Raw genomic sequence first — 72,089 nt, forward strand, 5'->3', positions numbered from 1 at the left:
CAATTCTTTTTCTTCCATTCTCTATTAAGCCCCGTTAATTTAGTCACTTGCCCCTCTACATCCTCAAAAATCACTCTTGATAAAGCTACCAAGGACTTTTACTTGTTATAGCCAAACATCAATTTTTCATACTACCAGTAACATTTGGCAAATCCATTACTCTCTGCTCTTTGATGTGGTTTACGGCTTGCCTTAAAGAATATTTTGTTTGTTTTTTATTTATCCTTATGTATGGCTCCTTTTTCTCTTGCAAATTTATCTTCTACTCCCCATTTTTCCAAATTATTTTATTGTGATCATAATGGTTTATAACATTGTGTAATTTGGGGTGTAGATTATTATTTATTAATTTCCTATAGACTACATGGTGCTCACCATCAGCAGTCTAATTTTTATCCATCACCATACATATGTGCCCTTTTACCCCTTTTGTCCACCACCCAGCCCCTTTCCCCTCTAACTAGATGCTGCCAATTTTTAACATTGGAGCTTCACAGAGTTTAATGTCTTATCTCTTTTATTTGGAGATAAATTTCATTAACCTCATATAGTTTCTCTGGTTTCTTTAAACTTAAAGCCTTTGTCTGACTGATCTCTTTGCCCAGAGTGCCTTCTCCACAGATGTCTGTATAGTCAACTTCTTCCCTTCCTCCAATTCTCTGCTCAAGTCTCACCTGGTGTGGAAACCTCACTTTTTTTTAAAAGTGCAATCCTCTAAGAATTTGCAAACCACTTTCTCTTGCAGATTTTATATTTTGTGTTCTCCCATAGTACTTATCATTTTATCAGAATGTTTAAACTAGATTCTGTCTGTCTTGCCCTCATAGAATGTCAGCTCACCATGGTCAGGGATCTTGCATGTTTTGTTCACTGATATACCTCAATAATCTTGAATAATTCCTTGTAGTTAGTCAATACATATTTGATGAACAAATAAACAAATAAGGTCATCTAGGTCAATGCACAGTATGATTTCTAATATTCAAAATTTTGCTCATATTTAATTTTTATTTCATGTTATGTGAGAGTAACTGCAGATAACAAAGAACTAGAGAGTTAACTGAATTGGAGGAAATGTGAATTATAGGTAAATTAGAGAGAAAATTGAATTTGGGGATAATTGAGATAATTGGAACACAAACAAGAAGAATTATGTAATAAACACTAATGTTAAGAAAATGAACAGGGGCCGGCCCTGTGGCCAAGTGGTTAAGTTCACATGTTCCACTTTGGCGGCCCAGGGTTTCACCAGTTTGGATCCTGGGCTCGGACATGGCACTGTTCATCAGGCCATGATGAGGTGGCATCCCACATAGCACAACAAGAAGGATCTACAAGTAGAATATACAACTATGTACTGAGCACTTTGGGGAGAAGAAGAAGAAGTGCGGGGGGGAAGAAAATTCTTAGCTTAGGTGCCAATCTTTAAGAAAGAAAAAAAGAAAGAAATTAACAAAAGGATTTGTAGAATAAGATACTTTGACAGATAAATTAAAGAAATATTATTCCCAGAATTTCATTTGGCTTCTCTTAGCTTTAACTCATTTAGGAGGTGACAGAATAAAAATATATAATCTTTAAATCATTCTACAGAGCAGCCTTCATATTTTTGTCTTTAGGTTGTAGATAATAAGATTCCGAGTTGGGGGAACTACTGTGTAGAATAGGGAAACCAGCAGGTGGAGAAGAGAGGGAACATCTGTTGCTGACTAATCAAGTCCACCACCTAATTAAGGCCACCACAGCAGCAACAAGAAAAAAGTCAGGATGACCAGGTGGAGAATGCTTTGGACTGAACCTTAGTAGATGGGGTCTTCAGAACTGTAGAGACTTTGTGAAAATGTAAGAGAAAAATGGAGATAAAACAGACAAAGCTCAATGAAGACGTAAGGGCAACTGCTCAGACCTCAACTGAGCAAGAAAGTCTGAGTAACTAGATGCATTAGACTGGATACCTTGAGGGGCAAGGAAAGTGTTGAGGCTGTTTGCATGATTCCAGAAACTCCACCACCGAACCAAGAGTAGATGGCCATCTTGATGCAGTTGTCATTCTTCATGATGACCTCATATTGTAGAGAGCAGAAGACAGTCACACAGCAATCATAGAGTATCACCATGAGCAAGTCCACCTCTGTGCAGGCCAAAGAAACCACAAAGGTGAAATGAAGTATGAGAATGATGTCGACAAGAGGGCAGAATCCGAGTTTTCAGCACTCATTCCTCTACGGAAACACTGATTTTAACAATTTCCCACAGATGAGAATACCACTGTGAAAGTTCTGGAGTCCATAGGAGAGACATTGGCACCAAGTTGGAGCAAATAAATGTGAAAATGTGTGCATGAAGAGAGTAAAATGAAAATTTTTACTACCTGTATCACCCCTTTCCTCAAATGGCATAGCTCTGTGTCAGCAGAGATCCCCTCACTCTGTGATTTCTCCCACAGGAAAAAGTGAGACGTTAATTAGTGCCTAGCTTCCCCGGTCATGCAGGATACTGCCCAAAAGGCCCACTTCTTTTTCAGTCACAAAACACTGGGACGGTCAGCATGGCTGATTAGTCTGGGGCAGCTAGGAGCAGAAAAAGGAGCAAAAGTCACAGCAATTGGGTGCAGAACTTAAAAAATTGCAGTGATTTCTACTAAACACCCTGTGGACTCCACCAATAGGCCCGCCCATGTTCTTCATAGGATCCATTGCCTGTAGACCCCTCAGCCAGTGCATGGGTGCCCCCAACAATCCATATGTCCAGCAGACGTTGTAGCCAGTGTCCCACATGTCCATGCAGACAGCAGATTAAACCTCTGCAGATTATGCACAAGCACCTTTAGACAGCAGGCTGGACTCAGCCACATTGAAAGAAGATACATAATCTTGAATATTTCAGACCAATTACTTCAGGAAAACAAATAGAAAGCTCGCAGAACCCACCTTAGCTTTGTAGGTTTGGAAGAAAACATACAATTTATAATGTTCCCCCTAAGAGGGAAGAAGGACAGTGGAACAGGTGCAAAAATGGTTCTAAGAGGAAAGTTCAAAGCAATACAGGCCTACCTCAGGAAGCAAGAGAAATATTCAATAAATGATGTAACTTTACACATAAATTAACTAGAAAAAGAAGACCAAATGGAGCCCATAGTTAATAGAAAAAAAGGAAATAATAAAGGTGAGAGCAGAAATAAACAAAATAAAGAGTAAAAAGACAATAGAAAGATCAATAGAACTAAAAGTTGGTTCTTTGAAAAGATAAAATTGGCAAACCTTTAGCGAGACTTACCAAGAAAAAAAGAGAAGGCCCCCAAAAAAATCAGAAAAATAAGAGAAATTCAAGTGACACCACAGAAGATCATCAGAAACTGATATGAACAATTGTATGCCAACAAGATGAACAACCTAGAAGAAATGGATAAATTTCTAGAAATTAGCAATCTTCCAAGACTGAATCATGAAGAAAAATAAAATCTGAATAGATAAAGTGCTAATAAGGTGACTGACGCAGTGATGAAAAACCTCCCCCAAACAGAAGTCCAGGACCAGACAGCTTCACTGGTGAGGTCTGCCAAACATTCAAATATTTGCTAGTCATCTTTCTCAAATTCTTCCAAAAAACTGAAGAGGGGTAAAAGCTTCCAACTCATGTTACAAGGCCAACATTACCCCAACACCAAAACTAGACAAGTACACTAGAAAAAAGAACATCAGAGGCCAATATCCTGGATGAACAATGATGCAAAAATCCTCAAAAAATATTAGCAAACCAAACTTAACAATACATTAAACCATATGCCATGATAAATTCAGATTTCTTTCAGGAATGCAAGGATGGTCCAATATCCACAAATTAATGAATGGGATACACCACATTAACAAAATGAAGAATAAGAATCATGTGGTCATCTTAACAGATGTAGAAAAATCATTTGACAATATGCAACATCCATTTACAGTAAAAACTCTGAGCAAAGTGGGTACAGAGGCAACATGTCTCAACATAATAAAGGTCATATATGACAAGACTACAGCTAATATTATAGTCAACAGAGGAAAACTGAAAGTTTTTCTTCTAAGATCAGAAACAAGACAAAAATGGTGACTCTTACCACTTTTACTCAACATAAAACTAGAAGTCCTAGGCAGAGCAATTACAGAAGAAAAAGAAATAAAAAGCATCCAAATCGGAATAGGAAGAAGTAAAACTGTCAGTATTTGAAGTGGCATGATGTTATATATAGAAAACTCTATAGACTCCACCCAAACTCTATAAAATTAGTAAATAAATTCAATAAAGTTGAAGGATATAAAATCACTATACAGAGGCCAGCCCAGTGGCACAGTGGTTAAGTTCGCATGTTCCACATCAGGGACCCAGGGTTCGCCATATTGGAGCTTGGGTGCAAATATATGCAATCCTTGTCAAGCCATGCTGTGGCAGGCGTCCCACTTATAAAGTAGAGGAAGATGGGCACAGATATTAGCTCAGGGCCAGTCTTCCTCAGCAAAAAGAGGAGGATTGGCAGTAGACGTTAGCTTGGGGCTAATCTTCCTCAAATAAATAAATAAATAAATAAATAAATAAATATAAAATCAATATACAGAATTCGATTGCATTTCAATACACTGATAACAAACAATCAGAAAGACAAATTAAGAAAACAATCCCATTTACAGCTCAACAAAAAGAATAAAATACTTAATGATAAATTTTACCAAGGAGGCGAAAGACCTATACACTGAAAACTTAAAGGAAACGATGAAAATAATTGAAGAAGACACAAACAAATAGAAAGATATTCCATGCTCTCTGATTGAAATAATTAATATTGTTAAAATGTCCATACTACCTAAAGCAATCTACAAATTCAAAGCAATACCTACCAAAATTTCAATGACATTTTTCACAGAAATAGAATAAATAATTCTAAAATTTCTATGGGACCACAAAAGACCCCTAATAGCCAAAGAAATCTTGAGAAAGAACAAAGGGTTAATATCCAAATTATATAAAGAACTCATACAACCCAGCAACAAAAAAGCAGACAACTCAAAGAGTGAGCAGAGGAACTAAATAAACATTTTTCAGTGAAGATATACTGATGGCCAAGAGGCATATGAAAAGATGTTTAACATCACTAACTATTAGGGAGATGCAAATTAAAACCACAGTGATACATCACCTCACGTCTGTTAGAATGAGTATTATCAAAAAGACAAGATTCACAATAGCCAAGACATGGAAGCAACCTAAATGCTCATTGACTGATGACTGGATAAAGAAGATTATCTATCTATCTATCTAGATAGATAGATAGATATACACACAATGGAATACTACTCAGCCATAAATAATGACAAAATAGTCCCTTTCACAAGAACATGGATGGACCCTGAGGGTATTATGTTAAACAAAATAAGTCAGATAGAGAAAGACAAACACTGTATGACTTCACTTATACACAGAAGGTAAACAAACACATGGACAAAGAGAACAAATTAGTAGTTACCAGGGGGAAGAGGGGAGAGGCGTTAGCACAAAGGGTGAAGGGGCGCACCTATAAGATGATTGACAAATAATAATGTACAACTGAAATTTCACAATGTTTTAAGCTATCATAACTTCAATTTAAAAAAAAGGCAAGCGAGGGCCTGGCCCCGTGGCCGAGTGGTTAAGTTCACGTGTTCTGCTGCAGGTGGCCCAGTGTTTCATCAGTTCGAATCCTGGGTGCAGACATGGCACTGCTCATCAGGCCACACTGAGGCAGTGTCCCACATGCCACAAGTAGAAGGACCCACAACTAAGAATATACAACTATGTACTGGGGGGGCTTTGGGGAGAAAAAGGAAAAAAATAAAATCTTTATAAAAAAAAGGCAAGCAATAACAACTGTTGGAAAGGATGTGGAGAAAAGGGAACACTTATGCACTGTTGGTGGGAAGGTAAACTGGTACAGCCATTATGGAAAGAGTATGTAGACTTGTCAAAAAATTAAGACTGGGACTACCATATGATCTGGCTATTCCATTTATGTGTATTTATCCAACTAATGTGAAAACACTAACTCAAAAAGATATAAGCACCCCTATGTTCATTGCAGTATTATTTACAATAGCCAAGACATAGAAACAACCTAAGTGTCCATGGATGGATGAATGGATAAAGAAGATGTGGTCTATATATACAATGGAATGCTGCGGAGCTATAAAACAGGATGAAACCTTTCCCTTTGTGACTACATGAATGGATCTTGAGGGAGTTATGCTAAGTAAAATAAGTCAGACAATGACAAATAGCATATGATTTCACTCATGTAGAATTTTAAAAAAACAAACTCATAGCTAAAGAATATAGATTGGTGTTTCTATAGGGAAATGGGTTTGGGAGGTGGGTGAAATGGGCAAAGGGTATCAATTGTATTGTGATCAATGGTAGCTAGAATTTTGGTGGAGACCACTTTGTAGTATACATAGACATTGAATATTGTATGCCTTGAAATGTACATAATAGCCTATACCAATTTTATCCCAATTAGAAATAAATAAATCAATCACTTAGGAAATAAAACTTGGAGTCACAAAAAAAAAAGAAGAAGAAAAAGAAGGCAAACATGGCCTCTACCAACCAGAAAAGAATAGTGGTTTCTAACCTGAACCCACTGAAGATCAGAGACAAGAAGTTGATTAAGCATTTGACCTCTTCCATGCTGACAAAAGTGGGAGCATCGAGATGAAGGAGCCGAAGGTGGTAATGAGAGCACTGGGCTCTGTATTGAGGAAGGAGGAGATAAAGAATATGATGTCTAAGAGGACAAAGGAGGCACGGGGAAAATCAACTTCAATGACTTCTTGGCCATGATGATTCGGAAGACGGCCCAGAAAGACATCACAGAAGACATCCTGATAGCTTTCAGGCTCTTTAATGATGACGAAACCCAGAAGATCTTTTTCAAATATCTAAAGCACATGGAAAGCTAGGTAAGGGAAAACTCACTGATGAGGAGCGGCAGGAAATGAATGATGAAACCCATCAGATGCAGCCAGTGAAGAGAAGGAGGAAGAGTTTCTTTGGGTGTTCAAATAGACCAACCTATATTAAAGTTGATTTCTCCTGAAAGCATGTGTAGAGATGTTGGTGGATCTGCTGAGTTTCCTGCTTCTGTTTTGTGAAAGCTTGGGTTAGAGGACAATGGTATCCCTCCTCTTATATCCCAACTTGTCTAGGCACTTCCATTTCCAAATCTCTGGCTCAATTATACAATTTTAAAACTGCTTGTAATGTGAGGCTCAGTGGAACACAATGTTGATTATCCTTAGTTGATAATGTAAGGAGAAAATGAGTATTGTCATATACAGCAGAACTGTGATTAATCTTGGATTTGGTGACTGTAGCTAGAAGCCTGGAAGTATTTTTCCTCTTGGTCCCTCAGGAAACCAGGCTTGTCAGTTTCAGGCAGGACTCTTTCCACTTACCAGCATAGGAAACTTCAAATCGTCAAAATGTTAACTTGTCAGTGTTAGTGGTTATTATAACTAACTTCATCACATTTGTCTCATTTTGGTAAAAATGATCACAGAAGAGAAATATACAAGGTCATACACTAAGAGAAAAGAAGCACAGAAATTACATAAATGTAGAGAAAATCCTAAAAGACTGTGAAAACTGACAACACATATATTATATCAATAATAATTAATGTGATTTGTTTATCCATAAAAATAATTTAATGGGAACTTCAGTTTCTGGTCAAACTTGCAAATAGCTTGGATGTCTTCACTTTTTCCTCACAAAAAGGAAAAAGCTAAACAAATGAAAATCAAACACTCTTCTTAGATCCCTCAGGGAATTGAGATCCCAGGAAAAACTGCTGCCTTGAAAACTGGAGTGGCAGAGGCTACAGAGACTCCCCACTTCCTGGGAGCAGATGCCCACGATCAGCAGGCAGAAGCTGCAGCCACTACTGTTAGAAAATAAAACTAGAATTGAGGAATTTCTGGAAACTCTCATGGACTAACAAGAAAGAAAAGCTATGGTGTGGCCCACTCTTAGGGAAACCTCCACACATTTATGATTGTTAATTCCAGAAGTCCCACCATGAATCACTATGAGGACCAAAGACAAATTCCCATGTGATTCTGGAAGGGGGAGGAGAAATATAACAATTTGAAATATTCCCAGAGCGCACTGTCATCCTTAACAAAGGCCTGTCCTCTGTGGAAACTATTTACCACAGCCTAGCCTACTTAGGTTTTACCACAGCCTTAGAAATCTGGGAAATGGAAACACCCAACAGTAATCCCTTCTAGCCTTCTTGTTTCATCTAAATGGTGGGGAAAGTTAGCAATTACTTGTGAAGGTCACAGTCCAGGGACACAGGCTGGGTAAAAGATGAAGCCATAATTATAGGACTGTAAAAGACATTCCTTTCCTTCATATGATACAACCACATAAATGGGTCTTTAGTATAACAGCAGAGTACAGCAGGAAGAAGCACATGTCATAGACCCTATCAAGGAGAAAGTTTTAAGAAACCAAAGACAACAGAGGACACAAAACAAGAACACTAGAGGACAGTATATTCTCTGAAACCACATGTACAGCAAACAATAAACATAGCCTACCTCATACCAGATAAACATAAGCCTCACACTAAAGTCTTGTTTACCCCGGTTCACTTTTCCTGATACATCATGTCCATATGTTATGGATTGAGTTGTGCTGTGTAAAAAGTTGTATGTTGAACTTCTAACCCCACACTATCTCAAAATGTGACCTGATTTGAAAATAGGCTTGTTGCATGTGTAATTACTTAAATTGTGATGAGGTCATACTGAAGTTGAGTGGGGCCTTAATCCAATATTAATTTTGTCATTATAAAAAGGCGAAATGTGGATACACACAAAAACACAGGGAAAACATCATGGGAAGAAAAAGGCTCACATCTAGGCTATGCTTCTACAGGCCAAGGAATGCCAAAAATTTCCCATAAATCACCAGAAACTGGGAGAGACGTGTGGAATGTATTTCTCCCCCACAGCCCTCAGAAGGAACCAACCCTACCCACACCTTTATCTCAGATGTCTAGCCTCCAGAACTTTGAGACAATTTTTGTTGTTTAAGCTACTCATTACAGCAGCCATAGGAAACTAACAAGCCAACTTTCAACGAAAATTGTGAGGCATGCTAAAAGTCTAAAAACAGCCTGTAGGGAAAAGCAAGTATCATAACCAGACATAGATAAGCCAACATTTTGGAAATATCAGATTTGGACCTTAAAATGACTATAAAATTATGCTAAGGGCTCTAATGGAAAAAGAGTGGCCACATTCAAGAAAAGATGAGTAACAAGCCAAGATATGGAAAATCTAGTAAAGAATAATAACAAAAAAAAGCTAAAAATCAAAACACTGTAGCAGAAATAAAGAATGCTTATGATGTTCTTATTAGTAGACTGGAGGCAGCTCAGGAATGAATCTCTGAGCTTGAGGATATGTCAACAGAAACTTCCAAAACTTGAATGCAAAGAGAAAAAAGAAAGAAAAAGACAGAAGGGAGGACCCAAACACTACTGGATAATTACACAAATCATAAGATACATACAATGAGAATACCAGAAGTATAAAAGTAAAAGAAAGAAATGGAAGAAATATTTGAATTAATAATGTCTCAGAATTTTCCAACATTAATGCCTGACAGCAAACTATATATATATATAGGAAGCTCAGACGACATCCAGCAGTAAAAATACAAAAATAAAATGTACTTCAGGTACATTACCCTCAAATTTCTGAAACATCAAAGATAAAGAGTAAATCTGGAAAGCAAAGAGAGAAAAAATACCTTAAAAACAGAAGAGTGAGGAAAAAAATTACATTGGGTTTCTCTTCAGAAAACGTGCAAATAAACATAGGGTTAAATATTTAAAGCGTTGGAAAAAAAACACCCACTTAGAATTCTGTATCCAGCAAAATTATCTTCAAAAGTGAAGGGAAATAAAGATTTTCTTTTACTAACAAAAATTGAGGAAACTTATTAACTGTAGACTTGCCTTGTCAGAAATGTTAGAAAATGTTATTTAGAGAGAAGGACAATGCCATAGGTCAGAGATGTAGATTTACATAAAGGAAGGAAGAATATTAATAAAATAAATTAAGAAAAAATTTGTTTCTTCTTTTATTCTCAACTTATCTAATAAGCGCCAATTTGTTCAAACTAATAGAAAAAAATGTATTAAATGATTATAGCTTATGGACAAGTGAAATGGACAACAACACAATAAGAGATGGGAGGGCGGAGTTGAGAGTGTTGTATTATATAGTGCCTGCATCCCTGTGAAGCAATAAACTGCCGTCTGAATGGTGACAGACTAAATGTGAATATCTATTGCAAAGTGTAGGACAATCACTAATAAAAAGGAAAAATGTTTCTTAAAAAGTATACTTGATACAGTAAGAGAAGAGAGAAAGTGAAATAATACAAAACGATCAATTAAAACTAGAAAGGCAAGGGCCGGCCCAAAGGCATAGTGGTTAAGTTTGCTCATTCCTCTTCAGTGGCCTAGGGTGTACAGGATCGGACCCTGGGAGTGGACCTAGCACTGCTTATCAAGCCATGCTGTGGTGGTGTTCCACATACAAAATAGAGGAAGATGGGAACAGATGTTAGCTCAGGGCCAGTCATCCTCAGCAAAAAAAAAAACAAAGGCATAAAAAGAGTGGAACACAAGACAAGTCAAACAACAATGTCAAAGAATAGAAAACAGAAATATGATAGATATTAATCCAACTATAGGAATAATCACTTTAAATGCCAATGGTCTAAATGCACCAAATTAAAAGACTGATAAGGTCAGGGTAGATAAAGCACACTCACACACACACACACACACACACACATATATACACATTTTAATAATAAGCCCACTTTAAATATAAATACAAAGAGATTAAAACATTATATTACAAAATGTACCATGCTCACTCTCCAGTGGTGGCCAGCGGAACCTGTGAGCAGACGCTTCAGGAACCACAGCAGAACCAGCGACCCAGCCCCCAGTGGCAGCACCCTACACACTGGCTCTATGGGCAGTGGGGGCTGCATACAAGTGCCCAGGTCCCTGGCCCTTGGCAACCACAGTGACACCCTTGAACCCACAGACCCCAGCCACAAGGCAGCTGGCACTCCGACAAGCCGGGAGCAGCAGTGCAGGTGGTGCATGGAGCAGTAGCATCCTAACCAAAAGAGAGCTGGGTAGTAATCAATTTCCTACAGAACTGACTTCAGAGGAAGGAAAATCAGAGACAAATGGGGCATCACATAAAGATAAATGGGATAAATTCTCCAAGAAGAAATAGGATTTTAATGTGTAAACGCCTCACAATGCATTAAAGTATGTGAGGCAAAATCTGATAGACATGCAAGGAGAAATACATGAATCCACCATTATATTTGGAGATTTCAACATAACTCTGTAAGTTATTGATGGATTAAAGAAGCAAAAAAGCAGCAAGGACATAGTTGAACCAAACAGCGCCATCAATGAACTGGGTCTGATTGACCTTATAGAATACTTCATCCAACAACAACCGATATACAGTCACTGGAAGTTCTCTTGGAGCATTTCCCAAGATAGAATATATTCTATTACATAAATTGAATCCTTAAGAAATTTAAAATAATAGAAATCATACAAAATGTGAACTCTGATCACAATCAAATTAGCTAGAAATCAACCAAAAATAAAAAAAAGAAGGTAGAAAATCCCAATATTTTGACAATTAAACAATACACTCTTAAATAACTCACGGGTCAAAAAATTATCAAGAGAAATTTAAAAAAATTTGAACTAAAGAAACAACCTATAACATCAAAATTTGTGTGATTCAGCAAAGGCAGTAGTTAGAAAGAAATGTATAGCATTAAATGCATATAGTAAAAAAGGAGAAAGATCTAAAATCAATAAGTTTCAAACTTAGGAAACCAAAGAAAGAAAATTACATTAAATCCAAAGTAAGCAGAAGAAAAGAAATAAGAAAATAGGAAATAATTCAATATATAGAAAGTCAATGAAACAGAAAGTTGGAATTTGAAAAGATAAAACTGAAACCTCCAGCCAGGCAAAATAAGGAACAAAATTTAAAAAAGAAGAAGAAACATTCCTAATAGCAGAAATGAAAGAGGAGCCATCACTAATGACTCCATGGACATTAAAGGATAATAAAAAAAGAACTGTAAAAACCTCAATTGCACAGACATCTGATTGCTTGGATAAAATGGAACAATTAATTGAAAGACATAACCTATCAAAACTCATACCAAGGAAAAGTGATAATATAAATACGACTGTATCTACTAAAGAAACAGAATCAATAATTAGTGGTCTTCCAAAACAGAAAGCACCATATCCAGATAGTCTCACTGGCAAGTTATACCAAATATTTAAGAGAAAATATTAGTTCTCTACAATCTACTCCAGAAAGTAGAAGCAAAAGGAACACATCCTGGTTTCTTCTATAAAGCCAGTATTACCCTCATAAAATAAGCAGACAAACACAATACAGGATTGAAAGCTACATATCAGTATTTCTCCTGACCATGGATTCAAAATCCTCAACAATATATTAATAAATGTATTCAAAAGTGTACACAAAAATTACATACCTAAACCAAGTAGGATATCCCAGATATGCACTCCAGTTCAACATGCAAAAGTAACTTATCTGTCACATCAACATCCTAAAAAAGAAAAATGATATAATCAATCAATAGGTGCAAAAAATCATTTAAAAAAATCCAACACCCATCCATGATTAAAAGAAAAAAACTGTTAGAAAACTAGAAATAGTAGTAACTTTTTCCTTTTGATAAATAACATCTATAAAACACCTACAACTAACATCATACTTAATGTTGAGAAACTAGATGTTTTCTCCCAAAGATCATGTATAAGGCAGGAAAGTTCCCACTTCCCCTTCTTATCCAACATCAAATTAGAAGTCCTAGGTGATGCAATAAGACAAAACAAGAAAATGCAAACTGTTCAAATTGGGAAGGAAGAATGAAAACTGTCTTTACAGTTGGCATTTTGCCTATATAGAAAAATTTTAAAAATGGACCATAATCAGCTTAGAAGCAGACATAGCAAGGTTGCAGGGTACAAGCTTAATATAAAAGTCAATAATTTTCTACATATCAGCAATGAAAAATTTCTATTTTAAATTGAAAGTATAATACAATTTATATTAATATATAAAAGTTAAATGCTTCTCTATAAATCTAACTATATATAAACTAAAAAAATATAAAAGTCTAATAAAATAAATCAAAGGTGACCTAAACAGAGAGATATTGTATGTTTGTGAAAATAAAGACTCAATATTTTTAAAATATTCTCACCTTTTATCTATAGATTCAATGCAATATCAATCAATCAGTATCCAAGTAAGCTGCCTCATGAAAATTGACAAATTAAATCTAAGGTTTACATGGAAAGACAAAAGACCCCGAATATCTAACACAATATTGAAGAAAAGCAAAGTCAGTATAATCAAACTATCTGTCTTTAAGACTTACTATAGGGTTATATAATCAAAACAGTGTGGTATATGTCAAAAAATAGACAGATATATGAAATAGAATGGACAACACAGAAATACATCTACTCAAATATAGTCAAGTAATTTTTGACAAAGGAGCAAAGACAGTTCAATTAATGATGAATAGTCCTTTCAAGAAATGGTGCTGGAACAACAGGACATCCATAGGGGAAATTAAAGGAATATAGACTTTGATACCTTTCACAAAAAATTAACTCAAATTGATGCATTTATGTAAATACTAAACATAAAATTATAATACTTCCAGAAATTACATAAGAGAAAATCTAGGTGGCCTTTGGTTTGACAGTGAATTTTCAAAATATAATACCAAAAGCAGAATCCATGAAAGAAAAAATAATAAGTTGGACTTCATTAAAATTAAGAAAATGTCTACTCTGTAAAAAGCACTACTAAGAGTGAAAAAATAAGCTACAGACTGGCAGAATGTACTTGCTAACGTGCTTCTGATAACGGGCTTGAACTCAAGTACCATGCAGTCTTAAAACTCAACCATAAGAAAACAATCCAGTTAAAAAGTGTGGAAAAGATCTGACAAGAAACCTCAGCAAAGAACATTTACAGATGACAGGTATGCAATGAAAAGATGCTCACGGTAATTTGTCCTTAAGGGAACTGCTAACTTAAGTAACAATGAGATAATCATACAGACTTACTGCAACGCTAAGATCCAAAGGCCTGAGATATGGATGTGGAGCAACAGGACCTTCATTCATTGCTGGTGGGAATGCAGAATCATACACCTACCTTCAAACATAATCAGCGATTTCCACAAATCTAAACATAATCATCCCATACCCCATACAATCCGGCAACTGTACTCCTAGGTAATTATTCAAGAGTTGAAACATCCACACAAAAACCCACACAAATGTTTATAGCATCGTATGCACAGTTGTCAAAACTTGGAGCCACCAAGGTATCATTCAGTAAGTGGATAGGTAAGCACTTGGCTGTACATTCTTACAACAGAATATTATTAAATATTAATAATGATTGTGATTTTAAAAAGTGAGAGAGATCGAGCTGTGAAAATATATGGAGGGAACTCAAACGCATATTGCTAAGTTAAAGAAGCCAATCTAAAAAGACCATATAATGTATAATTCCTACTGTGGAATACAACGAAATAAAAAAGAGCTCTGCGAACAAGATGAACTCTGTGCGCATAACAGGGACCTACAAACAAAACAGAGGCAAGCGGCCAGATGCAGTCACATACACCCTTCATGGAAAGACCGCGGAATTCACTATTAAGCTTTTGACTCTGTTAAAGTTCTTGATTTTACAAAAGTCCCTAGCAGCCTGGACCTAGCCAATGAAACTGTGACTTTCGCCCACCAATCAGGACTAAGCTGGCTTGCATTTCTCATTTGCATAAGCAGACCTGGGTGAGAACCTGGGCAGGAACTGGGAACCTCGGTGGAACTTTTTCTTTTTCTTTTTTTTTTGGCCCTGAGCTAACACCTGTTGCCAATCTTTATTTTTTTCCTTCTTCTCCCCAAAGCCCCAGGACATAGTTGTCTATTCTAGTTGTAGGTCCCTCTAGTTCCTCTATGTGGGACGCTGCCTCAGGATGGCACTATGAGTCGTGCTATGCCCACACAGGATCCAAACTGGCTGCCAAACCCTGGGCTGCCAGAGCGGAGCCCTGAACTTAACCACTCAGCACTGGCCCCCCTGGAGACTTTTTCTATAAAGGCAGCCCCCAGTCTTTGTTCTCGAAGAGCAGACTTTCAGTTTGCTGCTGACGGCTACAGCGTCCCAAGTTTTCAAACTTTGCGAGCAATAAAGCCTTCCTCACTGGATTCTGGTATTCCAGAGACTAAAGCCTTTCTCACTGAATTCTGGTGTTCCAGAGACTAAAGCCTTCCTCGCTGAATTCCGGTGTTCCTGAGAATAAAGCCTTCCTCACTGAATTCCGGTGTTCCGGAGACTAAAGCCTTCCTCACTGGATTCCGGTGTTCCTGAGACTAAAGCCTTCCTCACTGGATTCCGGTGTTCCTGAGACTAAAGCCTTCCTCACTGGATTCCGGTGTTCCTGAGACTAAAGCCTTCCTCACTGGATTCCGGTGTTCCGGAGACTAAAGCCTTCCTCACTGAATTCCGGTGTTCCGGAGACTAAAGCCTTCCTCGCTGAATTCTGGTACAGAGATCTTTGTTGACACTTACAGATGACATTTTGTAAAAGGAAAAGCTATTGATACAGTAAAATAATCAGTGCTTACCAAGGGCTCATGGTGAAGTGGAAAGGAACGCATAGGTGGAAGAAAGGGAATTTTAGGGCCTTGGAATTATTTTGTATGATACTGTAAGGTGGATACATGACATTATGCATTTCTCAAATTCACAGAAGTGTACAACACAAAAAGTAAACCCTAACATAAACTATGGTATTAAATTTACCACACCAATTTAAGATGTTACCATTAGGGGAAACTGTTGGTGAGGGAGAAGGGGTATGTAAGAACTCTTTGCACTTTCTGTTCAATTATTTTGTAAACCTGAAAATACTGTAAATGAGAGAATATTTTTTTAAAATTAGGTGATAAGTGAAAACTCTGGTATCTTCTGTTTAGAAGAGATATACCTAGATCAGAATGATTCAGAAAGTTGAAAATAAAAGGATGGGAAAAGACTGTCATCAGAGTATGATATAGCACCTGATAGCTACACACTATGTAGTCTGGGTTCTTCACCTCACCTATGTCTCTATATATGCGTGTTTACATCTGATGGTTTATCTATCCATCTGTCTATCTATTTATGTCATGCTCTACACCTTCACATGGTACAAAGTCTCGCATAAGCCATTTATTGACAAAAGTTCTGATTGCTGGTGAGACCAACACAGGCATCCTGGAGTACATCATGCCTGGTTTATTTACTCTCTTTGTACCAAAGGACTCAACACAATCTAGTGCACAGAACAGGGATATCAGCAATATGATCCAGGTCAGAGTCAGCTGCAATCTTCTGAACCACATGTTGTCTGCAGCCACAAAGGGCAAGGACTGACAGGTACCGCCAAGGCTACTTGGTTGTTTAAGCAATCAAAGTTTATTGATAAAGGGAAACAGAATGAGGAGCATGGATAAAGGGGAACAACAAATCAGAACTTACCACATCCACACCACAGTCAGCCGGGGAAGTCCCAACAGTTTGTATGCGGGCTGGAGTGCCGATTGTCCGGGTCTGAGGCAAAGCGTCCTTTCCTCAGTGAGACTCCCAATTGTTCCATGCCTGTGACTCCGTTTTATCCTAAGGTTTCTCTCGGTTCTGACTCAGGGTTTAGACATTTGGATACTTTGAGTTATTTCTTCTTGTTCACACAGATAGGGGGCTTCTGTCTCTTTTGTTCCCACAGATGAGATGTTTCTAAAGTTCAGCCAGGTGCCTAGTGGGGTGGCCAGCCCAGACAAGGAACATGACGCAGGACATATTCTTTGTAACTTGTGCCTTAGAGGCAGGGCCTAAGTGGCTATCTTTGGCCCTGAGCCCAGACATATTCCTTCATGTAGGGCCCAGGCCCAGAGTCCTTGGAAGGCAGGGAGGTCAATGAACTCTGTACACCACACTGTTATCAAAAGTTATCACAGATTTGTCATAGATGATATGGAGCATGTGAGGGGGTTGCTGGAACTTCCTAGGCAAGATGACCTGTCTGGAGATTGGATGTCCCACGCTCAAGGTGGAAGCAGGTACAAATGAGAAGGTGATCTAGTCTCGTGGAGGAGTCTATTTTACCCAAGTTATAAAATCTACAATGTGATGCCAGCGTAAGCTGGAGTTCAGTCTGGTACATCAAGATGACTAGGTACCCAAGACTAGCATAGTCTGGTGCATGCACATTCCTGAATACTTTGCTGCAGAAACAGAAGACATGTCATCTCTAAGGTGCAGTGGGAGTCACACTAACGTGCCCCTGATTTTCCCAAAATCAAGCGTGAAGAGGCACAAGAGGTATCCTGTTAGTCTCACTTCTAGTAGTTTCAGGTTTAATTCACAACTTGTATATCATCCTCATATGTGGAGAAATATAGAAACAAAATTTCTCTTACTATAATGCTCTGTATAAATTTGAGTTACGTGATGAAAATGTAGTATCTACAAAAATATACAAATTTATCATAAAACTACATGATCATATTTTGTATGAATTTTGAATGTATTATTCCATTTTTTCTTCTAAAGTTGGAAATTGTATCATTTTTATAATATTATTAATTGATTAAAAGAGAGTTATAAATTTGCTTTTCCTTTTAACTGTAACCCTCCTCTGGCCTGTTTGTTCCATGATCACCATATTTGCTACTGGTTAGAATTCAACTACATTATACACATTCTTTGAATGTCATTTATGTCAAGGAAAAATGTTTCATGTGGCACAATAAATGTGACATTTGGGCCCACAATTATACTAATTAGTTTTATTTCTAATATGAAATTCATATCGCATTCTAGTTATAGACTTATGATGTATCATTTACTTTACCAATAATTTTCCACATATTCATAGAAAATTTACCATAGTAAGGAGTATGATTCTATAAATTATTAACACTATTCCAGCTAAAGATAAAATTATCATCTCCTTAGGATATAAACTCCTTGAAAGCAAGATAGCGTCAGTTTGTATCCCCAGCTGGAAGCATTTCCTTTTATTGGCTCTTGATTAAACGCTGACTTCTTGTCTGCCACCGCCCTCCTCTCCCTCCTCCTCTCTAGGAGGTCCTTCGCTCAGACTCCCCGTCATTGAAGAAAAGGGCATTTGGAGTGTGACTTGCCATGATCCAAATGTTTCTGAACAAATAAAACTCTTCAAATGTTCATCCACCACTACCAAAAGACAGCAGTTTTAAAGAGTTTTGTAAACATTTAAACAAACAAATATTCTGATGTATTTTAACTATGTCTGAGAATGAAGAACAGAAACTTCAAATTTATTTGTCCAAGCCAGCACAATGTTGACGTTTTGCTCATATGACCATTCTATCAAGTTCATACTATTTTTCAAATTTTTTAAGTTGTCTTTGGTGCCCTCTGGGAGAATTTAATGATGTCTTCATCTTCAGATCTCGCATAGTTATTTTTAATTTAAATCTCAGATATTTTCACAAAATTGGGATTTAAAAAACATTCTATGAAATTCCTTTTGTTTATGCAAATTATTTTGTACCCAGACACTTTCCTGAGTCATTCTTTTTTGTTCTAGTTTTCCAGTTGATTACCTTGTGCTTTCCACATAAACTACAATTTCACACACAAAAGGTCATTGTGCCCTCTCTTGACAAAGTTTATACCACCTATATCTTTCTCATGTCTAACTGACTCATAGGATGCTCAATGACAGCAGTGATAACTACCACAGGGAGACCACAGTTCACTAGTCCTGGGGCCAGAAAGCCCGGGGGCCTGCTGCTCTCACTGGCTTACTGTGTGGCATGGGCCTTTTCATAAAATATATCAAATGCCTCAGTTTCCTCATCTGAAATAAATGACAACAAAAAATGTATCTCATAAAATTGGTAGATTCCTCCTCGAATAAATTGATTATTTATATATTTCTCCTTGAATAATTTTATCTTAAAATAAAACATTTTTTTAATTGTCATATTTTGTGAAATCCAGTATTCATTCATCCTTTTAATCTATTACTAGTTGTGGGACCAATAGATTTTGGAGGAGATGAGAAGCATGAAGATTGTCTATATTTAATCAATAATTTCCTGACAATTAAAGTTCAATACAGAAATAGGGTGCTATTAACTGTGAAATAAATTGGATATGTCCTTATACTTTCAGATGGCACATTGACTAGGCACGGTAATGAATTCAAGCAATGGTTTATTATTTTCTGAGTTCATTTGAATATATGGGTTTTGAACTTTATCAAATATTGTTTTATAAAATGTGAAAATAAAAATGCTCTGATTTTTTTCTTATCATTGTTGACTTTATTCACTCTCTTAATTAATACCTATGTATCTCTCATGCTTATTATTCCCCTATGGACTTTGAGTACTATCACCCTCCACTCAGTACTCTAGCTTCTATTTCAGCAGATATTGTTCCATTTGACCTGGAGAAAGTCTGATTCCACCTGAGGCCCATATCCCCCAGGCACCTCTCCGGAAGCCAATCCACTCCAGACTCCAGAGGCCTCATCTCCGACACCTGTGGACACCTGATGAAAACAGTCTCTCCTTGATATATGGTACAATAGCTTTTCTCCATCACTGGGTTTGCATATTACATCAGCTGGTTTTTTCTGGTAATCAAGAAAGACATTGGAAATGGTGGTTTTTCATTGTTTTTGCAGAAAGTGAGTACAAATTTGAGAAACTACATGTCCTTTCATCAAGGTGTTACTCTTATTGTACTTCTTAGAATTTTACTCACTAAGGAAACTGTATAAGCTCCTTCAGCTGTCATGAGGTTTATGTAATGAATTATTTCAACTTCTTCATGATAAAAAAACATGGAGAGATGTTTGATTAAAGTGATTTGATCATCCCATTAGTTTTATGCTTTATGATTTTTTTCAATGATATGCCCATGCCATATACCAGGAACAACCTGGCTAAGATTTTGCCTTTCCAGAGGTCATTGGAATTCTGAATAAGTTGGAGAGGAGTCTAATATCCTGAAATTACTCTATAGCATAGAGGTGCTCTACGAAATCAGTGCATCCATGCTATTTTGACCTTATGCAGTCTTGGTGAACACATTGAGCTGAAGTGAGAACCCTTTTACTCTCTCACTCCGTGTGTCCTCATGTCTATTGGGAAGTCCCTCCTCAACCTCAACACTGTCCTGTCACCAACGAGAGGGAGTATCCGGGTGTATTTATCCAAGGTGCGGGAACAGGGTTGTAAATTCATTTTTGTTCCTAACATGGAGAGAATTCCACAAGGCTGTCCTTTTGTTCCTTGAATGATGTACGGATTTAAAATACACAGGATCAGAAGCAAGAAACTTTTATAAATATTTAATAAATGCTTTACTGTTAAAAACAATGCTTTTAAAATTCTCAAATTATATCTAACAATTGATGATGTATGTATATGTGTGGAAGGGAATTCTGTCTTTTGTATGTGTTAACCACCAGCCATTTGTTAAACAAATGTGTCAACCAATTTGCCTATTTCAAATAAGATATATTGTATATGTGTGTATTAATATTTCATAATGATAATGCATTTATGTGTATACACCTATAAATTCATCTTCTATGCTCTTAATTCTAAATTGCCTGCAATTAAAATATTGATTTAATAAGTTTTTAGTAAAAAATAAGCAGTAATTATATATAAATTATATACCTTTTCCTTTTCGAAGGATGAAAATGTGACCATAAGAGAGAAGAAATCAGGATATTTATTTTCTCACCCTCTAGACAATAGATTATGAGGAATCTGCCACATGGCAGTTGTGTAGAATTTTACATCTGCTGCAAGAAAGTTAACCTGGAGGATGTGTATTCTATTGCTGATTCATCTTGAAAGGGTTTTGTGAGTGTGTGTGAGTGTGAGTGTGTGAGTCTGAGTGTATGTGTGTGTGTATTTGTTTTGATTTAAGGAGAAGCTACAAGTCTTGACTGTGTAGTTGGCACTTTTTTAATAAAAAGCAATAAATAAGCATTTTATTACTTGTTTCCCTAAATTCTGTGAACACTAAAAAGAAAACCCAAAAGTTCAGTTAAAACATTATTATACATAACAAAATATGCAGAAATTAATAATAAATAATTCAACACACAACTGAGTCCCAAATAAATTCTTTTATTAAATATTTATATTTTCTTAGATTCTTAGGTTTTAATATGTGGGATATCTTATTGGATCCATAATGCCAAAGAAAACAGTTTTGCCTCTCATCACTGAATTCTGTAAGTAATTTAAAAGGCCGAATCTAATTCATAATACACAAAAGGATTCCAATTGCTTCTTTACATGAATATACACAATATCAATAGTAATCTTTCAAATCTGGAAAGAGGGAATATACCAAATGATTAATAACCAGTATTTAATTTCATCATGTTAATATTTTTGTGTTTGCCCTAAGGTTTAAACATTAAAATATTTCAGATATAGTTGATGCTCAATTTTTATTCCACTTTATTCTCTTTTCTCTCTTCTTCTATACCATGTCGATTAATGGGTACACTGTATTAATTCTTTAACAGATTTATACAACTCTTATATATGTATATATACATAAAAATATACTGTAGTCTTCTGAATGTTTAAATTGACATGATTGGGAACACTTTCTATGTAATAGCTTGCCGCCTCCTTATTTTGTGCAAAAATATATTAAGATTTCCCTTATTGATGTATGCAGAGCTGTCACGTTTTATTTCATTGCTACAGAGTGTTCCATTCTGGCATTAAACAGGGTATATTATCCGGTATGACAGAAATGGGAATTTAGAGTTCGAACATGATAGAACAGACATTCTTAAATATGCCATTTAAAAAGTGAGTACGTATTTGTTATAAGTAGCATTGCTGCTTGAAACTTGCACATCTTAATTGTGGTAAATATTGCCCAACGACACTCCACAGCACGTAGACTGCTTACACAGAGAACAGCAGCAAAGGAGCATTTCATCCCTTCACGTCTTTATTAAGCCTTTATGGTAAGGTTTACGTGCATTATATTTGCTAAGGCAATGAGCAGAAAAAGAGCCTCTTATTCAGGTTTTAATGTGCATTTTCATAATGAGAACTTTCGGGCATATTTTTGAAGTAGTAATTAGGCATTAATTTTTCTCTTTACGAACTGCTTGTGCAGACACTTTGCCCATATTTTTCTTTTATGTTAATTTCTTCTCATAGTTACGGTTTTTTTGTTGTTGTTCGGGAATGGATACCGCTGCTTTCTCATTTACATTGCAAATATTTATTGCTCATTATTTGACTTTGTGTGAGGGTACGATTCTTTTTAAAAATTTGTTTTAATGATACAATGAAGTGTTTCATACTGACTGTATTATTTATAACCTATTGAAAGAAGATTATCTTCAAAATGTATCCTAAAAAAGGGCTTCTACCTTTCCTGTAAATAATGATAACATTCATTCACGTTTGTCTAATCACAAAGGATAGTATTCATTTATGTGCTTTATTTATCACTAATGGAATGAGATAATGAAACAATGCTGATTAAAAGGGATAATCACTAAGCTTATTTTAAATTGACTTTAAAGTTGGCTATAATAGGAAACAACTTATTAAATTGTGGGTTACAATACTTTAGAGTCATGTAGAGTGAATCTAACATGCAAATGACTGTGACGCAGACAAGCATGTATGTTTTAAACATGCAGACAGCACCACTGAGAAAAAGCAAAGATATGATGATCATCAATTAATATATAGAAAAAGTCCATGAAGTTTTGTTGGCCAAAATTATTACCCATTAAAGTAGATTAGTAGAATGCAGAGGTTAGTGACACTGATCCTGGAGATGGACTACCTTGATTTGAGTGCTGGCCCAGGATCTGGCTCTTTGAGTGGTCTTGGGCAAGCTACTTGACCTTGCTTTGTCTTAGTTTCACCTTCTGTAGAATGGAAATAATAGTAACACATTTTACTCCATTGTGCCATTGTGAATATTAGTTGAGTTAATGTATTTACTCTGCAGATAACAGATGTGGCACAGAGAGGAAGCTACACAACGATTGTGGTGTTTTTATTGCACTAATGTCATTTCTTACGCATTCACACAAAGCAAACTTCCCTCTTTTCCATATGAGAACTACTCACAATGGGTTTTAAAATTGTATTCCATATTCATTCTATAACATAAACAATAAATCCCCCCTTTAAAGTGGCATACCACCAAAGTTATTCAAGAAAAAGCTAAAGAGAGCTGACTCCTCCCACGACTTGCAACCATTATAATTCCAAGCTTTGTATTAAAAATATATCCAGAAATTGTATAGAAGGAAAATTGTTGGTTTTATCTCACAAATTCTTATTTAGTAGATTTTCCTTGGGACCTGAAAATCTGTATCTATAACAACCACCCTATTTGATGAAAAAGTCTTGATCCCATGTTTTGAGCAGTACTTCACAGCAAATATGTAATTCTAATCAAAAGCTCTGGAAATTTACTTACTTAACTATTAAAGTCTTAGACATACCTCACTCAGAATCTTCTTATATGAAAAATTCATCTACCATCACTCCATTTGCTTAAGCAATGTAGAAGATATTGACTACTTCAATTAGAGGAATATTATTTTTATAACGTATTAATACAACATTGTGTTCATTTTTATTTACCTCATTTTTAATCTTTTCATATTTTTCCGCTAACAATCAGGACATAGATTTACCTGCCCAATGGACAATCTCACAGAAGTGACAGAATTCCTCCTCATGGGGTTTTCTGATGTCTGGGAGCAACAGATGCTACTTGCTGGACTGTTTCTGCTGATTTATCTGGCAGCTCTGGTGGGGAACCTTCTCATCATCATGCTCATTACTCTTGATCAGTATCTTCACACGCCCATGTACTTCTTCCTAAGGAACCTCTCCTTGTTGGATTTGTGCTACATCTCAGTCACCGTGCCTAAATCAGTCCACAGCTCTCTGACCCACAGCAGCTCCATCTCTTATCTTGGCTGTGTGGCTTAAGTCTACTTTTTCTCTGCTTTTGCATCTGCTGAACTGGCCTTTCTCACTGTCATGTCCTATGACCGCTATGTTGCCATTTGCCACCACCTCCAATATGGAGCCACTGTGACATCAGGAAAATGCCACCAGATGGCAGTCATTGCCTGGCTAAGTTGTTTTTCTTATGCAGCAGTCCACACTGGGAACATGTTTTGGGAGCCCATTTCAAGATCCAACATGATCCACCAGTTCTTCTGTGACATCCCTCACATGTTGGCCCTGGTTTCCTGTGAAGTTTTCTTTGTTGAGTTTGTGACCCTAGCTCTGAGCTCCAGCTTGGTGCTGATATGCTTTGTTCTTATAATCACCTCCTATATCCGGATCTTCTCAACAGTGCTCAGAATCCCTTCAGGAGAGAGCCGAGCAAAAGCCTTCGCCACCTGCTCCCCACAGCTGACTGTCATCATCCTCTTCCTCACCACAGGGCTTTTTGCTGCCTTAGGGTCAATTACCAAAACTTCTTCCATTCGAGATTTGATGATTGGTATGGCATATACAGTTTTGCCTCCCTTCCTGAATCCCATGATATACAGTCTTAGAAACAAGGAGATCAAACCCGCTGTCTGGAGACTGTTTGGGAAGATAAATCCTCTGCAAAAGTAGAACACCTGGTCTCTGCTAATGGGAGGTCTGTAACCAAAGGCCAGGAGATCCAAATACTTTATGACAGACAAATAATATTGAAAAAAACTGTTGAATGGCAGAATGAAATGTTTCCTGCTCTGGATTTAGAAAGAAATGCAAATGTTCCTGCAAAAAATAAAAACCTATTGATAGGAAATATTCCAAAGTTGTGTAACTACAACCTTCCGTGGTGATCCATTCCTTCTCGTCCCATTTATCTTCCAACTCATTTAAATACCTTACACTGAACCTGTAGCCCTACACTAACGTTACTGTGCATTTGTTGGAAGGGGACGCACATTTATTTTTAGTATCTAATTTACCTACTCAGGAATGAGAAGATAAAGCAAGCAAAGTAGTTACAGAGGACAGGAGTTAATGTTGTTACTCTATAAATCATTCCGGAAATTGAGCCAAGTTTCATCAACACCCCTTTTTGGCATCTATTTAAATCACCATGTTTAACTTTTGAAATGCTGTAATAGTAACAATAAAAACAAATAAGTGTATAATATCTGCTTTACATCAGACCGTGGTCTAAATACTTTATATATCTATATTTGTGGTAACTCAATACTCACAATGACACAATGATGTTGGCTCTGTTTATTTCATTTGGGTTTTGTAGACAAGAAAACTGAGTTAGAACTCAAGAACTTGCCCAAGTTCACACAGCTAAAAGTGTCTGAAACAATTATTGGTTCCAGACAGTTTGATTAGAGAATATAGAATGTTTTCCACAATTTTATACTATCTTAATATCTGTAATGAAAAATTAATGTTCTTATACTAATTTATATTTCTGGAGTACATGTACTTTTTACGTGTGTTGTTAGATTCTAGATTATTATTGCTAGCATCATATTTAGAATAATAGTACTTACTATGTATGAAAGGGTATCAAAGGGTGTCATTTTTGCTGCCATTCTTACCTTCTTTTTTAACAAAGCTATTTCAGATTCCTAGGATAATTTTCCAAGTTCTATACATTTCTTAGTCTTTAACATTAAATAATTATCTCTATTCCCCAAATATTTGATAGGTGATGCCTGGGCATAGAGGCTATGTTTGAAATTTTAATGAAATTTTCCATTTCCTTTAGAATAGTTGGTTTATTCATTTTTTCATAAAATTTTAAATTTTGAAAATTGTTATTTTCGTAGAAAATGACCCTTTTTTTCTGAATTTATAAATGTATTAGTATGTGAATTTACACCCATGATTTCACTAATTCTTTAAAATTACATGTTCCTGAATAATTCATTGATTACACTTTCTAAATGTTTGGCGTTTTATGTTGTTTTATTTTACCTTCATGGTAATAATATTTTTACAGTTCTTATGTATTTACTTTCTAACTAATCTGTAGTGCAATTCATTTTGTTTGGTGTACAGTCCTGTGAGTTTTGACAAATGTATGGAGCCGTGTAGTCATCTTCACCATCCAGACACAAAATGCTTGTATCCCCCCACTGCACATTGCCTCCTGATACCAATTATAGACAGTATCTCCTCTAACTCCAGCCCGTGGCCAATTCTGACTTGCTATCTCTCCTTACAGTTGACCTTTCACACAATGTTATCCAAACTGAATTAAAGGGTATGTAGCTTTTGAGTCTGGCACTTTCCCTTAGCAAAATGGATTGGAGATATACTCAGATTGAATCATATATCAACACTTTGTTCCTTATTATTGCTGAGAATCTTTCGTTGAACATGTTACTTCTATGTTTATTTATTCATTCACCAGTTGTTTCCAGTTTTTAGTATCTATAAACATAGCTGATATAATCATTCATGTACAGGTTTTTAAGTAAATGTAAGTTTTCATTTCTTTTGGGAAAAAATGTATGAGTAAAATTGTTGAGACTTTGAAGTGCGTGTTCAACTTTCTAAGAAATGGACTAACTGCTTTCCAAAGAGTAACACTGTTTCTGACCAGCAAAGTATGTCAGTTGAGTGTCTCCACAGTCTTCTCAGCGTTTGGTATAACAGTTTTTTTATTTTTCTGTTTTATTAATTGACTATGTGTGTATTAATATCTCATTTAGTTTTAACTTATTTTCCAAATGTCTAATGATATAGTTAATCTTTTCCTGTGTTTATTTGTTATATTTATGTGTGCTTTGTGAAACGTCTGTTCAAATATTTTGCTCATTTTTAATTAAAATGTTATTACTGAGTTTTGAGAGTTCTTCCAATAGTATGATTAAAAGCCATCTGTAAGATCTATGATTTTCAAATATATATCCTTAGTCCATAGCTTGATTTTCACATACTGTTTTGCAGAGCAAACATTTCTAACTTTAATGAAGTTCAATTTAGCAAAATTTTCTGATATGGATTATGATTGAATGACTTTTGTTTTTGCTGAGGAAGACTGGCCCTGAGCTAACATCCATGCCCGTCTTCCTCCACTTTAGACGCGGGACACCTACCACAGCATGGGTTTTGCCAAGTGATGCCATGTCTGCACCTGGGATCCAAACCAGCGAACCCTGGGCTGCCGAGAAGCGGAACTTTCAAACTTAACCACTGTGCCACTGGGCTGGCCCTAATGACATTTTTAAGACTCTACAAACCCAAAGTCACAAAGATCCTATTTTTTAAGCAGAATTATAATGTTAGGCTTTACATGTAGGTTTATGATCTAATCTGCATTCATTTTTCAATAGAATATGAGGTATGTCTCTGGGTTCCTTTTGTTGTTTGTTTGCATATGGATGTCCAATTTTTAGCAACTCTTTCCAATGAATTACCTCTTTGTAACTTTGTAAAAATATCTATTAAACTTATTTGTGTGAGTCTATTTCTTGACTCTCTATTCTGTTTCATTTATCTATCTGCTCATCAATTGCCTAATCCCACACTTTATTTCTGTCCTTTTATAATAAATATTGAAATTAGGTAGTGTGAACTCTCAGTCTTGATTCTACTTTTACAAAATTATAATTTTATCTTGTTGCATAAATTTTAAAATCATTTTGAATAGGATCAAATTTTAGAATCAAGTCTACAGCTGTTCTTCTATTCATTATTTTCTGCTCCCTTTGCCTTTGTTTCTTTTAAAACCTCCCACAAAGAAAACATCAAATAATTTACCCAATAAATGTTTCTCCCTATAGTTTGCCTTTTACAAAATTTTATCGAAATGGAATTATATGGTACATAGACTTTTGAGTCTGGCACTCTTTTGAGCAAAATGGATTTGAGATTCATCTATGTTGAACTGCATATTAGGTCCATGGAGTCAAAAGAGGCAATGATCTGTTATTCTAGTATAATGTAACAGTCGCTGAAATGCTATTATATGCATATGAGGAAAATATAAAATATAAATACTCTTTATTTAGAACTACAATTTTCAGTAATCAAATTTGTTTTAAAATATATAACAATTTCAACTTCATTTAATAGTTTTAAAATAAGTATATAAAATGAAGAAAACACAGAAATGCATCAAAAACAGAGACAAAAGAAGTGCAGTGAAAACAAGATGTTAATTTATGCCAACTAATGTTTATTATACATAATCATAATGCACAATTTCTTGTTTTTGAACATAAAAGTGTACTGTTCTGAAGTAAATTTGTTAGAAATTATTGCCAAAATAAAATCAAGTGGCTTAGGAATGAGAATCTAAACTGCCCATCCCCACACTCAGTGTGGACATGAAGAACTGAAAGCATCTCTGACTGTCTTCATTAGCAGGGTTTTGTTATTCTTCTGATTTCAGTACTATGACTTTATTCTTCCAGGAGTCTCCTGTCCAGACCACCGGTTTTATTACATTATGGAAATTTCCCAAAAGATCTATCAACTCTTCAATTGGAAACATTCACACTGTTTACCCCTAACATTCTTTCACTCTGTTTCTTCAAAATCTTCACCTTGCTATTTCCACAACTCTGGGACAGTTGCATGGTGGTCTTTACCCAATCCTGATCAAGGCCCCCAGCCCAGCTTTGAAAGATTCACCTAAAGTCAAAATTAGAAACCTCATGTTAACCAAGAAGATTCTGCCAAAGCTTGGCAAGGTGGAGTACTCTGTTGCTGTGGTAAGCAATGAACAACAAAGTTTTGTCTTATCAACAAGTTGCTCTGGTGATATTTGGGGAACTAGTTTTTGATGACAGTTACAGTAAGTTGGAACAGCACAGATGGAAATTGAGGTCACTCAAGTCAGAAATTCCCACCCAGGAAGCTGCAGCACATTGAAATGCCCTGGAGGAATTCTGATTAAGATGCATGTAGAAGTAAAATATATGCTACCATATAAAAAATAAGGAAATTGAAAATGAAGCTTAGTTATAGTGATATTTTAAAAATAAAATAAAAGTGTTAATTTAAAATTGACGGTTGAAATTTCTAAGCTAACTACAAAAAAGATACTCAATGGTATAACAACAACACCAAACTAAAAGGAGGAAAAGGAAATAATAAAAAAGCAAATGTATTACTTCAAGAGAAGTCAGTAAACCACACAAGAACAAAAATAGCACAAATAGAAAACAAATCACAGAATGGTAGAAAATACTGATACAACTCTGTCAGTAATTAGACTACTTATAAAAGAAATAAACTCTTCAGTTAAAATCAAAGATTATTGGAGTGTCCAGAAACACAAGATCAAGCATGTACTTTTTACAATAAACCCGATTTATATATAAAACCAAGGTTGATGCGAAGGTAAGAGAATTAAAAATAATATCAGAAAGAAAACTCATGTTACTCTATTATCAGATAAAGTATTACTAGAGATGAAAAGGGCCACTTTAGGTTGAAAAGAGGATGTAATTTAATATGAGGATATAGTAATTTTCAATTCCTATGCCTTTAATTGCATAATTCAAAGTGTAAAAAGAATGAAATTGGCAAAATTAGAAGAAAAAAGTCAAATCCATAAACATAGATGGAGATATTTACACTCCTCTCTCAGTAACAGATTGAACAAGCAAATATAAACTTCGTAAAGATTGTGATTAAACTGCTCTGTTAAAAAGTTAAAATAATTGATATTTCTAGCACAGCACATAGCACGTTTTTTATCAACTACACATAGAACAATTATAAACTCAATATTTAGCCAGAACAATATGTAAATACTCAACAAATTCCAAAGCATCTGAATTATGCAAGATATGCTGTCCCAAATACATGGTAGCAAACCAAAAGTCCAAAATGAGGTATAACTAAAAATTTCCCAGAAGTATAGAAATTATGTAGCACACTTTAAGAATAAGAATTGGGCCAAAGGAATAAGAAATAAAATTGATAAAGTATTTTAAACTAAATTATAATTAAATATAACTGTACCCAAATTTATGGGATGCTGCTAAAATAGTGCAGAGAAAGATTTACAGCTTTAAAAGTATATGTTGAAGGAGAAAAATATTTGAAAAGGAATGATCCAAGTGACATCCCAAGAAGATATAAGAAGAGCAAAGTAACTCCAAGACATAGAAGAGAGTAAATAACTAAATAAAAGGAAAAATTAATAAAACAATGCAGATGCATAGCAGAAACAGATCTAAAGATTGGTTCTTTAAATATTTAACAATGTTAATAGCCCATAGCAAAGTTGATGAAGAAAAAAGGAGAGAAAACACAAGTTACCAACACCAGGAAGTAAAAAGTGGACATTACTAAAGCAAAGCATGTTGACAGTGGTTAATAATAATGTATTTTATACTTGAAATTTGCTAGGAGTAGGTCTCAAGTGTTCCCAGCACAAAGAAAAGAGTAACTGTGAGGTGATGGATATGTTAATTAGCTAGATTTTGGTAAATAATTTCACACTGCATACATATATCAAAACATAACATTGTAGAGTCAGCCCTGATAACCTAGTGGCCAAAGTGTGACATGCTCTGCTTTGGCAGCCCCACTTCATTTCCAGTTGTGGAACCACACCACTCATCTGTCAGTAGCCATGCTGTGGTGGTGGCTCTCACAGAACTAGACGGACCTACCACTATGCACTGGGGCTTTGGGGAGGGAAAAAAGGAGGAAGTTTGCCAACAGATGTTAGCTCAGGGCGATCTTTCCCAGCAAAACAAAAACAGAAACATAATAGTGTACTACCTAAATATATAGAATTTTTGTGTGCCAATTATACCTCAGTAAAGTTGGGGTAAAAAGGCAAACATGCGAAAATCAATCATATTTCTAAATATTAGTAGTGTACAATTTGAAAGCAATTATATACATGTATGAATATTTATGTATATTTATAATTTCATGTAATTTATAGGAGCTTCAAAGGATAAAATTCTTCAGCATAAACCTAACAAAATGTGTGCAGGACCTGTGTGTTGAAAATAGAACACGTTAATGAAAGATGTTAATGAAATCCAAGTAAATATGGAGATAATTATGTTCATGGATTGGAAGGACCAACCTAGTAAATATTCCAATTTCAAAAATTGATCTATATATCGAAAATGATTCCAATTGAAACCTCAGCATGTTGGGTAAATATAGACAAGCTGTTTCTAGGGAAATTTACAGAATGGGAGAAGATATTTGCAAGTCAAATAACTGACAATGTGTTAATATTCAAAATAAATACAAATTTATACAACTCAATAGTAAAAAAAATTGACTAATACGTGTGAAGACGAACAGACATTTTTCTAAAGCGGACACCAATATGGCCTACAGGCACATGAAAAGGAGCTTGACATCACTAATCACTAGGGAAATAAAAATCAAAACCACAGTAAGATATCAATTCACACCTGTTAGAATGCCTACCATCAAATAGACAAGAGATAACAAGTGTTGGTGAGACAAGAGATAACAAAGAATGGTGGGAATGTAAATTGGTACAGACACTATGGAAAATATTATGGAGATTCATCAAAAACATAAAAATAGAATTACCACATGATCCTACAATCTCACTTCTGAGTATATATCCAAAGGAAATGAAAACAGGATCTCAGAGACATATCTACAATCTCACATTCATTGCAACATTATTCCCAATAGCCAAGATAGGGAGGCAAGGTAAGTGTCTGTCAACAAATGAATGGATAAAGAAAATGTGAAATTTTATTTAGCCATGAGAAGAAAGGAAATTCTTCCATTTATGACAACATGGATGAATATTGTGGGCATTATGCTCAGTGAAATATGTCAGATAGAGTAAGGTAAATACTGTATATCATTATATGATGTTGTTCCACTTTTGTCCTCTCTATTGCATTGTTTCCAATGAGAACTCTGTTGTATCTTTACCTTTGTTTCTCTGTACATAATGTTATTTTCCCTAAGATTGCTTTCATGATTTCCTCCTTAACATAGATTTTGAGGAATTTTATTTGGTAAACTTTGATGTAGCTTTCTCGATGTTCCTTGTTATTGAGGATTATTGAGCTTCTTGGATTTGTGGCTTTATAGTGCTTTTTTAAACTTTGAAAATAATTGACCATATAACCTCAAATATTTATGGAAGGCTACACTAAATTTTCTTTCTTGGATACCTTAATTACACGTATTGATCACTGTTTTCACAGGCCCCTCCAACTCACTAGTGCTCTGTCCATTTTAAATTCTGTTTTCTTTCTGAGTCTCATTTTGGATATTTTCTATTGCTGCATCTTCAAGTTCAGTCATCTTTGTCACCTGCAATGTCTAGTCTCTCATTAACACAATCTCATGTAATGTTTTATTTTCAGAAGTTTCATTTGGGTTCTTTATACCCTTCATATCTCCACTTAATGTTTTGAACATATGAAAAATAATTAATACAACTGTTTTTGATTTCTTCCCTTCTAACTGTAGCTGATTTCTTACCTTCTAACTTCTATTTTAGGTTGTTTATTATTGATTGATTTCTCTGCTTGTTGTCTGTTGAATTTTCCTGCTTGGTCATCATTAGTTGGATGCCAGACACTGTTAATTTTACTTTTTAGTTTTGTTCTGTTGCATTCCTATAAATGTATCCAAGCACTGTTTCAATCCACAGTTTAGTTACTTGGGATCACTTTATTGCTTTAAGATCTTCCTTTAAGACTCATGGGCAAGACTGGAACAGTGTTTCTCCTGAGGCAGATCTCTTCTGAACACTCTACTCATAGTTTTCTGAATTATGAGGTATTTGGTTCTAATTGTTAGGTACAGGCACGGTTCCCAGCCCTCTGGGAGCACCTGACCCTGTTCCCTCTAATCCTAGATTGCACTTTTTTGGGCCATGGCAGTTTCCTCCCGTGCATGTGCAGAACAGTGCTCCGCTGAAAACTTCAGGGTGATCTTTTGCAGACTTTCAGGTTTCTTTCTCTGTAGACTACTACTATTTTGGATTTTATCCTGAAAATTATAGCCAACTTGGTCTCCCCAGAATGCCATTTCCATCTCCCCAGCTCATGCTTTCAGTGGACTCCCCCATGGTTCCACTTCCCTGTGCCACAGGCTGCAGAGCTGCTCGAGACAGTGAGCTCAGTGGGCTGTGGGGTTTACGTCACCTGATTATGTCTCGCAGGGATCTCTGTCCTTCATTGCACATTATTCAGTGTCTTGACATTTTTAAAAAATATACTTTGACTGAAGTTTCCTGATTGTTTCCTTCCTTCTCAGGAAGGAGAGTATGCTAGAAAAGAGCTAATATGTCTACTAGTGAACCTCATATGTTGCTATTTATGCCCTTGTGTTATCCTTTCCCCTCAAGTGGGCCCTGGACTTAGTGATCTACTCACAACAAATAGAATACATGATCAATGATGAAATGTCACTTGTAAGATTAAGCCTTAAAAAGAATATGGTTCCTTCCTTGTGTGCCTTGTCGTGCACTTCTCTCAACTCTCATATGCTGGTCCTGACAAAACCCTGCTGCCATGAAGTGAAGCAGCCCTGTGTACAGTGCCAGGTAGCAAGGTCCTGGCACCTGACAGCAACCATGTGAGCGAGCTCAGATGCAATACCCTCGTGCTTCTCCGTTAGAGGCTTTAGGTAAGAATGGAGCTGACAGCTTGATTGGTAGGAGTGGTAAAAGCATTCTTTCTTATCTGGTTCCTAATATTAAAGGGAAATTTAGTCTTTTACCATTAAATATAAATGTTGCTGATAGATTTTTTATATGTGCACTCAGTTGACTTTAAAATATTCTCCATTATTCATATTCTACTGAGACTTTTTACAACGAAACTACGTTGAATTTTGCCAAGTTATTTTTCTGCACTGATTGGTATAGTCATTTTATTTCTCTTCCTTAGTTTATGAATTTCACTGGATTACACTGTTTGGTTTTCAATTATTAAATCAGCCTTGCACCCATGGAATAAACTCGACTGAATCAAAATTTATTCTTCAGATAAATTGCTAACATCTAGTTGCAAAATTTTGTTTGTTTATTTGTGTGTTTTTAACAGGTTTAGCTAAACCCTGGGTCTCTTTCTCTTTTTTTCTTTGCTGAGAAAAATTTGCCCTGAGCTAACATCTGTTGCCAGTCTTCATCTCTCTTTTTCTTCCCTCCCCAAAGCCCCAGTACATAGTTGTGTATTCCAGTATTCTAGTTGTAAGTCCTAGTTCTTCTATGTGAGCCAATGCCATGGCATAACAACTGACAGATGAGTCATGTGGTTCTGCACCTGGAACCAAACCTGGGCTGCTGAAGCGGAACGCACTGAACTTTAACTGCGAGGCCATCAGGGCTGGCTCTATTTACAAAAATTTTTATTGAGATTTTTTGCCTTTATAGTTATGAGGTGTCTAGGTCTGTATATCGGAGTAATACCAGCTTTATGCAATTAGTTGCACCCTAGTCGCTCCTCTATTTTCTGAAGGACGTTGTATAGAGTTGGTGTTCATTATTCTTTAAATATTGGTACAAATCTCCAAGTAATTTAAGTGAGGGAGGAGATTTCTCTTTGGTGAGATTATAAATTATGAAATCACTTTAATCTTGATATATGTTCCAACACTTGAAAGGAAAAGGCATTCTGCTGTTGTTTGGGGGGATTTTTCTGTAAGTGTTGTTTCAATCTTCTTGGGTTATAATGTGTTGAATTCTTCTACATCCTTTTGATTTTTCCATCCAGTTGTCCAATAAATTATTGTAAGTACTACTTCCAAGTATACAACTATAATTATGGATTTGTAAATTTCTTTATTTAATTATATCAGTTTCCACTTCACATTATTTGAGGTGCTATGGTTTGGTGCATGCAAATTTGTAGTTTTATGTCTTATTTGTGGATTGACCCTTTAATCATTATATTATGTCCCTTTCTGTCCTTGGTGATTTTCAATGTTCTGCATTCTATTTTTTCTTATATTAATATAACCACTCCTTTTTTCTTTTCATTAATATTTGCATGATATCACTTTTCAATCATTTACTTTTAACAGGTCTTTATTTTTATATTTGAAATGATTTCCATGTAGAAAGTTTATAGGTGAGTTATGTTTTTAATCCTTTCTGCCAATGTAGGTATTTTAATTGGTGAATTGAGACTATTTGCATTTATTGTAATTATTAATAGCTTAAGGCTTTTCAGCTATTTTATTTTTTTCTGTTCTTTTTCTTTTTTAAAATTTTTGATTTATTTTCCCTGTCTTCCTATAGGTTATATAAAAATATTTTAAAACTCATTTTTATATATCTATAGTCTCTCTTTGCCTGTCTCTGCATATAATTTTATGATTGCTCTAGTTATTACATTATATATACATACCTTGTCAAGTATATTTGTGTGTTAATTTTATTTGAGTGAAGCGTAAAAACATAATCACCATTTTTATGTTTACTATTCTTGTTTATGATACAGTTGTTTTAAGTACTTTCTCAACATATATTCATGACCAAATAAGACACAGTTATACTTTCTGCTTCCCCATCAAACATAATTTAGAAAACTCAGGAAAAGAAGAAAAATGTCTAATATTTTCCCACATTTTGCATACTGTGTTCTTTCTTTTTTTTTATTTTGTAAAAGTTCTTTTTTTCTTTCCTCTCTGTTTAAAGAAATTTCTTCAGCTGTAAAGTTAATGTAGTCTTGCTGGAAAAAATGCCTCTTAGTTTTCTGTTTTTTTGTGAATATCCAGATTGTCCTCATTTCCATAGGATTTTTTTCTTGAAAATATGATTCTAAGATTACAGTTCTGTTCTTTCAGTATTTGAGGAACTTGTGCCATTTCTGTTTGCTGTGGTTTCTTATGAGAACTCCACTGTCATTGGAATTATTTTTCCCTTTCTCTTTTTGGTATTGTTTCTCTTCTGTTTTCAAGATTTTTATTTTTAAATTCTGCATTTGACGTATAGTGGTGTGAATTGTTTTTCTATTTATCCCTTTCGGGATTAACTCGCGTTCGATTTTTTTTGGGGGGAGGGGAAGATTCTTGCTGAGCTGTCATCTGTGCCAATCATCCTCTGTTTTATGTGGGATGCCGCTACAGTGTGGCTTGACCAGCAGTCCTAGATCTATGCCCAGGATCTGAACCTGTGAACCCCTGGTGGCAGAAGAAGTGTGAGAACTTAATCACTATGCCGCTGGGCTGGCCCATCACTCACATTCTCGACTTTGCAGTGCCTTTTTGCCTCTACAATTCAGAGATTTCTACTATTTACTTTACATTATGGGGATTCCATCACAGAATTTTTAGTTGGACTTGCTAGGAAGATTAGGCAACTTCATGTCTACTCCTTTACACTTGAAGTCGAGGACTAACTTGACTTTTAAATTAATGATTTAGTTCACATGTATTTAATGTAATCCTTGATGTACTTAAATTTATATATACCATTTTGCATTTTGTATTCTAACTGACATTTATTTTGTTTTACATTTTCTTGCCTTCTGTAGAATTAACTATCTTTTCTTCATTTTGAATAATTACTTTGTTAACCTCATTTTTATAATAATTATTGTGGATATCTTGAGATAAAAACAGATATTCCTGACTTATTAAAGTATTATTTAAATTATTTCCTTTTTGTATTTCTTCAAAAATTCTTGGGTTTAGCAATATTTAAAATCATTTATCCCTTTCCAACATTTGCATAATTGTTACCATGCATTTTTATTCTGAATATATTTTAACTTTAAAACTGATTACAATTTTGTTTTGTATACTCAATTTTCAGTCATTAATCACTTATAGTTACAAACAGTATTTACCTCTTTATTGTTGTTATTTTTGTTGTTCTCATTGCTTTCATTCCTTTCTGAATTTCTGCATTCCAAGGGGGATAATTTTATGTCTGTTTGAAAAACAGATATAAAACTTTAGATTTATTTTATAGGCAAAATACTCTCCCCCAGCACTATCTCAATTTTCCAAATTTTTGAACTATGAATATGGTTTATTACATGGGAAATGGAAATTAAACTTTCAGATAGAATTAAGACAGAAAATAAGCTGATCTTAAAATTGGGAGATTCTCTTGAATTATCTGAGTGGGCCCATTGTATCCAAAAGGGTCCTAAAGGTAGAAGTGGAAGTTGGGAGAAAAGAGAGTGTTGTGGTGATACAGTGTGAGAAAGGCTTGCTTAGCCATTGCTGGCTTTGCAGATGGAGGGGGCTATGAGACTAGGAAATAGAAAAGCCTCTAGAAAAGCCTTCCTAAGGCTAGGATGTAGAATAGTCCATAGAGCCCTGAGAAATAAACACAGCCCTGATGGAAATTTAATTTGAACTCTGATAGACCTGGATCAGATTTCTGACCTACAGAGCTATAATCTATAGAATCTGTTTTGTTTTCAACCACTAAACTAGGGAGATTAATTTTAGCAGCAAGTGGAAAGTAATGCAACTTTCTTTTGGTTTAGATATGCTTGTAAAATTTTTAATAGTTTTTGTTTTATTGAAAATACCTTTATTTACTTTCACATTTGAAGGATATTTTTCCAGGTTATAGAATTCTAGGTTGGTTATACTTTTATATGAGCACATGACAAAATAAATCCCATTATTCCCTTCTGCAAGTTCCAACATAGCACATCCCCAGAAAATCAATGGTATAATTTTACCAAATATTGGCTTGCATTTATTAAAATTCTACATAAAGTTAATCATAATACATTTACTCTTATTTCAATTGGATGCTTACAATTAGTATAAATACTTTGATTCATTAAAGATATTGAATCATTATTTCATTTCCTTTTATTGCTGAGCAAAATTCCATTATATTTATGTTATATAAAAATACTGTATTATATACGATATAATATATACTAAATGCTATTATAATATATAATTAATATTATATTCTATTATATGATTCCATTCTATTCATTATTTGGCTATTCTCTCAATTATTGATGCACATCTGGGCTTTTTCCAGCTTTAGACATTTATAAATAAAGGTGCTACGAACATTCGTGTGCAAGTCTTCGCGTAGTCAAATGCTTTACTTTATCTTGAGTAAACCTAGGAATAGGATGTTTGAATTGTGTAGTGTCTAATTTAATAAATTGCCAAAATATTCTACAAAGTAGTTGTGCCATTTTTAACTCCTGTCAGCAGTTTATGATACTTTCCATTGTTTCATTTCCACAAAATACTGGGTAAGGTAAGTCTTTTTATTTTAGATATTTTAGCAGTCATGAAGTGGTATTCCATCATGGTACTGTTGTGGTATTCATATTTAATTTTAATTTCTTGAATGATTAAAGATGCTTAATATCTTTTATGTGTTCTTTTGGCAACTATAGATGAACTTTAGTGAAATATTCCCCCAAATGTTTTGCTTACTTTTCAATTGAATAGATTTTTTTTTCTAATTATTGAATTCAGAGTCTTTTGTATGTTTTGGGTATACATCCTTTATGAAATATATAACTTTAAAATATTTTCTTCTAGTACGGCTTGTCTTTTAACTCTCTTACCTAGCATCATTAAGAGCAGAAGTGTTGTTTTTTAATCCAATATATTATTTTTTTCTTCTTTAGAATGCACCTTTGACATCAAATATGAAGCAGTATTCACCAAATCCACTAGTGGGCAATTTTCTTCTGTAAAAGGCCACTTGTAAATATTTTTGGCTTTGCTAATTAGACCGGTTGTGTTATAACTACTTAACTCTGTATCGAAGAAAAAAATCATACAAAATATATGCCTATGTTCTAAAATACTTTTTTACAAAAATCAGGCAGTAGGCCAGATTCAGGCCACAAGCTATAGTGTTCCAACTTCTAGTGTAACTCAGGGTGACAAAAATTCTCGCTTATATTTTTTCAGAAACTTGTACATTTTGGATTTTACATTTCAGTTTGTTATCCAATTTGAGCCATTTGTATATGATATAAGATAAGAATCAAAGTTCTTATTTTGCATATAGATGTCCAATTGTTCCCGCACCATTTAGTAAAAGGCTATTCTTTCTCCACCATCTTTTCCTTTCATCTTTGTTGGAAATCAATTGAGCAGATATGTGTGATTCTCTTTCTGGAATCTTTTTCTGATTCCATTGATTTATTAGGCCAATACCATACTGTCTCGTTTGCTGTCTGTATAAAAATTCTGGAAGTCAGATAGTTAAAATCCTCTTTTATCTTCTTTTTTCATATGCATATGGTTATTGTAAGTTCTTTGCATTTCCATATGAATTTCAGAACCAAGGTAATTTCTTTCACAAAAAAAAATACTGCTAGAGGTGCAGGCCCAGTGGCACAGAGGGTAATTTCACACGTTCCACTTCAGTAGCCCAGGGTTCACTTGTTTGGATCCCGGGTGTGGACCTACACACTACTTGTTAAGCCATGTTGTGGCAGGCATCCCACATATAAAGTAGAGAAAGATGGGCACGGATGTGAGCTCAGAGCCAGTCTTCCTCAGCAAAAAGAGGAGGATTGGCAGCAGAGCTTAGCTCAGGGCCAATCTTCCTCCAAAAAAGAAAAATACTGGAAGTTCATGTGTTATTTTCACGAGTCTACAGATCATTGGGAGGATTGACATCTCAATAATATTGTGTCTGAGGTTTATGACATAATACATCTGCCATCGTCTGGATGTACTCTAATCTATCTTAGCAAGGTTTTAGAGTTCTCAATGTGCAGCACTTACACATATTTTGTGACCTTTACCCATAAGCATTTCATCAGTTTTGATGTGACTCTAAATGGTATTGTTTTTAAATCTCAGTTTTCTGTTTTCTTTTTGAGGAATGCAACTGGTTTTTGTACATCGAGCTCCTGACCTGTAAAGTTATTAAACTTACTAAGTAGCTCTAGTAGCTTATTTGTATATTCCACAGAAATTTTTACATAAATTATCATGTTTCTGAATAATGATACAGTTATTGCTATCTTTTTGATCTACATTTTTCTTGTTTATCGTAGTGGTTTGTTCCTAATAATAGAAGAAAAATATTCTTTTATTTACTCTTAAATGGTATTAGCTGCAGTTTTTTTGTAGAAGTCCTTCATCAGCTTGTCTTCTCTATCCTTAGTTTACTGACTATCCTTATCAGGAATGAATTTTGGATTTCCTCAAATGTATTTTCCTTCCTCCATGGTGATAAACATACGAACGTTACTTTTAGTTTCTTAATATGGTGAATTTCCTGGAATGATTTTGAATGTTGAGCCAACCTTACATTCTTACATTAACCCCCAATTGCTCGTGATGTCCTTCTCTATATTTCATCCTTTTCTATATGACTACATTTAATTAACCTGAATTGAAGTATTTTTGCTTCCGTGTTCATGACATATACAGCCTGTAGTTTTCTTTCCTTCTAACTCTTTGCCTTATGGTGGTGTCAATAATAATGGCCTTATCCAATGACTTACAAAGTACTCACTCCTCTTTGAATCATGTGAAAATCCCATAGCATTATTGTGACCCAAAACTGATCCCTGAATTGCCACCAATGACTGGTATTTGGTAAGGCCTGCTGGCTGTTATCCTCAAATGGGACAGGAACTGATTACCTATGGTAAAATAATGACTGCCTTCAGGATTGTTTCTGACATTATCCTGTGTCTATTTCAGCTTTTCATTTTGTCCTCTAGGAAAAAGGGATCAAGAGATGTTTTAATTCAAGAAGGAGTGGTCTCTTTTTTCTAAGTCTAGCTAAAGTTTTGTCAATTTTGTTTTTCTTCTCAAAAAAACAGCTCTTATTTTCTGGTCTCTCATTTATTTCTGCTCTGATCTTTGCTATTTTATTCCTTATGCTAAATTTGGGCTTAGTTTGTTCCTCCTTTTCCTAGTTCCATGTGGTTACTGTAAAGTCAGGTTTTTTGAGATTTTGTCCCTTAATATAGGTACTATTACCATAAGCTTCTGTCTTAGAACTGTTGTGCTGCCTCCCATAAGTTTTAGAATGCTGTATTTCCATTTCCTTTTGTTTCAAAAATGTTTAGTCCCCTTTTGATTTCTTCTTTGACTCATTGGTTGTTTCAAGTGTGTTTTTAAACTTGTACATATTTATGAATTTTTCAGGTTTCCTCTTGTTATTGATTTCTAGTTTTATACAATTATGGTTAGAAAAGACACTTGGAATATTTTCAGTATTCTTAAATTTGCTAAGATTCATGTTTTGAATTATCTGCTGTCTTTCTACTCTGGAGAATGTTTTCTAGGTGCTTGAGAAGAATGTGTATTCTGGTGCTGTTGGATGGACTGTTCTGTATATGTCTTTTAGGTCTATTTGGTCTAAAATGTAGTTCAAGTTTGATGTTTCTTATTGATTTTCTTTCTGGATGATCTATCCATTGTTGAAAAGGGGGATTACTGTTTCCTGATTCAAAGACCAAAATTTTAACTGCCCTAAGGCAATTCTGGATCTCTATTCTGTCCTCTTTGGCCCCTTCATTTTGTACTTTACAAGAAGGACTGAAAACAAGATGCGTCCTGCGTGCTATGGTTGATAGAATAGAAGTTTGTTTAGGTGATGTCTTGAGGACTGAAAACTTCTTACCTGAGATGTGTGTGAAATTGGATAAGCAGTTCTGAAGAGCGCTGTCTTGGATATGAGTGGCCCTGAAGGGGAAATACACGACGTTTTAGTGCAAGAATGTTAAACTTACATCTCTTCACACCAGTTCTCTGAAACTATCTAAGAAGTAGTCAAAGATAGCATAAAATATGGTAATTCGTCTAATGACAACATACTGATTCTATGGCCTCTTGAGACTGAGGTTGGGATCTAATCTCCTCATTTAATGTGGGATCTCAGGGCTCTTGGCAACAGACTTAGTTTTGTCATAACAACAGGTCTATTGATGATGTTTGGAGAGTCAGTTTTGAAAGCACAACTGATGCCTGATGTTATGTAATATGCTTATTTTTTGTGTGTGTATATTTTGTTTCTCTGGCAATAATGTGTTTGAGGTGCTATAGGCAATCAAAAGTGTTCAATAAGTGAATGACACAGTGATTCATTTTATGCTGATCTTCATATTGGAGAGGCTTCTATTAATGTTTCAGATTTTCCTTGAAATTTTTTTATAAATGAGTCCTCTGAAAAGTATGTGTTTTCTCAGGTATATCATATTCCTTATGGAGAATTAGTTTTAATTCAGTTAAACTTATTTTCTTTACCTGTATTGTATATGTTTTCTCTTTAGTGTGGGTAGTATTTATGAACACTGGTGGCATTTGTTTTATTTTTTTGTACATTCAAAATATATCTTTTTTATTCATAATTGTTAACTTTTGTCTTATTAGTTCTTTCTAAGTGAAAAAACTGACTATGAAATCCAATTACGGTTGGAAGCTTGTCAACTTGCAAACTTCACTCTTGAGAGCATGGTGGAGGGCATATGACTGGACTGAACACTTTTAATTCCACAAAAGATGAATAAAATTTTTCCGAACCAGAAATAATTCTAGGATCTTTAAAATATCCTAAACACATCACTTGACTTTTAAGAGGATATCTAATTGCATATTAGAGAAACATGCCAAAAAGTATGAAGGCTGGAAAGAGTGTCCAATCCTAGGGGAATTTTTAAAATGCAGAACATCTTATAAACAGAATAACAAATAAAAAGCCCTCTTTACCCAGGCATCAAACATAGTTCATGACATTTAATTATAAAATGAAAACAAGCCACAGTACAGTGCACAGACTATAATACATTTCTGTGTAGGAAGTGGTGTAAGTTCCTAGTTGTTTTATATGCCTTCTGTGACCACCCTCCCACAAAGAAAAGTTAGAAGAAATCAATAAACACTGGATCAATATACAAGAAACGACTAAGTGGTTTATGTATGTAGGCAAAGGAAAAGAGTGTAGACAGGAAAAGTGAAGTATTGTAATTTCTAATTTTTATCTTCTTATATAGTTCTGATTTTTGAAACACATGACATAATTTATTCTGAGAAGTGAGATAAAACAAAGGAATTAAATTCCATATAATCATATGGATCATGTGAAACTGTAAATGAGCAAAATTTGAGTGAAAGGTACTTGGTGATTGGAAGAGATAATTTAGAGAACCTTGAGTTTTTTCAGTGAGATCAGGGTTCTGCTTTAGGAAAGTGATACCTGAGGGGAGATCTTGAAGTACCAGCAGCATGTGCTGAGGGCTGCAAGAGGGAGGGTCCATCAGAGGGAGCAGCATGTCCCAAGGAATGTGGGGAAAGTACCTGGTGAGTAGATGGCAATAAGATGACCTACTGAGACTTTAACTTTGACAAGAGAAGGAGCAAGGAAATGAGAGAGGCCAGACCACACAGGGCTTCTAGGCTAGGATGAATGATTTAATTTACATGCTTAAAGCAGGACCAAGACATCCATCTGTTTTAAGCAGGAAGAAATCACGTTCTGATTGACACTGTAAAATGTCCACTCTGGTTGTTGTACGCAGGCCTCATGGGACCAGGTCCTGAGAGGAAGGGGTTGGACCCTTGTGGGAGATACTGTGATATCCAAATATGGACTTGTGTAGCTCCAATTCTGGTATTATCCAAGGAGATAAAAATGAGTTGATGCATTTGAAAGTAATTTGCTAGCTATGAACAGTGATGGATTAGGGGATGACAGGGAAAATTTTAATAGACTTTTCCACTTAAATAATGAGGGACTGCTACACAATATAGCCATTCTTTTTCCCTTAAAGATGGTGGAATAAAGCTGACTTCAGTTTTCTACCTGTAAGTTTCCACAATTCAAGCCTGTTTTCACAAGGAAATAATCAGTGAGGAAGACAGATACTTTACCTGGAAATTGAGTACAGTAATATTTCAACAGAATATTTGAGTACAACATTAGTATTTAAAATATAAATGGTAACATTTATTTTAGCAAATTTACATCACAGAAAATAGTACAGCCAAATACAATGTTTACAAACAATTTCCTAAGTCAAAAAGCTGCTTAAATACTCATAAAAGTTACCTTTATATGCATCACTATCTCAGTTTTTAAAACTATGTGTATAAATGTATTGTCAAGAGTTAGAAAGCAACTTGTAAGTAAATGCTCTCTCTATAAAATATCTTTGATCTCCTTTATGTTCTGCAAAATTTCATCAAATACTCTTGCAGTTTTATAATCAAAATAAAATTCAATATTATTTAACTTTCATTTTGACATTTTTGCATTGGGGATTTTGCATTGACTCCTGTTTGCATTTTGTTTCATGCTGTTACGCTGCTATGAAGATCACCAGCAGCAAGATTCTGAGACTCTGTGATAACCTGCTTTAATGCAATCTGCCCAAAGGAAGCGGAATACTTATTACTGTTATCAAGTTTGCCCCTTTCCAATGAAACCACATTTATTGCAGTTTTTGAAACTAAGACCAAAGAGTTTACAAACATATGACAATGAGATGAAAATAAATGAGTAGGACAAAGTTCTTTTGTATGTCTTTAAATTGTAATTGGAGTAGGCACCTTACTCTTTCCTCTTTTAACTCAAAACCACCCACAGCTCCTGGCTTGCCCTAGCAAAACAAAAAAAGAAAAGACAAGAAAAATCCAATTAGAGGTTTGTGATAAATGGAATGACAAAGGGAGGAAGACTTAGATAGACATTCTGCCAGGGAACTGGAGTTGCAAACATGACGATCGCTAATGGGATAAGAAACTTCCTCTTCAGCTGTGAGGGATTACGAACATGTCATCCCCCAAACATGCTGCTTTGGCATACTGACTTTTTGGAACTGAGAGCACTAGAGAAACAGTAGATGCAAGAAGGACTACTTGACCTCCCCTTTTCTACCCAAAAGCAGGTCAGATCATTTCCTATTGGAATGTGCTCTCCTTGTCTCAGGAAGAGAACATTCTTATTACTACAGACTGGGTTTTGATGCCAAAACAGACCTGCAAAATAAACCTACTAAAATAGCTCTTCCCTTCCCTTCATTTCCCTATACATTTTCTAAGCAGTCTCCCATAATTGGCTGCTCCTTGCCCTTTTGTCTTGTCACATACCTACAATTTATTGTTCTTTCTTTAAAAAGTATATAAAATTTTGAGATTAACTTCTTCTTTGGGTTCATTTTCCTTTTGAAGATACCTAAGTGCACATAAACATTAAAATAAAATATGTATGCTTTTCTCATGTTAACTTGTCTTAAGTTACTTTAATGCTGAGGCTTAGCCACAAAATCTAAGAGGGTAGGAAGAATTTTTCCTCTGCTACAGTAGGATGGCATACAGATTTAGCTGTGTGCTGAAACAGAACATTTCACTATTTGTTGTGAGACTTTGGATATAGCTTTAGATATTCTGATGGAAAATGAAGGTTTAGGAAAAATGTTGATGTATGCATTAAGTTTTTAATATCCATGGTAGGTAATTTTGACAATAATTTCCTTAAATGTGCACTGCTTTAAAAATGAAAATAATTAGACATTCAGGAAAAATATTTTTGGTTTAATATATACTAGAAAACAATATCTCAGAGTTTAAACTAAGAAAAATTCCAAGCATTGGCATTTGCAAGAAACTCCTGATTTCATTATATTCTCTTGCCATAAAAATAGATGGTTTAAAACCTTGGTTGCCTAAAATAGTACTTCTGGTGATTTAACCTGCATATCAGGCGCCCCGGGGAACTTGTTGTAATGCATAGTCTCATTCAATATGTCTAGGGTGAGATTCTGCATTTCTAACCAGCTCCCAGATGACCCTGATGCTTCAAGTCCATCGGTCACACTTTGAGGAGCAAGACTTTAGGAGGCAATCAAGTGGAGAACACTTATGCTAAAAAGTTTTGATAAGATTTATTTCTCCTAGCACTCTGATCCTCTTATTTGTTACTAAACTGAAGTGAAATAACTGAAGAGCATAAAGCTACTTCATTAACACAGGACAGGGAACATAGTACTGGAAAACCTTCTTTTTCCTATTTTTTCCTCTCTCTCTGAATTGAATTAGTTCATGCTGAAATGATTCTTTTCTTGAATATTTTATGAGAATCTCACAATGCTGACACTTGTTTTACTGTGTTAGTCCATTCTTGTACTGTCCAGTCCTAAGATTTTCCTTTTTCCCCTCCACTTATTAACCTTATTACCTCTGTTAATATTTTGAAATCCATTTATATTATCCAGAATAATCCCTTATCCAATATTTCTCAACAAAATTCTCCAGTTGTGTTTACATTCATGATTAAATCAACATCTGTGCTTAAGGATAGTGCCTGCTTCATCACATGTGTTTGATAAGTGTTTATTGAGATAATTATTCAAGCTTCAAAGTGATGTTTGTAATAGCCCATCTACCAGATGGAGTAACACTGCTCCATTTAACAGAAACAACTTTTGGCCCATGGTTACTGTTAAGGTGTAAATTATGAAAACATTCAAATGAAATATTATGTGGGACTAAATCGTCATATTTTCTGATTGTTAATGCTTTATGTTCAGGGAGCTTGTGTTCTCTCTCTATCGCTATGTCATTCCACTAAAGCATACTTAAACACAGTAATTATAGAATATCTATTACAGTAGAATTCAAAAGTGCTGAGAGATGTCTGTATTAGGTGGTATCAATTTTACAACATAATTTTCAAGACTTACCATTTGCAAATATGGCTTGAGAATCCATTCTAAACTGCTCATTTTTGTTGATCTCTCAAATCCCTCTCATGTTTCTGACCAGGAGCAATCTCCTTTGTGCTAGAACTTTCCTGAAAGCTTTCTTCACATCTTTGTTTCTCAGGGTGTATATGAGAGGATTTACCAATGGGGTGACCACACAGTAGAACACTGAGACCACCTTACCAATGGTGAAGTTGTATTTGGCTGGGGGGCGGACATAGGCGAAGATAATGGTGCCATAATAGATGGTGACCACAGTGAGGTGGGAGGCACAGGTGGAGAAAGTTTTCTTCTTAGCATCCCTGGAAGACAGTCTAGTTATTGTGACCACAATATGGCCGTAGGAGGACATGGTGAGAAGGAAAGAACTTAGAATCACGATAGAGCTACATGTGTAGCCCAAGGCCTCCACCAAGAATGTGTCTGAGCAGGACAGTTTAAAAATGGGATCTGAGTCACAAAAGAAATGGTTGATCTTCCGGGGGCCACAAAAGTTTAGATGAGAGATGAGTATGGTAGGTAGCAGAGGGGCAATGAAGCCTCCAACCCAAGATCCAGCTGAAAATCGCAGGCACACTGGAATACTCATGAGGAGTGAGTAATGTAGAGGGCTGCAGACAGCCAGGTACCGGTCATAGGCCATGACTGCCAGGAGGATGCACTCTGTAGCTCCCATGGAGAAAAAGAAGTAGTACTGAGTTATACAACCAGAAACAGAGATGGTGACAACCTGTGAGAGGCAGGTGGCCAGCAATTTAGGCACTGTAGCTGTGGTGTACCAGATCTCTAGGAAGGGCAAATTTCCCAAGAAAATGTACATGGGTGTTTGAAGTGTGGAATCCATCAGAACAATAAAAATGATGAGGGTGTTTCCCATGAAGGAGAACAGATATACAGTGAGAAACATCAAAAACAATGTGAGCCGCAGAGAGAGAACACCAGAAAACCCAAGAAAAATGAACTCGGTCACTGCTGTTTTGTTTGTTACATCCATGGCTCATCTTCTCTGATCTGGAATGAACCAACAATGCCCAGAGTGTGGCAGATGAGCAAGAATGGAATATTTTCATGTTCCTTTATTTTGTGATGATAATGGATCTCTAATAATAATAAAGATGAATGACTGACCAAAACATATTGGCATCTTTATAAACATTTTACATTGCTTGACTCAGTTGACTTATGACATAAATCTCCAAGGTAAACAGTCTAGTAATCTACCTTACAAATGAAGAAACTAAGGAAGTAAATATCTTTTCCAGAGTTACATCACTTTAAATGGTGGGGCAGGTGGTACCCAAGTAGATTTTTTAAAAGATCACAGTTCAAGCTAATACATAAAATATGGCTATTGGAAAAACATGACATTGTCCCATCATTAGTGATTTCACATCATAGAAATTAGAAGGTGGTAAAGAAACCGACAGCATGCAGATCAGAGGCCAGTGGATGGGGTGGAGCTCTCAGAATGGAGTTCCTAGGTCACACTAGTTGCGTTATGAAGACACACTGTTGCCTACAATTTTACATCTATGAGCTTGGTTATATGCCTCATTTAGGCTTTGGTGGGAGATTAGTACAGGGATGAATTTTATCTCCAGAAAACAAAACAGAGAGTAGGATACAATATATACGTTGAAACTTTTTTCCCATAAATATTAACTTTCCTAATCTTGGTTTGTTTTCAGAAATAGTGCATCCAGCAGTTTTCCTACATTGGTTAGGAACAGTCAAGCAAATAATTTAAATTCAGAAACCCATTCATTCTTCATTGGACATAGAGTTTTTTTTCCAAATCTTGGCTATTTTGAAAGAACCCTTAATATGAGATATACTCACTTACCAATTTTTAGTGTACCGAACAGTATTTATAATTATGGTTATATGAAGTGTTTTTGCCAAAATAAAAATACATAAATCCTTTTTATAGAGGAACAAAGTTTTCCAATGGGTGTATTCATGTACAAATGTGTTTTAGTGCCAAACTATCTAGACGGTAAGTATTCAGCAGAAAAAAATTCTTAGTACCCATAATAAAAATTTTATCATATATGTAAAATATATTTTTTCATTATATTTTAAGAAGTCCCTGTGGTAAAGATACAGACTTGATATCTCCTATATCACAACGAAAAAAGTAGCCGAAGAAACATGAAGGCAATTCGGTTCATGTCTAAAAATTCCTGTGTTAAACACTTATGGAAGTTTTGAATCATAAAACTCTATTTTAAAAATGTATATAGGCTGTATGCCACAGCATTAATGCTTCCTGTGATGTGTTGGTGATTGAATGGTGTATATATAGATCATACTTATAAACTTGACTCTTTAATCAAGTCTAGTAATTTCTATTTTATATATATATAATATATATTTTATATATATGTTTTATATACATGAAAAATATATATATAAAATAGAAATTACTAGTTAGACTTGGTTAAAGAGTCAAGTTATGTTAACATGGTTAAGGGATATTTTATTTGTCCCACTAAAGCAACCTGGAGATATTTATCCCCTACAAATCCTAACATTTTTGCCATATTACTCTGAGTAACAAAAATAAAGTGCGCTTTTCACAGACTATAGCACTATTGAAAAAGATTTTAAAAAATATTACGACTAGAAATCAACCTAGAATTTATCATTGAAGAAAAGCATTTAAAGGAAAGAACTCGGGCTAATTTTTTAAAACATTTTTTTCTGAGTTTGATTCTCTGGTTCTACAAGAAAATTATTAACATTTTCATTATCTGTGTAAGACAAAAGTCCAAAGTCTCTCATTGTGATTATTAAATGGGTATTTCATGACCATTTTTCTCCTAGCATTAACCAAAAGAAAACAAAAATTATTTGGAAAGGATATAAGTAGTTCTTTGACAATGGAAGCAGGCCAACATCATTCCAAAGAGAAAATCTCTTTTCTTTTCCTAAAAAATCTCACAGTTATCTACTTCTATCTTTTGTAAAAATCCCAAGCTGTATATAACATTAGAAGAACACTAGATGATTGAGAAAATTAATTTTAAATTATCTATTACTTCCATAAAAATAAAATAACTTTTAAATATGAAGAAGAACTTATATATGTTGAAGAATATTGCCTCAGATTACAGAAGTTTCCAAAATTATAAAAGCACTGCTATGTAACTCCATTGCTTTCTAGGTAAGTGAGAAATAACAGCAATTACATCCCCCCAGGTATACTCACAGCCTTTATTCTGTATGGTTATTTTCAGGAATGGAATGTTACTAGCTATATTTTCTTTGACTCTCCTTTTCAGCTGTGTGTTAGAGCACACTGTATTCAATTTGTTCATGAGGGAAAGAAGTTAAAGATCTCCTCCCTTCTGTATTGGCTAGCCGTTTCACACCATCTGTGCCATAGATAAACACCAAATTCCTTGTGTTTTTTCCCCTGTAGGCAGGATGCAGGTAAACGCATGATCTGAGATTCCCGTTGAGAGGTGTGTTACAATTTCATCAGCCTTGAGCCTTGAGCCTTGGAAATATGCCCTCTGCCTTGGGACATCCACAAAGATTCCCTCAGGACTTTCCTATGGAGAGGGTCAGAGTAGTCTCCCCTTGGGACCAAAGGAAGAACAAAGCAAATGTGGGAAGTACTAGAAATGTCTTCACAGGAACTGAAGGAATTGATTTCTAAGTGGCTTCATTAGTTGCCACTGCACATGGTGTTCACCCTTCAAAAAATGATTGCAGAATTGTATCCCTCCATATTTCAGCCCCCACAGGCATGGCCAGATGACTGTATTCTCTAGCACACAAAGTAGGCACGAGATCAGCATTTAAAAGACTTCCTTTGCAATAATAGAGTTATAAAACAAACAAACAAAAAACCCAAAGAACAGCACTGGCATATCATCTCTTTGTAGCAAATAAATCAGCTAAAAACATTTACCAGGTGTGTGTGGAAAACAATGCTGCTCAGTGTAGTGGATATTGAGGTTGAGTCATTTCACAGAAAGTTTAAGTTACAGGAGCATAGTGAATGTGTGTAGAGGGTATGCAAGACTGACAATGCTTGGGGCACAAAAAGACGAGAATGACAATCTAGATGACTGAATAAAGTAAATCTAGAGTACATCCACGGATGTGTGGTGAAGATGGAACTTAGAACACAAGTTTGAGCTTGTTCATGTTAGTGAAGGAAAATAATGTTTTGGTCAACGTACTGTTTGAGAAAGTGGGTTATCCTATGTGTAAAAAAAACCCCACAAAACTCAATCCTTGTGCATAAATACCAAGTGGATCAAACCTTCAGGCAAAAAGGGAAGAAATTGCAAACCAGTGATTGTCATTGAGAAAGTGGAAGGTATCAGGAGATATTTGAAAATGTGTGGAGGCAGCTTGTTTGAAACAGCATGGGATCTTCGTGTCATGTATTGACATGAGCATGAAGGTTGTAAATTATCTAGAGATGCCAAATACCCTACACAAGTTATTAATAGTGATCCCACTGAGAATCACTGATTTAAAGGCAATAGAAGAGGATAAATTTTTAAAAGAAAATTTTGCTTCATTGAGGTCACATTAGTTTATGTAAATTTCAGGTGTACATCAATATTTACACAAGGAACATGAAAACACTAATTCAAAAATATATATGCACCCCTATGTTCATTGCAGCATTATTCACAATAGCCAAGACATGGAAGCAACTTAAAATAGAATTTTTGAGCTATAATTGACATCCTATAAGTTACACTTATTGTGAGTATAGAGTTCAATGAGTTTTGATAAATGTATACACACATGTAACCACAACCACAGTCATGAAATGTAGCACTCTGATCTACTGCAGAAAGTTTCCTCATGCCCCAAGCACTCAACTCATTTCTTCCCTTGGACCCAAGCAATTATTGCTCTCGTTTTGTCACTATAGCTTAGCTTTGTTTGTTTAGATTGTCATAGAAACAGAATCATAGAGCATATATTCTTTTATGTCAGCCTTTTTTCATTTGCAGTCATGCATTAGAGATTGAATCACACTATTGTGTGTGTGTGTTTTACATCTGTTGCCAATTTTCCTCTTTTTGTTTGAGGAAGATTGTCGCTGAGCTAACGTCTGTGCCAGTCTTCCTCTGTTTCGTATGTGGGATGCTACCACAGCATGGCTTGATGAGCAGTGTATAAGTTCCTGCCCAGGATGCAAACCCATGAACCCTGGGCTGGAGAAGTGGAGCACACAAACCTACCCACTATGCCACCAGGCCGGCCCCTTGTTGTGTGGTTTAAGTCTGTCCTTTATTGCTGAGGTGTAACCTATAGAAGACATATACCAAACTTCATCCATTTACTTATTGGCAAATATTAAGATCATTTCAAATTTGGAGTTATTAAGAATAAAATTGCTATGAACTTTCATGTACAAATTTTTGTATACAGATATGTTTCCTTTGCCTTGAATAAAAGCTAGAATTGTAATTTCTGGATTATAGGGTAAGTATCTACTTAAATTAATGAGAAATTGCTAAAACTTTTCCAAAGTTGTTGCAACATTTTACATTCCCATCAGCAGTGACGAGTGTTCCACTGTCCACATCCTCACCAATACTTGATATTGTCCCTCTTTAATTTTAGTTGTTCTAGTGAGTGTGTAGTGTTTTCATGTGTCACTTTGCATTTTTCTTACAGCTTATGTTAGTGAGAATCTTTTCATGTGTTCACTGACCAATCTTATGAAACTTTCATTAAGTGTTTAAATTATGTGAATTTAAAAATAGATTGTTTATTCGCAAATTAGTATGTTCTATTAGTTATATATAAGTGTATTTGTGTTTATTCTTTTCCAATTTTTGGCTTGTTTTCTATTCTCTTACCACTGACTTCTAAACAGCAAAAGATTAAACTTGATGAAATCAATATTATCTTTATTTTTCATGATTAATGCTTTTTGATGTGTGTCTTATATAAGACTTAGACTATTCCGGTTTCATGTAGATGTTCTTCTCTATTTTCCTCTGGAAATTATATGGTTTTGCCTTTTCTATTTAGATCAATGATCCTTGTCTAGTGAATTTTTTGCAAGGTATGAAGTAACATTAGATATTCTATTTTTTCTTCCTTTACAGATTTTCTATACTATTTTAACAAATAAAAATCTTTCCCAATTGAATTTACTAGGCCCATTTAAAAAAAAATAGGTTGACTATAAATTTGTGGGTCTATTCTTGAACTCTTTACCTGATCTATTTGTTTCTATTTATGCAAATACAGTCTTGGCTAACATTCCTCAATAACCAGTCGGGAAATAAGGTAGTTAAAGTGCTCCAATTTGGTTTTCTTTTTCAAAATTGTTTAGTCTGATCTAAATCTTTGGATTTCCATACACATTTCAGGAGCAGCAAACCAATTTACATACACATGAGCCTTCCAGGAACTTGAGTCTCCTGATGCATGAACATGCTATATCTGGCCATTTATTCAGCTTTCTTTAATTTCTCTTGCAGTATTTTGTAATTTTACATGCAAATGTCTTCCACACACTTTGTTAATTTTCCTGTATATTTTATATTTTGATGTTATTAGAGTGTTTTTAACTAATTGCATTTTCTAAAAGTTTGTTCTTGTTAGGATCTAAAATAAGAATTGATTTTTGTATAATGACCTTGTCATCTGTGATCTAACTAAATTCAATGTCTACTTAAAGTAGTTTTCTTTGCATATTTTTGTGGTTTCCTATTTACAAAATAATATTATTTACAAATAAAGATTTATTCTGTCTTTCTAATCAATATACCTTCTTTCAAGTGTGCCTTTATTTCCTTTGTTTGTCGTCTTACACTTCCTAGGACCTTGAATGAAACAATGAGATTGGATATCTTTGACTTGTACCTAATCATAAAAGAAGAGATTCAGTTTTTTACCATTAATTATGATCTTAGGAACAGGTTTTTTTCCCCCACATAATTTTATTTCGATCATAATGGTTTATAACTTGTGTAATTTCAGGTGTACATTATTGCTTATCAATTCCTGAATATACTTCATCATGGTCACCCCAAGTAGTCTAATTTTTCTCCATCATCATATGTATGTGTCCCTTTATCCCTTTCTCCCACCCCCTAAACCCGCTTCTCCTCTGGTAACCACTAATATGTTTTCTTTACCCATGTGTTTGTTACCTTCCACATATGAGTGAAATCATGCAGTGTTTGTCTTTCTCTGTCTGGCTTACTTCACTTAACATCATACCCTCAAGTTATATCTATGTTGTTGCAAATGGGATGATATTTTCTTTATTATGACTGAATAGTATATATATATATATATATATGGTATATGTATATATATGTATATATATATATACATATACCACATCTTTTTTATCCATTCATCTGTAGAAGGGTACTTGGTCGCTTCCACATCTTGGCTATTGTGAATAATGCTGCAATGAACATAGGGGTGCATAATCTCTTTGGATAATTGATTTCAAGATCTTCAATAAATACCCAGAAGTGGGATAGCTGGATTGTATGGTATTCCTATTTTTAGCTTTTTGAGAAATCTGCATAGTCTTTTCCATAGTGGCTGCACCAGTTTTCATTCCCAACAAGAGTGTATGAACGTTCCCTTTTCTCTACATCCTCTCCAACATCTTTTGTTTTTTGTCTTGGTAATTATATCTATTCTGACAGGTGTAAAGTGATATTTCATTGTAGTTATTTTTTATTGCATTCATAATAGTTTACATCAATGTGAGATTTCAGTTGTACATTATTTATGGACAGGCACCACATAAATGCTCCCCATCACCCCCTGTGCCCACCCCCCATCCCCCTTCACCTGGTAACCACTGAACTGTTTTCTTTCTCCATGTATTTGTTTATATTCCACATATGAGTGAAATCATCTGGTGTTTGTCTTTCTCAGACTGGCTTATTTCACTTAGCGTGATTCCCTCTAGGTCCTTCCATGTTATTGCAAATGGGATGAATTTGTATTTTTTTTTCTGGCTGAGTAGTATTCCATTGTATATATGTATATATACACCACATCTTCTTTATCCAATCAACAGTCAATGGGCACTTGGGTTGCTTCCATGTCTTGGCTGTTGTGGATAGTGTTACAATGAACATAGGGGTGCATATGTTACTTTGGGTTGTTGATTTCAAATTGTTTGGGTAGGTACCCAGTAGTGGGATAGTTTGATTGCATGGTAGTTGTATTTTTAATTTTTTGATAAATGCCCATACTGTTTCCCATAGTGGCTGCACCAGTTTGCGTTCCCACCAGCAGTGTGTGAGTGTTCCCTTTCTCTACCTCCTCTCCAACACTTGGTATTTTTTGTCTTGGTAATTATAACCATTCTGACAGGTGTAAGGTGATAGTTCCTTGTAGTTTTGATTTGCGTTTGCCTAATAATTATTGATGTTGAGCATCTCTTCATGTGCCAATTGGCCATCTGGATATCTTCTGTCAAAAAATATCTGTTCATATCCTCAGCCCATCTTTTGATTTGGTTGTTCCTTTTTTTGTTGTTGAGTTGTGTGAGTTCTTTATATATTTTGGAAATTTTCCCTGTGTTGGATACATGATTTTCGAATATTTTCTTTCAGTTGGTGGTTTGTCTTTTCATTTTGTTGAAGGTTTCCGTTGATGTGCAGGAACTTTTTAGTCTGATATACTCACATTTGTTTATTTTTTCTTTTCTTTCTCTTCCCTGAGTAGACATGATATTATAAGAGATGCTTCTGAGACTGATGTCAAAGAGTGTACTACTTATATTACCTTCCAGGAGTTTCATGAGTTCAGGACTTATCTTCAAGTCTTTGATCCATTTTGAGATTACTTTTGTGCATAGTGTAAATAATGGTCTACTTTCATTCTTTTGCATGCGGCTGTCCAGTTTTCGCAACAGCATTTATTGAAGAGACTATCTTTTCTCCATTGTATGTTCTTGGTACCTTTGTCGAAGATTAGCTGTCTGTAGACGTGTGGTGTCATTTCTGGGCTTTCAGTTCTGTCCCACTGATCTATGTGCCTGGTTTTGTACCAGTAGAATGCTGTTTTGATCACTATGGCTTTGTAGTATGTTTTGAGGTCAGAAATTGTGATGTCTCCAACTTTGTTCTTTTTTTCTCAGTATTGCTACAGCAATTCAGGGTCTTTGATTGTCCCAGGTGAATTTTAGGATTCTTTGCTCTATTTCTGTGAAGAATGTCATTGGGATTCTGATTGGGATTGCATTGAATCTGTAGATTGCTTTGGGTAGTATGGACATTTTAACTATGTTTATTCTTCCAATCCATGTGCATGGAATCTCTTTCCATCTCTTTATGTCATTATTTATTTCTTTCAATAATGTCTTATAGTTTTAATTGTATAAGTCCTTTGCAGCCTTAGATAAATTTATTCCTAGGTACTTCATTCTTTTTTTTTGAGATTGTAAATGGAATTGTATTTTTGAGTTGTCTTTCTGTAAGTTCGTTATTAGAGTACAGAAAGGCAACTTATTTTTGTAAGTTTATTTTGTATCCCACAACTTTACTGTAGTCTTTAATTATTTCTAATAGTATTCCAATGGATTCTTTAGGGTTTTCTATATATAAGGTCATGTAGTCTTCAAACAGTGAGAGTTTCACTTCTTCACTCCCTATTTGGATTCCTTTTATTCCTTTCTCTTGCCTAATTGCTCTGGCCAAAACCTCCTGTACTATGTTGAATAAGAGTGGTGATAGTGGGCCTCCTTGTTTTGTTCTTGTTCTCAGAGGGATGGCACTCATTTTTTTCCCCATTGAGTATGATGTTGGCTGTAGGTTTGTCATATACGGTCATTATGTTGAGGCAATTTCCTTCTATCCCCATTTTGTTCAAAGTTTTTGTCATAAATGGCTGTTGGATGTCGTCAAATGCTTTCTCTGCATCTATTGAGATGATCATGTGGTTTTTATTCCTCATTTTGTTGATGTGATGTATAACATTGTTTGATTTGTGGATGTTGAACCATCTCTGTGTCCCTGGAATAAATCCCACTTGATCATGATGTATGATCTTTTTGATGTATTGCTATATTCAGGTTGCCAATATTTTGTTGAGGATTTTTGCATCTATATTCATTAGTGATATTGGGTGGTAGTTTTCCTTTTTTTGTATTGTCTTTGTCAGGCTTTGGTATCACAGTGATTTTGGCTTTGTACAATGTGTTAGGAAGCATCCCATCTTCCCTAATTTTTTGGAATAGCTTGAGAAGGATAGGTAGTAAATCCTTTCTGAATGTTTGGTAGAATTCCCCAGGGAAGACATCTGGTCCTGGGCTTTTATTCTTTGGGATGCTTTTGATTAGTTTCAATATCTTTACTTGTCATTTGTCTATTCAGATCCTCTATTTCTTCTGATTCAGCTTTGAGAGGTTGTAAGATTCTAAGAATTTACCCATTTCCTCTAGATTGGCCATTTTGTCAGCATATAGCTTTTTGCAATATTCTCTTATAATCTGCACTTCTGTGGTATCCTTTGTTATTTCTTCTCTTTCATTTCTAATTTTATTTATCTGAGCTTTCTCTCTTTTTTCTTTGTAAATCTGGCTGGGGGTTGTCAATTTTATTTATCTTCTCAAAGAACCAACTCTTTGTTTCATTGATCTTTTCTACTTCCTCTTTTGTTTCATTAGCATTCATTTCTGCTTTGATTTTTATTATTTCTCTCCCGCTGACATTGAGCTTTGTTTGTTTTTCTTTTTCTAATTCAATTTTGTGTAGTTTGAGATTGCTTATTTGGGTTTTTTCTTGTTTGTTAAAGTGAGCCTGTATTGTGAAGACTTTCCCTCATAATATGGCTTTTGCTGCATCCCACATGAGGTGGTATGGTATGTTTTCATTTTCATTTGTCTCCAGATTTTTTTATTTCTCCTTTAATTTCTTCAATGATCCATTGTTTATTCAATAGCATGTTGTTTAGTCTCCACATCTTTGTCCTTTCCTTAGCGTTTTTCTTGTAATTAATTTCTATCTGTATAGCACTGTGATTGGAAGAGAGGCTTGTTATTATTTCAATCTTCTTAAATTTATTGAGGCTTGCCTTGATTCCCAACATATGGTCTATTCTGAAAATGTTCTGTGCACACTTGAGAAGAATGTGTATTCTGCTGTTTTTGGATGGAGTGTTCTATGTATGTCTATTAAGTCTGTCTCGCCTAGATTTTCATCAATTTCACTGTTTCCTTGTTGACTTTCTGTCTGGATGATCTATCCATTGATGTGAGTGGAGTGTTGAGGTCCCCTACTATTATTGTCTTATTATTAATGTCTTCTTTTAGGTTTGTTGATAGTTGCTTTATGAACTTGGGTGCTCCTGTGTTGGGTGCATAAATATTTGCAAGTGTTATTCCTTCTTTCACTTTTTTTTATTGAGTTATTGATAGGTTACAATCTTGTGAAATTTCAATTGTACATTAATGTTTGTCAGTCATGTTGTAGGTGCACCACTTCACCCTTTGTGCCCACCCCCCACCCCACCTTTCCCCTGGTATCCACTAAACTGTTCTTAGTCCATAATTTTAAATTCCTCATATGAGTGGAGTCATACACAGATTATCTTTCTCTCTCTGGCTTATTTCACTTAACATAATTCTTTCAAGGTCCATCCATGTTATTGCAAATGGAATGATTTTGTTCTGTTTTGCAGCTGAGTAGTATTCCATTGTATATATGTACCACATGTTCTTTATCCATTCCTCTGTTGCTGGACACTTAGGTTGCTTCCACGTCTTGGCTATTGTAAACAGTGCTGCAATAAACATTGGGGTGCATAGGACTTTTGGGATTGCTGACTTTAAGCTCTTTGGATAAATACCCAGTAGTGGGATGGCTGGATCGTATGGTAGTTCTATTTTTAATTTTTTGAGGAATCTCCATACTGTTTTCCATAGTGGCTGCACCAGTTTGCATTCCCACCAGCAGTGTAGGATGGTTCCTTTTTCTCCGCAACCTCTCCAACATTTGTTGCTATTAGTTTTAGATATTTTTGTCATGCTAATGGGTGTAAGGTGATATCTTAGTGTAGTTTTGATTTGCATTTCCCTGATGATCAGCGATGATGAGCATCTTTTCATGTGCCTATTGGCCATCAGTATATCTTCTTTGGAGAAATGTCTGTTCATGTCTCCAGCCCATTTTTTGATTGGGTTGTTTGATGTTTTGTTGTTGAGTTGAGATAGTTCTTTATGTATTATGGATATTAAGCCTTTGTCAGATATATGACTTGGAAATATTTTTTCCCAATTAGTGGGTTGTTTTTTTGTTTCAGTCCTGCTTTCATTTGCCTTGAAGAAGCTCTTTAATCTGATGCAGTCCCATTTGTTTATTCTTTCTATTGTTTCCCTGTGTTATTCCTTCTTGATGGAGTGTCCCTTTGATCATTATATACTGCCCCTCTTTGTCTCTCTTTGTCTGACTTATCTCGAAGTGTACTTTTTCTGATATAAGTATTGCAACACCTACTTTCTTATGTTTGTCATTAGCTTGGAGCATCATCTTCCATCCCTTCATTCTGAGCCTGTGCTTGTTGTTGGAGCTAAGATGTGTTCCCTGGAGGCAGCATATTTTTGGCTCTTGTTCTTTAATCCATCTCGCCACTCTGTGTCTTTTTATTGGAGAATTCAATCCGTTTACTTTTAGGGTGATTATCAATATATGAAGGCTTAATATTGCCATTTTTTCACTTGTTTTCCAGTTCTCTTGCATTTCGTTTGTTTCTAGTCCTGTGTATTTTGGTCTACCAATCCAGGTATGTAGTTTTTTATGTTGTGTTTCTTTGTTTTCTCCTTATTTGTTATTTGTTTCTCTGTTCTGTTTTTGTTGTTTAGTGGTTACCCTGAGATTTGTATCAAGATCTCATGGATAAGATAGTCCCTTTTCTGATGGCCTCTACTTTCCTTATACTAAACCAATTCAATCCCTTTCCTTTTTCCCTCCTAAGTTGTTTTTCTCACATCTTATTCCATATTGTGTTGTGAGTTTGTAGTTAAAATGACAAGATTATCTTTGTTCTTGGTGTTTTCCTTCCCTTTGTCTTTAATGTTATACTTGAGTATTTGCTATGCTGCTCTGATTCTATCTACCTATTTAACTCCTTACTCCATGCTTTGTAACCCCTTTCTCCCTTTTTTTCATGTATGAGGGCCTTCTTGAGGATTTCTTGTAGGGGGTGGCTCATGGCTATGAACTCCCTTAGCTTATGTTTGTCTGGGAAAATTTTTATTTCTCCATCATATCTGAAAGATATTTTCACTGGATAGAGTATTCTTGGCTGAAAGTTTTTGTCCTTCAATGATTTGAATATGTCATTCTGGGCTCTTCTAGCCTGTAAGCCTTCTGCAGAGAAATCCGTTGAAAGCCTGTATGGGGTACCTGTGTAGGTTATTTTCTTCTGCCTTGCTGCCCTTACTGTTCTTTCTTTGTCATTCACTTTTGCCAGTTTCACTACTAGATGCCTTGCAGTAGGTCTTTTTACACTGACATATTTAGGAAATCTGGCAGCCTCTTCCATATGGATTTCCTTCCCTAGACTTGGGAAGTTCTCTGCTATTATTTCTTTGAACAAGCTTTCCTCTCCATTCTCTTTCTCGAATACCTATAATTCTTATGTTGCATTTCCTCATTGAGGGATATTTCTCAGAGACTGTCTTCATTTATTTTTAGTCTTAGTTCTCTCTCTCCTCCTCTATCTGGAGCGTTTCAACATGTCTATTTTTGATTATGCTGATACACTCCTCTATGATGTCAGCACAATCATTCAGGGAATCCATATTTTGTTTTATTTATTACACAGCATCTTTCATCTGTAATATTTCTGATTGATCCTTCTTTATAGTTTTAATCTCTTTTGTGAAGTAGCTCCTGAAGTCATTGAATTGTTTCTCTACATTCTCTTTTACCTAGTTGAGTTTTTTGATGATAGCTATTTTGAATTCACTGTTGTTTAGCTTACATATTTCTGTGTCCTCAGGACTGTGTTCTGGGCACTGGTCATTTTCTCTCTGGTCTGGAGATCTAATATAGTGTTTGATATTTGCTAGAGTCTGTTTTTTTCACATCCTGGCTTCATTTGGTTGCAGTTACCACCTATAACCACTGGGTGGGAGTCAAGAGCCCTCTGCCTTCACTGGCGATCCCAAGCAGTGGAGCCAGTGTTGAGAGGGTGGGCGGAGAGGTGCTTTCTCCTGTGTGCACTCTCTGGGCTTTCTTGCTCTCCCTATCTGTTCTCCTGGGATGTTGGCTTGATCAGCTCACCCCCTGCCCCCCGGGAAAGCTTTTGCCCAAGGAGAGGGCTTCCCTCTAGGATGCAAGGGCCCTAGGGAGTCCTTTATGTTCCCATGAATGAACGTCCCCTCCCACATGCCTTCCCTTTGGGATCCTCCTGTGGTCCAAATCGCAGTCTTTAGGGGAGGGAGTGAAGGTTTCTCTTACTCTGGTCTAGCTCTGAGGGGGGCTTCAGCCTGTCCACCCTCCATTGTATGGCTGTGTGGGTCTCTCAGACATCTTTTGTTTTGTGTTTGGATGTCCTCTGTTGGAGTATGTATTTTTTTCATTGTATACTGGAGGGGAGGGAAAGATTTCTGAGACACCTCACTCCACCATGGTGCTGACATCACTCCTGGCCAGAATTTTTGCATATTCATCATAGCCTATCCAAACACTAATGACCTGATAACAAAAAGAGTTACACTAAAATTTTAAACTATTAAAAAATACTCCTGTTATAGCTTGTTTATCTCAAAAGGGGGTTCTGGCAACACTTTATATTTTTTTTCTGTGGTGGACAAATTGAATGTGCTTGGATAAATGATAAAAAATGATGAACAGGGCACTTTTCTACATTCTAAGGAGTTTTTGATCATGGCAAAGTCTTCCACCTCTCCATGATGTGGTTTAGCCAGTATAAATACACTAATGTCTTGTGCATTTAAGGGGCCTCACTTGCCCTGTAGAAAGCAATGAGTGTCAACCTCAATGAGGACATCGTAAAGTTGACAGCATTTAACTTTATTCTCCTAATGATAAAGTAGTCAAATTACCAACACTTGCTTCACAGAAGATATGAGAAAAATTATAGGAGAAAAGATAGATAAAACCTAAGTGAAAAAATGTTTGACTTAGAAGTGAGACATACATTTTTATTTTGGTTGATTAAATAATATAATAATGTGAATTCATCCCAAATAAATCAATTCATTCACAATCAATATAAAGGATATTTTGTTTTGGAAACAGAAAAAAATATTGTGAAGCTCCTATAAATGGTGGAAGGAATAAAATCCATGCGAAGACCAGGATATTTTAAGGAAAGAACAAAGTATAATAAAGTGGCTTATTATAATCAGGGCTTACAAGATGTCAAATTACGTAACTAAATTAATATAAGTTAAACCATACAATTGGTAATATTTTATTATTTTCACCAACAAAAATGTCAATTTCATGTGTTTAAATATAACACATTTTTAATGACTTGGTATAAACTGAATAATTTTGAGAAGTACGATACGAAGAGCCTAGATTTCCTTGAATAGATTGTTAGTTGAAATATGGATAGTAAAGATGCTGCTGGCGAGAGAGTTCACAAGGAAATTAAGAGAATTATAGAGGAGACCTAAATTACCTTAGAGAAAGCCTAAATGTCTGGTGAAAAGATGACATTGGGAAACAGCTGAATGTGTGGCTATGCTACCTCTTGCCCAAACATTGTCAAGATCAAAAGGTCACCATATTAAGTCACAAAAGAAGGGTTTTCTTTACAGATATTTTCAATCAAACTAGACCTGGAGGAAGGTGAAGAACCTGTATCTCAGCCATCACAACAAAAGCAAAACTCCAGAAGAGACCACCTCAAAACTCTTTGACTCTTGTCTAATGAAGTTATTCCCACACAGGATCTATGCAAGATCCACCAGCTTCTTGAGAATGTTAGGTCAAGAGAACACTGCCAGTTGGGACTGAAATACACAGACAGAACAGAAAATAAAGGAATGCTTTTGTTGGCATGAAGCTGATGATACAGCTACTCCTCTATGTGTACTAGCCTTCGAGAAGATAAGACGACTCAGAAGCTGGAACCAGGAGCCTGGATGGAATAACTAAGAGCACAGAGAGTGAAACCAGGAGCTCAGAAGACAGCGCTGAGAGCTCAGAGCACTAAACGTGGAGGGTTATTCACAGCCTTGAAACTTAATCAAGGGATTTTTAGTCTTTTAAAAGAAAGTTTACATATGCAATAAATATAGGAAATTTTTCTCTAATTTACAATTAATGAAGTAATTGCAAAGGAAAAGAATTGGGTATGTTGTTTTCACTCAGATTAACAATTTATACAGATTAATAATAATCATTTTAACAAGTGTTTAGGATACCATGCCAATAAGTGACTGAACTTTGAACTGATGCAAAATTTTTAAAGAGTAGTTATGTAATGTCTTCAGGATAATATTTCTAGGTATATGCAACTCACCTGTTTAATTTTTGTCTTTAATTAAGCTTTTTATTCTGTGATAATAATAGAGTTACATGCAATTGTAAGAAAGAAAACAGGGATCTCCCATATACCATACACTAAGTTTTCCCATCGATAAAATTTTACAAAATTCTAGCCCAATATTACCAACAGATATTGACACTGGTAGAGTCAAGAAGAACATTTCCTAGACCACAAGGACTCTTCATGTTGCCTTTTAAGAGGTTCATCCACTTCACTCTTACACCAACGCTTCCTAATCCTGCAACTATTAATCTTTTCTCTTTTTCTATAATTTTGTCATTTTAAAACATAAGTGAGACCACAGAGTATATAACGTTTTGAGATTGGCTTTCTTTCACGCTGCGTAATGCCCTTGAGGTCAATCCAAGTTCTTGTGTATACCAGTAGTTGCTAAGAAATATTCCCTCATACAGATGGATGACAGTTTGTTTAACATTGACTTGTAGAAGGACGTGAGGGATATTCCCAGTTTGAGGTTATTATGAATAAAGCAGACATAAACATTTTTGTATAGTTTGTGTGTGTGTGTGTGTGTGAAGAAAAGTCCTTGTGTATCTGGCATAGACGCCCAGGAGTGGAATTGCTGTGATTTTGGTGGTTGCACGTTTAGCTGTTTTGTCCTGTTTTTTAAAAAAATAGTTACACAAAACAAAACAAAACAAAAAACACCTGCTAAACCCTCCCAGGGTGACTGTACCATTTAAGTGTCATGTCAGCAGTGTGTGTGTGATCCAGTCACTTTGCACTCTTGCCGAAATTTTTGCTTACTACTGTTTTGTTTTGTTAATTTTATTTTAGCCATTCTGACAGGTGTTTAGTGCTAATGCATTGGGATTTTAATCTGCATTTATCTAATAGATAATGATAGTGAACTTATTTTCATTTGTCCATTTTTCTTGTTTGTATCCTCTTCAGTGAAATATCCCTCTATATCTTTTGCCCATGTTCCAATTGCGTTGTTATTTTATTGTTAAGTTTTGAGAATTATTTATATGTTCTACATTAGTATGTTGTCTGACAGGTTTCCTACTTTTTACATTGTGTAGCTATTCTTTTCATGATGTTAGTTGTCTTTCATAGAGCAAAAATTTTTATAAAGTTCACTTTACCAACAGTTTATTTTATGGGTTGTACTTTTAATGTCAAGCTTGAGAACTTTTTTCTAGTCCTAGAGTATTACTATTTTCTCTTATCTTTTATTTTATAAAAATTTATAGTTTTACATTTTGTATTTAAGGAATGAGATTTATATGGAGGTTCTTTTGTTTCCCACTGTTAGATGTCCAGCTCGTCCAATATCAGTTTGCTGAAAAAACTATTCTTTCCAAATTGAAGTGTTTTTGCAATTTCTGTGGGTCTTTCTTTTTATTATCCTGTTCCATTGATTTATGGGTTTATCCCTCCACAAACACCACCCAGTCTTGATTACTGTAGTTATAGTACAGGTCTTGAATTTGGATATAGTGATTCTTCTCACTTTATTCTTCTTTACAAAAATGCTTTAACTTACAGAAATTAAACAAAGAATCCTAAAATTCATATGGGGCAACAAAAGACCCAGAATTTCTAAGGCAATCCTGAGAAAGAAGAACAAAGCTGGAGGCATCACAATCCCTGACTTCAAAGCATACTACAAAGCTACAGTAATCAAAACAGCATGGAACTGGTACAAAAAAAGGTGCACAGATCAATGGAACAGAATTGAAAGCCCAGAAATAAAACCACACATCTAAGGACAGCTACTCTTCAACAAAGGAGCTGAGGGCCTACATTGGAGAAAAGAAAGTCTCTTCCACAAATGGTGCAGGGAAAACTGGACAGCTACATGTTAAAGAAGGAAAATTGACCATTCTTTTTCACCATTCACAAAAATAAACTCAAAATAGATGAAAGGCCTAAAGATTAGGCCTGAAACAATAAGTCTTCTAGCATAGAATATAGTCAGTACACTCTTTGACATCAGTTTCAAAAGAATCTTTTTGGACACCATAACCCCTCAGATGGGGGAAGCAATAGAAAGAATAAACAAATGGAACTTCATCAGACTAAAGAGCTTCTTCAAGGCAAGGGAAAACAGGATTGAAACAAAAAAACAGCCCACTAATTGGGAAAAAATATTTACCAGTTATTTATCCGACAAAGGGTTAATCTCCATAATATATAAAGAACTCACACAGCTCAACAACAAAAAATCAAAGAACCCAATCAAAAAATGGCCAGGGGACATGAAGAGATATTTCTCCAAAGAAGATATATGGATGGCCAATAGACACATGAAAAGATGCTCATCATCACTAATCATCAGGGAAATGCAAATCAAAACTACACTAAGATATCACCTTACACCTGTTAGAATGGCAAAAATACCCAACACCAAGAGTGACAAGTGTTGGAGAGGCTGTGGAGAAAAAGGAACCCTCATACACTGTTGCTGGGAATGCAAACTGGTGCAGCCACTATGGAAAACAGTATGGAGATTTTTCAAAAAGTTAAAAATAGAAATACCTTATGACCCAGCCATCCCACTACTGGGTATCTATCCTAAGAACCTGTAATCAGCAATCCCAAAAGTCCCATGCACCCCTATGTTCATTGCAGCATTATTCACAATAGCCAAGACATGGAACCAACCTAAGTGCCCAGCAACTGACGGATGGATAAAGAAGATATGGTATATATATATATATATATATACACAATGGAATACTACTCAACCATAAAAAGGACAAAGTCGTCCCATTCACAACAACATTGATGGACCTTAAGGATATTATGTTGAGTGAAATAAGCCAGACAGAGAGAGACGAACTCTGTATGACTCCACTCATAGGTGGAAGTTAACATATAGACAAAGAAAAGTGATTGGTGGTTACCAGGGGAAAGGGGGATGGGGGTAGGGCACCAAGGGTGAAGTGGTATACCCACAACATGACTAACAATAATGTACAACTGAAATTTCACAAGGTTGTAAACTATCATAATCTTAATAAAAAAAATGCTTTAACTATTCTAGTTCCTTTAACTTTCCATATAAATTTTAGAATAGCCTTGTCCACATTAACCAAAGATCTTGTGTGGAATGTCATAGGAATTTTGTTGAATCAGTATTTCATTTTGAGAAGAAACGACATTTTGAGTTTTCCCATCCATCAACATATTATGTCTCATCTCTCCATTTATTTAAATCTTCATTTTTTTTATTAGTGTCTTTTGGTTTTCACCACACAAGTCCTGTATGAATTGCTAAACTTACATATAAACGTTTCCTTTTTTAACAATTATAAATATATTGCATTTTTAGTATTGATGTCCATGTGTTTATTTCTGCTATATAGAAATAATTGATTTGTTGAATATTTACCATCATCATTAGACATTGCTGAGCTCACTTATTAATTTTAGGAGGTTTTTTTAAATTGTTTTATGTGGACAATGTGTCATCTGAAAATAGGGGTAATTTCACATTTCTTTTTAAATTTGTATGTTGTGTATTTCCTGTTCTTGTTTTATCATGCTGACTAGAGCTTCCAGTGTTGTCCTGAATAGAATGGTAACAGCAGAATCTTGATCCTAAGGGAGGGCAATGGGTAATTATATGAGTCAACTTGGATTGGTCACAATGCCCACATATTTGGTCAAACATAGATCTGAGTGTTTCTGTAAAAGTATTTTGGGATGATATTAACATTTAAATAAGTGGATTTGTGTAAATTATCCTCCACAATATGAGTGGGCTTCATACAATCAGTTAAAGGCCTTAATAGAACAAAGAGTGACTTCCCCCAAGCAGGAAGGGGTTCTGCCACCAGACTCAATCTGCAAGGCTTCCCTGAGTCTCCAGCCTGCTGGACTCACCTGCAGATTTTGTATTTACCAGGCCTCTACAGCCATGTGAGCCAATTCCATAAAACAAATTTTTGTCTCTCTATTTCTGTTTCTATATATATATAGTATATATATAGAATATAGTATAGTATATACATATATATAGTATATATAGTGTATATAGTATATATATATACATACAATAATTTAATCATATTTAGTTAATGATTATAAATTATACCCATTCTGCAATGCATATAATCATATAATGAAGTATTTAAGACTACTCATTAAGATGTTTCTAACAAGTGACTTGCCATATGCATTCAGTTCAGTCTTATTTAGTGAACCTAAGTAATGCCCATTCTGTAATGTGTGAAGTGCTTCAGATAATTCTTATAAAAAGGGTTCTAACAAATTACTTTCAAGGTGCATTAAGTACAGTATTAGTTCAATGAATCTAATTTATCCCCACTATTTAATGCATATAATAAAGTGTTTATGAAGATATTTGTAATGAGCTTCTTGCTAGAATCTCAGCACAGTCTTATTTTAGTGAATAGAAGCACTACGCACTCTGTAGCACATGTAGTGAAGTTATTAAGAAAACATGTAACAAGATGTTTCTAACAAACTGCATGCAAGGTGCAGTCAGTGTAGTCTTATTTCAGTGAATATCAGTATTGCCCACTCTGTATGCATGTAACAAACCTTTTACATTCACTTCTTATAAATATGATTGTAGCAAGCTAAATGCAAGAAGCATTCAGCACAGTCTTATTTTTCAGTGAATCTCAGTCATATCCACTCTGCAATCTATGGAGTGAGTTGTTTAGAGACAATACTTATAAAGCTGATTCTTAAGCTACATGCAAGTGCATTCAGTATGTTCTGATTTCAGTGAATCTAAGTAATACCCACACCATAATGCGTGTATTGAAGTTTTAAAATACACTTTGAAAGATGTTTCTAAAAACCTACCAGCAAGATGGTTACTACAGACATTTCAGTGAAGCTAAGTTATACCCACTCTGCAATGTATATAGTAAAGTGTTTCAGAAACTTATTTTAAAGAGGATTTTAACTACAAGAAAGCACGGAGACAACTAAATAAAATTAGAAAAACAATCCATGAACAAAATGAGAAGTTTACAAAGAAATAAAAACCATCAAAACACAGAAAACCTAGAGCTAAAGAATGCAGCGGCTGAACTGAACAACACAATAGACAGATTTGTCCTCAGACCAACAGAAGAAAGAACCAGTGTCCCATAAAATAGATTCTTTGAAAGTATTCAGTCAGAGGAGCAAAGAGAAGAAAATAATGAACGAGAGTGAAGAAAGCCTATGGGAAATATTGAACAAAATCAAACAAAGCAATATAGGCATTATGGGACTCCCAGAAGGAGGAGAGAAAGAGAAAGAGATGAAAAGACTATGTAAGGAAACAATAGCTGAAAATCTACCAAATTTGAGAGAAGAAATGGACATCCAGATTAATGAAGCCCAAAAGTCTCTAGACAAGATGAATCCCAAAAGGGCTACAACAAGCTACATTATAATTGAATTGTCAAAAGTCAAAAATAAAGAGAATTTTGAAAGTAGCAAGAGAAAAAATAGAAACCAAATCAAAGAGCTACAAAATGTTCCTCCTCCCCACACACTTTACACTGTATCAATAGGATTTTTGTAAAGCAGGGAAATGAGACTGAAAACAACACATCAGAGGCCTTATATAAGACCTATCTATGAAATCCCAAAGATAAAAGGAGAGACGATGATCTTCCAAGATTGTCAAAACAAAACAGAGAAGAAATAATTTATTTTCTGGAGATGAGTTGATACATATGTTAATGGAGAAAGACTTTATAATGTATAAAATTATGGCAAAGAGAATATCAGGTGTGTGTGTGTGTGTGAAAGGTGTGGAACACCCGTGGATTCTGGACTTTGACATGACTAGGTTATGATATTCACATTTTCATTATTTTTAAAATTTAATATTGCTGTGTAATTTGAAAGATACCTGACTCACTGAAATAAGAATGTACATAATTTATCTTGCAAGCCTCTTGTTAGAACTCTCTTTATAAGAATTTTCTGAAACACTTCACTACATGCATTACAGAGTGGGTATTACTTAGAGTCCCTGAAATAAGACTATACTGAATGTATCTTCCAATCAGCTTCTTGGAAACATCTTCTTGGAAACACTTCACTACATGCATTACAGAGTGGGTGCTATATTTACTAAAGTAAGACTGTACTGAATGTGTGTTGCAAGTAGCTTGTTAGAACCCTCCACGTAAGAAATTCCTTAAACACTTCACTGCATGCATTACAGAGTGGGTAATACAAATATTCATTGAAGTAGGGTGCACAGAACACACTTGGCAAATTACTTTTTAGAAATATTTTGTTACATTTTTTATTCATAACTAAACTACATGCATTAGAGAGTGAATACTGCTTCTATTCACTGAATTAATACTGCACTGAAAGATTCTAACAATTGACTTTTTAGAGACATCTTCATAAGAACTGTGTCTAAAAACTTCACTACAAGCATTTCAAAGTGGGTATTATATAGATTCTCTGAAGTCAGACCATACAGAATGCATCTTGCAAGTAGCTCATAGTTTACTGAACTCTTTTAAGGGGGTTATTCTAAATTCTTTGTCAGACAATATATAGATCTCCATTTCCTTAGGTTCACTTATTGGAGGTTTATTAGTATTCTTTGGTGTTATCATGTTTGCCTGAATCCTCATGATCGTTGAATCCTTTTGTTGGTGTCTGCACATATGAGTAAGCAGTCGGTGCTTCTAGAAATTGCAGGTTCACTTCAGCAGGGAAAGACTTTCCCAAGTCGGCTCAACTTGAGTTTCTGGATGAGTCAGCTGATGAGGTCTACAAGCTGGTGTTTACTGCAGGAGTCTCTAGTTGGATGAGACTACTGCTCCTTGTCTGACGTTGGTGGGGCAGGGTAATCCTGCTGGCTGGGCTCTGCCTTTAGACATGCCTGCTTGCTGGGCTCCACATTCAAGCAGGGCTGCTGGCTGTGCTCTTCAGTCAGGCAGGGCCACTAGCTGGGCTCCACAATCACCTGAGGTCTAGCTTTGTCACAGGCTGTTTCGTGGTAGGACGGTGCCAGTGGTTGGACCCCACAATTGGGCATGGCTACAGGTTGGGCTCCACAATTATCCTTGGCTGGGTGCTGCCTCAGGCTGTGATCCCAGAACAGACTGTGCTGCTGGCTGGTGTCTACATTCAGGCAGGACTGCAGGCCCTGCCCTGAAGTTGGGTGGGGCCACATGTTGGGCTTTGTAATTGGACAGGCCATGGGCTTTGCCCCAATATTAGGCTAGGTCATTGACCATGCTCTCTGACTGGGCAGTTCCTTCAGCTGTATCTCAAGGTGGAGTGGGGCTAGAGACTCCATGATTGGTTGGGGACACTGTCAAGTCTCCCTCGTTGGGGGATCTGCAGGCTGTGCACCAAGATTTCTGTGAGGTCACTAGCTTGACCTCTTGCCTGGGAGAAGTTACAGGCTATTCTCAGCAATTGGCAGGGCTGTAGCCTTGGCTGTAGTTTTCTTTACTTTCTATGTCTTTGTCTGGCTTTGATAATGGCGTAATTTTGGCCTCCTAAAATAAGTTTGGAAGTGTACTCCCCTTCGTTTTTTTGAAAATGTTTGACAAGGAATGACATTAATTCTTCTTTTAATGTTTGGTAAAATTGACCAATGAAGACATCTGTTCTGGGGTTTTGTTGTTGTTGTTGGGAGGTTTTTTAGTACTATCTCAATCTCCTTTCTACTTATAGGTCTTTTCAGCCTTTAAATTTCTTCATGATTCATTGTCCATAGGTTATATGTTTCCAGGAATATACTCAGTACACTTTGTTGGCATATTATTGTTCATAGTTATCTCTTATGACATTTTTAGAATTTCTTTGACATCAGTTGCAGTATCTCCTGTTTTATTTTTGTTTTTAGTTTTTTGTCTTCTCTCTTTTTTCTTAATCTAGGAAATGTTTGTCAATTTTGTTTATCTTTTAATAAAAGCACTTAGTTTTGTTGATTTTTATCTATTTTTTCTAATCTCCATTTAGTTTATTTTTGTTCCAGTCTTTATTATTCCCTTTATTCTACTGAAATTTGGCTTAGTTTTTTCTTTTTATAGTTCTTTACATTGTAAAGTTTGGTCCTTAATATGAGATCTTTCTTCTTTTTTAATGTAGGCATTTAAGTCTATGAACTTTCCTCTTAGCTCTGTCTTTGTCGCATTCCAAAATTTTTTTCATTTGTATCAAGATATTTTATAAGATACGTTTTGATTTTTCTGTTAACACATTGGTTGTTCAAGTGTGTCATTTAATTTCCACATACTTCTGAATTATTCAGTTTTCTTCCTGTTTTATTTTTATAGTTTTATTCCATTGTCATGAATGACATGGAGTCATACACGGTATGATTTCAATCTTGCTAAGTTTGTTAAGATTTGTTTAATAAACTAGTACATGATGTCTCCAGGAGGATGTTTCATGTGTGTTGTGCTGCTGTTGTGTGTAATGTTCAGTATATATCTGTTAGATCCATTTGCTCTACAGTGTTATTAAAATCTGCTGTTCCATCACTAAATTTCTGTTTATTCTATTGATAATTGAACGTGGGGTATTAAAGTCATCTTTTATTATATTCTTGTCTATTTCTTACCTCAGTTCTATTAATGTTTACTTTTTATATTTAGGTTTTCTGATGTTGGTGCATATATATTTTTAATAGTTACATCTTCATTATGAATTAAGACTTTTATCATTATATTTTGTCTTTCTTCACTCTTGGAACAGTTTTTGATTTAAAGTCTATTTTGTCTACTCCTAGTCACCCCTGCTTTCTTTTG

General features: G+C 35.4%; 1 protein-coding gene and 1 pseudogene across 1 annotated transcript; one reads left to right on the plus strand and one right to left on the minus strand.

The window, feature by feature from the left end:
* Positions 1-23,965: 23,965 nt before the first annotated feature.
* On the plus strand, positions 23,966-24,901 carry OR14I1 (olfactory receptor family 14 subfamily I member 1). Its single transcript, NM_001391216.1, is given in 1 exon segment — positions 23,966-24,901. A coding segment is annotated over 1 exon segment (936 nt).
* Positions 46,913-47,860, minus strand: OR6AA2BP (olfactory receptor family 6 subfamily AA member 2B, pseudogene; annotated as a pseudogene).

Source organism: Equus caballus, chromosome 15, assembly GCF_041296265.1.
Source record: "Equus caballus isolate H_3958 breed thoroughbred chromosome 15, TB-T2T, whole genome shotgun sequence".
Classification (NCBI taxonomy): domain Eukaryota; kingdom Metazoa; phylum Chordata; class Mammalia; order Perissodactyla; family Equidae; genus Equus; species Equus caballus.